This window comes from Balaenoptera musculus, chromosome 19 (assembly GCF_009873245.2).
Source record: "Balaenoptera musculus isolate JJ_BM4_2016_0621 chromosome 19, mBalMus1.pri.v3, whole genome shotgun sequence".
Classification (NCBI taxonomy): Eukaryota; Metazoa; Chordata; class Mammalia; order Artiodactyla; family Balaenopteridae; genus Balaenoptera; species Balaenoptera musculus.
The window spans coordinates 16,075,710-16,146,658 of NC_045803.1; the positions used below are offsets into that span (position 1 = coordinate 16,075,710).

General features: G+C 37.1%; 1 protein-coding gene across 2 annotated transcripts; it reads right to left on the bottom strand.

Annotated features, from left to right (window-relative positions):
- Positions 1–23,706: 23,706 nt before the first annotated feature.
- ZNF566 (zinc finger protein 566) lies at positions 23,707–60,494 on the bottom strand. Of its 2 annotated transcripts, none has more exons than XM_036832942.1 (5): positions 59,852–60,494; positions 50,614–50,686; positions 47,259–47,385; positions 46,860–46,958; positions 23,707–25,715 (listed from the first exon to the last, which is right to left on the bottom strand). In XM_036832942.1, the coding sequence occupies exons 2-5, from the start codon at positions 50,620–50,622 to the stop codon at positions 24,691–24,693; spliced, it is 1,260 nt and encodes a 419-aa protein (XP_036688837.1). In that variant the 5' UTR covers positions 50,623–50,686; positions 59,852–60,494; the 3' UTR covers positions 23,707–24,690. The 2 variants fall into 2 exon arrangements, with proteins under 2 accessions (XP_036688837.1, XP_036688839.1); XM_036832944.1 differs by having other exon boundaries at positions 23,862–25,715; positions 46,860–46,955.
- Between the last annotated feature and the right edge of the window lie 10,455 nt (positions 60,495–70,949).

Consider the following 70,949-nt stretch of genomic DNA (forward strand, 5'->3'; position numbering starts at 1 on the left):
ACTAAGAAGACAATAAAATTTTTTCTTCAATTGTGACAAAACACGTAACATAAAATTTACTATTTTAATTATTTTATTTTACTTTATTCCTTTTTTTCCTTTTTTTAAAATTTTTCAATTTTTTGGCTATGCTGGGTCTTCGTTGTTGCACATGGGCTTTCTCCAGTTGCGGCGAGCGGGGGCTACTCTTTGTTGTGGTGTGCGGGTTTCTCATTGAAGTGGCTTCTCTTGTTGTGGAGCACTGGCTCTAGACACTTGGGCTTCAGTAGTTGCAGCATGCAGGCTCAGTAGTTGCGGCACATGGGCTCAGTAGTTGTGGCTCATGGGCTTAGTTGCTCCACGGCATGTGGGATCTTCCCAGACCAGGGATCATACCCATGTCCCCTGCATTGGCAGGTGGATTCTTAACCACTGTGTCACCAGGGAAGTCCCTTTTTTATTTTTTATTTTATTATTATATTTTATTTTGGCTGCACTGCACGGCTTGTGGAATCTTAGCTCCCTGACCATGAACTGAACCCCGGCCCTCAACAGTGAAAGAGCCACATCCTAACCACTGGACCTCCAGGGAAGTCCCTATTTTAACTATTTTAAAGTTAAGTGGCCTTCACAATGTTGTGCTTCCATCACCAATATCTAGCTCCAGGACATTTCATCATCACCCCCACCCCACCCCCAAACAAAAAAATCCCATATACCCATTACATAGTCACTTCCCATTCGCTGGGAACCACTAACGTATATTCTGTGTCTATGGATTTCTTTTGATGGCGTTCCATTAAGTCCCAGACTGGATAATTTCAAACGAGGTGTCTTCTACAATAGTTCACTGATTCTTTCTTTTTATTGGTCGACTCTGCTATTGAAGCTCTCTATTAAATTCTTCAGTTCAGACATTGTATGCTTTAGCTCTAGGATTTTTTTTTTATGATTTCTGTTTCTTTGTTGAACTTCTCATTTTGTTCATACATTGTTTTCCTAATTTAGTTTAGTTGTCTGTCTGTGTGTTCTTGTAGTTTGCTGAACTTCTTTAAGAGGATTATTTTGAATTCATTGTCAGACAGTTCATAGAGCTCCATTTCTTTAGGGTCAGTTATTGGAGCTTTATTAGTTTCCTTTAGTGGTGTTATGTTTACCTGATTTTTTGTGATCCTTGTATCCTTGAGTTGGTAACTGCACATTTGATTAAATGGTCTTCTCTTCCAGACTTTACATCTTTGCTTCAGCAAGGAAAGAACTTCACTAGTTTACTCAGCTTGGGGTACTGGATTGGTGAGCTGGTAGCATCCATGAGCAGCTGGGGCTTGCAATCAGGGTCTCTAGATGGGTGAGGCCACTGCCCATGCTCTGAGGTCAGGGGTTGCCACTGCCTAGGCTCTGCTGTTGGGTGGAGTCACTTGCTGGGCTCTGCAATCACTTCTGGTCACATGGGGATATCAGGCTGTGTTCCCTGACAGGGCAGTGCCACTGGTTGGCTTCTGTGATTGGGCAGGGTGGCAGGCTGTGCTCTGAACTGATCTTGGTTGGCTGGGCCTCAGGCTGTGCTTCCTGACTAGATGCTGCCACTGGCTGGAGTCTAAGTTCAGGCAGGGCCATAGGCCAGGCTTCATGGCAGTTTGGGGCCTCAGGCTGTACTCTGCAATCAGCAGGGGCTGCAGGTTGTGCCCCAAAGTTGGGTGGGGCTGCAGGCTGGGCTTTGTGACTAGGTACACCATTGGTTCCACTATTGGGCATGGTCACTTGCCAGGCTCTCTGGTCAGGCAGGGACTCCTGCTGTACCCCACAGTTGGTTGGGTCTGGAAACTGTGCTCCATGGTTAGGCTGGGTCATTGTTCAGGCTCCATGACTAGGTGGGACCACAGTCTATGTTTTGCAACTGGGTGGTGTCACTGGCTGAGCTCCCTGCCTACGCAAGGACCCAGGCTGTTTTCAGTAATTGGGCAGGGTTGTGGTCCGGGATCTGCTACTGGGTGGAGTTGTAGGCTGGGCTCTGTGGTTGGGCCATAGGATGTGCTCTGCAGCTGCTGAGCATCTGTGGCTACACTCCCCAGAGGAATGGAACTAGATGCTATGCTCAGCTGTTTGGTGGTACTGTTAGTTTGCAACCCTGCCTGGGTAGGCCAAAGGATATGCTCTGTGGGTCCTAGGTATCTGTGGTCAGGCTTCCTGGTGGGGTGAGACTGGTAACTATGCTTAGCAGTTCCTCTCCTGCCTGAGTGGAGCCACAGAATGGGCTCCATGGCCAATACAGCTCATTGGCTGGGGATCCAAATCAGGTAGAACTGCTGACTGAGCTCCCTGGCCATGGGACCACTAGCTCAGTTTTACAGGTGGGCAAAGCTACTAGCAAGGATCTTTGCTCAGGCACTGCTGTAAGCAGGAATACAGTCTGTAAAGATCTAAATGCTGGTTGATTCTTTGTCCACCTCCCTTCTTCACCTCTATCTGATCACTTGTGGTAGAACTCTATAGGCTCCCCCAGTGAATCCCATGAGGTAACACCTGAGTGGGTTTCCTGGAAAGTGTCCCACAATGCTGGGGAAGCTACATGTCCACCTTGGGTCCTCTTTTTCCTACTGGAATAACTGTAGGCCTGGGGGGCCCTTCTTGGTACAGTGTTGTGCTGGACTGGGGGAGGGGCAATGTGGTCAAAAGGAAGCCACTCTTCTTACCCTTCTATTGTGGTTCTTCTCATTCTTTGTGATCAAGCAGGGGTGCTTCAGCTCAACCCTGGGTTCTGGGATTTTCACAATAGTGTCTTGTCTATGGATAGTTTCTGGTTGGTCTTCTTGTGAGGGGGATTGAAGTTGGGAATGATCGATGATGCCATCTTATGTGCCCAGTCTCTAAAATGTTCAGTTTCCAACAAAAAATTGTGACACATGCAGAGAAACCAGAAAGTGTGACCCATACACAGGAAAAGAGCAACAAACAGAAAATTTCACTAATAAGGTTCAGACAAAAACTTCAAAGTAGCCATTATAAATATCTCAAAAGAACTAAGTTAAACCATACTTAAAGAAGTAAAGGAAGTTATGATGAAAATGTCTTACAAAAATAGACAACCCTCAGAATGGGAGAAAATATTTGCAAATGAAGCAACTGACAAAGGATTAATCTCCAAAATTTACAAGCAGCTCATGCAGCTCAATATCAAAAAACAAATAACCCAATCCAAAACTGGGCAGAAGACCTAAATAGACATTTCTCCAAAGAAGATATACAGATTGGCAACAAACACATGAAAGAATGCTCAACATCACTAATCATTAGAGAAGTGCAAATCAAAACTACAATGAGGTATCACCTCACACCAGTCAGAATGGCCATCATCAAAAAATCTACAAACAATAAATGCTGGAGAGGTTGTGGAGAAAAGGGAACCCTCTTGCACTGTTGGTGGGAATGTAAATTGATACAGCCACTATGGAGAACAGTATGGAGGTTCCTTAAAAAACTAAAAATAGAACTACCATATGACCCAGCAATCCCACTACTGGGCACATACCCTGAGAAAACGATAATTCAAAAAGAGTCATGTACCAGAATGTTCACTGCAGCTCTATTTACAATAGCCAGGACATGGAAGCAACCTAAGTGTCCATCGACAGATGAATGGATAAAGAAGATGTAGCACATATATACAATGGAATATTATTCAGCCCTAAAAAGGAATGAAATTGAGTTATTTGTAGTGAGGTGGATGGACCTAGAGTCTGTCATACAGAGTGAAGTAAGTCAGAAAGAGAAAAACAAATACTGTATACTAACACATATATATGGAATCTAAAAAAAAAAAAAGTCCTGAAGAACATAGGGCCAGGCCAGAATTAAAGATGCAGACATAGAGAATGGACTTGAGGACACAGGGAGGGCAAAGGGTAAGCTGGGACGAAGTAAGAGAGTGGCATGAACTTATATATACTACCAAATGTAAAATAGATAGCTAGTGGGAAGCAGCCGCATAGCACAGGGAGATCAGCTTGGTGCTCTGTGACCACCTAGAGGGGTGGGATAGGGAGGGTGGGAGGGAGACGCAAGAGGGAGGAGATATGGGGATATATGTATATGTATAGCTGATTCACTTTGTTATAAAGCAGAAACTAACACACCATTGTAAAGCAATTATACTCCAATAAAGATGTTAAAAAAATAGGCAATATAAATAAAGAGAAAGAAATAAGAAAGCCAAATGGAAATTCTGGAGTTGAAAATAACAATAACCAAAATAAAAAATTTACTAGAGCGTCTCAGTAATAGATTTGAATTGGTGAAGAAGGAATTAGCAAACTTGTAGATTGATAGAGATCTAACAATCCAAAGAACAGAGAGAGAAATGAAGAAAAGTAGACAGCACCTCAGAGAAATATGGGACACCAATAAGAGCACCAAATTATGCATAATGTGAGTAACACAAGGAAAGGCGAGAAGGAAAAGAGCAGAAAAATATTCAAAGAAATCACAGCAGAAAAATTCCTAAATTTGATGAAAAACATGAATTTACACAGCCAAGAAACTTAATGAACTGCAAGATGGATAATCACACAGAGATCGACACATAGAAACATCATAATAAAAACACTGAAAGCTAAACACAAAGAAATCTATTGAAAGCAACAGAACAAACCAACTTGTAATGTATAAGAGAACACCAATAAGATGAATAGCTGACTTTTCAATAGAACAAATGGAGAACAGATAAAAACTGAGAGATTTATTTACTAGCAGATACACCTTATAAGAAATACTACAGGGGGACTTCCCTGGTGATCCAGTGGTTAAGACTCTGTGCTCCCAATGCAGGGGGCCCAGGGTTCGATCCCTTGTCAGGGAACTAGATCTCGCATGCCGCAACTAAGAGCCCACATGCCGCAACTAAAAGATCCTGCCTGCATGCCACAACTAAAAAGATCCCACATGCTGCAACGAATATCCCACATGCACCAACTAAGACTCGGCACAGCCAAATAAATAAATAAATATTTTTAAAAAGATAAGAAATACTACAGGAAGCTTTTCAGGTTAAAAGCAAGTGACCTCATACAGTAATTCAAATCCACATGAAAAAAACAAAGAGTACCAGTAAAGATAATTACTTAATTATAAAAGTATATAAATGCATATTTCTTTTCTATTCTTCTCTTTACTCATTTAAAAAAATAATTGAATAAAACAATATGTATATAATAGTATTTAGGACCTATAACATATAGAAATATATTTGCCAGTAACAGCACAAAGAAGGTGAATGGGAGCAAAGATGTACCAGGCTAAGGAAACAACACCCAGTAAAGGGTGGTAACTCGAATCCACAGGAACAAATGAGACCCATAAATGGTCAACAAGAAGATTAATATAGCAAACTCTATAAATATATACTTCTTCTCCTTTCTTATCTCAGCTTCTTTAATAACCATAAAATCATGTAAAGCAATAGTTAAAATAATGTATTGTTGGATATGTAGCATATGTAAGTATAATATGGATAACAATATAGCAAGAAAAGGGGGAGAGGGAGGGACTATGCTGGTGGCGCAGTGGTTAAGAATCCACCTGCCAGTGCAGGGGACACGGGTTCGATCCCTTGTCTGGGAAGATCCCACATGCTGTGGAGCAACTAAGCCTGTGTGCCACAACTGCTGAGCTTTCGCTCTAAAGCCCGTGAGCCACAACTACTGAAGCCCGTGCACCCTAGAGCCCATGTTCGGCAACAAGAGAAGCCACCACAATGAGAAGCCCATGCACTGAACGAAGAGAAGTCCCTGCTTGCTGCAACTAGAGAAAGCCCATTTGCAGCAACAAAGATCCAATGCAGCCAAAAATAAATAAATAAAATAAAATAAATAAATTTACAAAAAAAAGAGGGAGAGGGAATAGAGCTATATAGGAGTAACATAACCGTATCTCTAAATCTGAAATAGATTCTGATAATGTAAGATACGTATGGTAAGCCCTAGAGCAACCACCAAGAAAATAACTTTTAAAATATGGTAAAAAAATCATTAAAAGAATTTAAATGTTATGTTAGAAAATATTCACTTAATGCAAAATAAAGAAGTAAAGAATAATAGAGGAACAAAAAGGGCATAAGACATAGAAAACAAAAGTAACAAGGCAGCAATAAATGCAACAATATCAATAACATTAGATGTGAATGAATTAAACAATCCAATCAAAAAGCTGAGATTGTCAGACGGTATTTAGTTTTTAAAGATCCAACTATATTCTGTCTACGTGAGTTACACTTTTGATTTAAAGATACAAAAAAGTTAGTTATAAACCAACCATAACAAAGCTGGATTGGCTATACTAATACCAGCCAAAGACAGAGTAAAACATGGGAATTCCCTGTCAGTCCAGTGGTTAAGACTTGGCGCTTTCACTGCCATGGGCCCAGGGTTTGATCCCTGGTCAGGGAACTAAGATCCCACAAGCCCCATGGCATGGCAAAAAAAAAAAAAAAAAAAAAGTAAAACAAAAAAGTTACTAGAGATAAAGAGGGACCATTTATTATGATAAAAGGGGGCTTCCCTGTTGGCACAGTGGTTAAGAATCCGCCTGCCAATGCAGGGGACACAGGCTTGAGCCCTGGTCTGGGAAGGTCCCACATACCGCAGAGCAACTAAGCCCGTGCACCACAACTACTGAGCCCACAAGCCACAACTACTGAAGCCTGCACGCCTAGAGCCTGTGGTGCTCTGCAACAAGAGAAGCCACCGCAATGAGAAGCCCACGCACCGCAATGAAGAGTAGCCCCCACTCACCGCAACTAGAGAAAGCCCGCATGCAGCAACAAAGACCCAACGCAGCCAAAAATAAATAATAATAAATAAAATAAATATTTAAAAATCTTATCTATGATAAAAGGGTCAATCCATCAGGAAGATATAACAATTTGAAACACATAAGCACCTAATAATAGAGTCCCTAAATACATGACTTAAAAATTAGAAAAAATGAAGAGAGAAATACACAATTCAACAATAACAGTTGGAGAATGCAATACCCCATTTTCAATAATGGATAGAAAAACTAAGTAGAAGATCAGCAGGGAAATGGAGGACTTGCACAACACTGTACACTGACTAGACCTAACAGACATCTATAGAATACACCATCCAACAATTCTGGAATACATATTCTCCCCAAGTACACATGGAATTTTCTACAGGATGGACCACTTGCTGGGTTATAAAATAAGCCTCAATAAATTTAAAAGGATTGAAATCATGTGCATCATGTTCTCTGACTACAATGGAATGAAATTAAAAACGAATAACAGAAGAAAATTTGGGAAATTCACAAATATGTGGAAATTAAAGAACACACTCCTAAAGAATCAATGGACCAAAGAAAAAGAAATCACAAGGGAAATTAGCAAGTACTTTGAAATAAATGAAAATGAAGACACAGCCTACCAAACTTACAGGAAGCAGCTAAAGCTAATAGCATTAAAAAGCATATATTTTTAAAAAAAGATCTGAAATCAATAATCTAAAGTTCTGGACTTCCCTGGTGGTTAAGAATCCACCTGCCAATGCAGGGGACACGGGTTCAAGTCCTGGTCCATGAAGATCCCACATGCCGTGGAGCAACTAAGCCCATGCACCACAACTACTAGAGCCTGCTCTCTAGGGCCTGCGCGCCACAACTACTGAAGCCCACGTGCCTAGAGCCCCTGCTCCACAACAAGAGAAGCCATCGCAATGAGAAGCCCGCACACCACAACGAAGAGCAGCCCCCACTCGCCACAACTAGAGAAAGCCAGTGCACAGAAACGAAGACCCAACACAGTCAAAAATTTAAAAAAAAAGAAAAAATTATCTGAAGTTCTACCTTACGACACTGGAAAAAGAAGAGCAAATTAAGTGTACAAGAAACAAAAGAAAGGAAATAAAGATTAGAGTGGAAATTAATGAAATAGAGAATAGAAAAACAAAAGTGAAAATCAACAAAAATAAAATGTTGGCTCTTTGAAAAGATCAACCAAATTGACGAACTTTTACCTACATTGACTAAGAAAAAGGAAAGACTCAAATTACCAAAATCAGGAATGAAAAAGAGGACATCATTATTGACCATACAAAAATTTTTTAATATTATAAAGGAATACTATGAACAATTATATACCAATGTATTAAATAACTGAGGTGAAATGGGCACATACTTAGAAAGACATAAAGTACTGACTGAAGAAGAAACAGAAAGTCTGAATAGATTCATAAAAAATAAAGAGATTGAATTAGTAATTTAAACACTACCCAAAGAGAAAAGACTGGGCTGAGATGCCTTCACTGGTGAATTCTACCAAACTTGTAGAAAATTACAACCAATTCTTAACAAACTCTTCCAAAAAATAGAAGGGGCGGTTATACTTCCCAACTTTGCTTTAAGTCCAATATTAGCCTAATATCAAACCAGAAAAAGACATCACAAGGAACAAATTCTACAAATCAATATCTGTTATGAATATAGATGCAAAAATCCTCAACAAAGTATTACCAAACCGAATCCAGCTATACATATACACCATGACCAAGTGGGATTTATCCCGGGAATGCAAGATGGGTTTAACATTCAAAAATCCATTAATGTAGTACACCATATCAATGGAATAAAGGACAAAAAAGTCCCAATCATCTCAATAGATGCAAAAAAAGCATTTGACAAAATCCAGTTCCCCTTCATGACAAAAATACTAAACAAACCAGGAATAGAAGGGATTTTTTTTTTCAACCTGACAATGTTCTTCTACAAAAAATTCACAGATAACATCATATTTAACGCCAAAAGACTGGATGCTTTCCTCCTAAAATTAAGAACAAGATAAGGATGTCTATTCTCACCACTTCTGTTTGACATTGTACTGGAGGTTATAGGTACAGCAATTAGGCAAGAGAAAATGAAATAAAAAGCTTCAAGAATAAAAGGGAAGAAGTAAAACTATCTCTTTGAAGATGGCATGGTCTTGTGTATAGAAAATCCTAAGGAATCCACTAAAAAACTGTTAGAACTAATAAATGAGTTTAAAGAGGTTGCAGGGTACATGATCAATATACAAAGATTAATTGTATTTCCATAGACTGATACAATGAGTATCAGAATTGAAAATAAGAAAAAATTCCATTTGTAATAGCATCAAAAATTAAATATTTAGGAATAACTTCAACAAAATAAGTGTAAAACTTTTACTTTTTAAACTATAAAGCATTGATGAAAGAAATTAAAGAAAATCTAAATAAATGGAAAGGCATTTCATGTTCATGAGTCAGAACACTTAATATTGTTAAAGTGGCAATATTTCCTAAATTGATCTACAGGTTCAGTGCAATCTCTATAAAAATCCCACCTGGCTTCCTTGATAAGTTGACAAGCTGATCTGAACATTCATATTTGAATACAAGGGACCTAGAATAGTCAAAACAATCTTGAAAAAGAACAAACATGGAGGACTCACATTTCCTAAATACAAAACAGTACACTACAGTAGTCAAGACAGTATGATAGTGGTATGAGGATCAATGGAATAGAACTGAGAATTCAGAAATAAACCCTCAGATTACAATCAATTGATTTTTTAAAAATAAATTTATTTATTTTTGGCTGCGCTGGGTCTTTGTAGCTGCGCGTTCTTTCTCTAGCTACGGCAAGCGGGGGCTACTCTTCGTTGCAGTGTGCAGTCTTCTCATTGTGGTGGCTTCTCTTGTTGCAGAGCATGTGCTCTAGGCACGCGGGGTTCAGTAGTTGTGGCACGCAGGCTCAGTAGTTGTGGCTCACAGGCTCTAGAGCGCAGGCTCAGTTGTGGCGCATGGGCTTAGTTGTTCCATGGCATGTGGGATCTTCCCAGACCAGGGCTCGAACCCATGTCCCCTGCATTGGCAGGTGGATTCTTAACCACTGCTCCACCAGGGAAGCCCTACAATCAACTGATTTTTGAGAAGGGGCAATTCCATAGGGGCAGTAATAGTCTTTCAACAAATCATCTTGGGACCACATTTTCACAGGGAAACGATGAAGTTGGACCCCTACATCACACCATAAACATAAAGTAACTCAAAATTGATCAAATACTTAAATATAAGAGCTAAAAAGTATAAAACATCTAAAAGAAAACATGGCTGTAAATCTGTGAAACTTTGGATTAGGCAATGATTTAGATATGAAACTAAAAGCATAAGTAATAAAAGAAAAAATATATGAATTGTTCTTTATCAAATTTAAAAAACAATTTTGTGCTTCAAAAGACACTGGTGAAAGAAAGTGAAAAGAGGACTTCCCTGGTGGTGCAGTGGTTAAGAATCTGCCTGTCAATGCAGGGGACACGGGTGCAATCCCTGGTCTGGGAAGACCCCACATGCCACGGAGTAACTAAGCCCATGTGCCACAACTACTGAGCCTGTGCTCTAGAGCCCGCAAGCCATAACTACTGAGCCCATGTACCACAACTACTGAAGCCCACGTGCCACAACTACTGAGCCCTCATGCCTAGAGCCCATGCTCTGCAATGAGAGAAGCTACCACAACAAGAAGCCCATGCACCACAACGAAGAGTAGCCCCCGCTCACCACAACTAGAGAAAGCCCATGCACAGCAACAAAGACCCAATGCAGCCAAAAATTCTTTTAAATTTAAAAAATAAAAATAAATAAATTAATAAAAGGAAGTGAAAAGACATCTCACGGAATGGGAAAAAATTTTGCAAATCATATATCTGATAAGGAACTTTCATCTAGAATTATATAAAGAACTCTTACAACTTAATAGTAAAAAGACAACCCAACTTAAAAATGGACAAAATATCTGAATAGACATTTCTGCAAAGAAGATATATACAGGCCAATAAGCACATGAAAATATGCTCAACGTCACTAGTCACCAGGGAAATGCAAGTCAAAACTATGAGATACCACTTCATGTATTAGGATAGTTGTAATAAAAAAGACAGATAACAACAAGTATTGACAAGGCTGTGAGGAAATCAGTACACTCATACACTCCTGGTGGAAATATAAAATGGTGCAGCCTCTTTGGAAAACAGTCTGGAAGTTCCTCGAACTGTTAAAGCCATATAACCATACAACCCAGCAATTCCACTCTTAGATATATATACCCAAGAAAAATGAAACTATATGTCCACAGAAAAACTTCATGAATGTTCATAGCATTATTAATCATAACCAAAGAGTAAAAACAACCTAGATGTCCAGCAACTAATGAATGAAGGAATGAAATGTAGTATACATACAACAGGATACTATTCAGCCATAAAAAGAATGAAGTACTGACACAACTAGAACATGGATGAACCTTGAAAACATGCTCTGTGAAAGAATGCAGACACAAAAGACAGCATATTATATGATTGCATTTACATTAAACATATTGAATAGGCAAATCTATAAAGACAGAAAATAGATTAGTGGTTGCCTAGTGTTGGAAGGTATGGGGGAAGCAACCCCAAGTAATTAAAGAATTGTGTTTGAAGTCTCAAAAAAATGTGGGCAAATGAATTTTGATATGCTCATACCATAGACTATTACTATAGAGTAGTCTTCCCTGACTCCCATATTTTTATTATAATTGATATATTACTTAAACTTATGACTTGAGCTTCTTTTTTATTCACTGCCCAACCCTGAATTCTTTCAATCCATTTAAAAATAAAAGTGATAAATCTTAGTTACCCTGGTTTAGGAAATATTTCTTAGATAGGATGTAAAAAGCATGAACCATGAAAGAAATAAAAATGACAAATTGATTTCATCAAAACTAAAAACGTTTTCTCTTCAAAATCCACTGTTAAGTAAATGAAAAAGCAAGCTACAGATTGGCAGAAAATAGTTGCTGACCATATGTCTAATAAAGGACTTGTATCTTGAATATACAAATAATTCATATGACACAATAAGAAGGCAAATAACCCAATAAAGACTGGTAAAAGATTTAACAGATACTACACCAAAAATTATATGTGAATGGCATAACAAAACAAAATAGAACAAAAACCCACATGAAGAGATGCTCAACATCACTAGTAGATTAAAACAGTGAGATGTAAATTAAAATATAAATTAAATGTAAATTAAAACGAGATGATACTATACACTCATTAAAATGGTTAAAATTTTTAACTGAAAATATTAAGTGTTGGCAAGTTTATGGAACAACTGGAACTCGCAAACATTGATGGTACATATCAATGTTCTTATAAAGTTAAAGATATACTCAGCATATGACTTTATTTACCCGAGAGAAATGAATACCTGCTTATACAAAGATTTGCACTTGAATGTTCATAGTAGCTTTATTCACACTGCCAAAAAATGGAAACCACCCAATGTGCATCAATTGGTGAAGAGATAAACAAATCAGAGTATTTCTGTACAATGCTGTATTACTCAGAAAGAAAAAAAGAATTAGATAATCTACTGATACACAGAACAACATGAACGAATCTCTAAAGAATTATGTTAAATACAAGAAGTCTTACATAATACATTATGTACTGTAGATTCCATTTATATGAAATTCTGGAAAAGTTGAAATTTTTGTGGACAGAAAGTAGATTAGTGGCTACCAGAGGCCAGGGGCAGGGATTGGGGAAGGGGTTGATGACAAAAAGGCATGAAGGAACTTTTTTTTTTTTTGGCTGTGCCGCACGGCATGTGGGATCTTAGTTCCCCAACCAGGGATTGAACCTGCCCCCCTGCATTGGGAGCATGTAGTCTTAACAACTAGATCACCAGGGAAGTCCCTGAAGGAACTTTTTGAAGTGAAGAAACATTCTAAATCATGCTTGTGGTAGCAATTACATGATTGTATACATTTTTCAAAAGTCATCAAATTGTACACTTAAAATTGGTGAATTTTACTGCATGTAAATTGTACCTCAATAAAGCTGATTAAACAAAACCAATAAAAAGTAAAAAAGATTCTAGAAAAATAGGAGTTACATTAGCAAAGTTTTTAAATCGTCCCAAATCCCCACATAAATATAGAGCAAGCAGCCAGTAAAACCAAAAACCTATTGGCAACATTTAAATAAAACTGGATGAAACAATTTTATGGGCTCAATTGCACCTCCCCTCAAATTCATATGTTGAAACCCTAACCCCCAGTACCTCAGAATGTGACCATATTTGAAGACAGGGGCTTTAAAGAGATCATTAAATTAAGATGATTAGTGTGGGCCCTAATCCAGTCTCTTCTTATAAGAAGAGGAAATTTGGATACTCTGAGAAACACTAGGGAAGCGCTGGCCCAGTGGAAAGGCTATGTGAGGACACAGTGAGAAGGTGGCCATCTGCAAGCCAAGGAGAGAGGCAGGAAAAGACTTCCTGACATCTTGATCTTGGACTAATAGCAACCAGAACTGTGAGAAAATAAATTTCTGTTGCTTAAGCCACCCGGCCTGTGGTAATTTGTTATGACAGCCCCAGCAAACTAATACAGATAACATCCCCATGAATCCCCAAAAAAAAGCAGATAGGGAAAAATCATAATGCAATACCTGCATGGTGAATCTGTGCATCTGTGAAGAAGGAAGCCAAGCAAAGTAATTGGACATCTGAAGTAACCTGAAAACAAGAGAACACCAACACATATTCACTGGAAAGCACAGTGGGCTGAGTTGAGAACAACAGCTGAAACGGGATGCAGCTTTGCACACACCAATGGGAGAGGAGTGCAAGTTGTCCATGACGGAAGATCTGAAGGGGCTTGTGAAGCTTTGTCTGCGAGAACTCTCAAAGTAGACAGCCCAAATTTCTTTCCAGGAGAAAGTTCCTCCCTGAGGAGAAAATGCAAAGAATGGGGAATCATAATTGAGCCGGACAGGGAAAACAGACTCAAAGTCAAGGTCCAGATAAAAGTGGGAGGGAGGAAGAGAGCAATTAAGTGTCAGAAAGCCTATATATATATATATATATATATATATATATATATATATATATATGTGTGTGTGTGTGTGTGTGTGTGTGTGTGTATATATTTCTTTTTCAACACTGTGTGAAGCCTACAGAAGGAACTCTGTAGGTGTAAAAAATTACCCTGAATCAAGCCTCCTTCTAAAGTGGTTCAGGGAAACTACCATATAAAAATAAGTAACAGAAAGGTATCAGACCAACTCCATAAAAGTTACTATTTTAAAAGAGAGAGAGAGAGAGAGAATAAGGAATACAATAACATCCTTACAGACAATGAAAGCATATCAGAAAGATCAAAATTGGAACTTACTATTTCAAAATGAGCTAATATTGCATTTAGAAAATGATACAAAATATGAAAGAACAATATAAATTAGAACCAAAAAAAATTCAGAAATGGGGTGCTAACTCAGAAAAGAATAAGAAATAAAAGAGTCATTTCAGAAATAAAGACTCTCCTTAAAAAACTAAAAATAGAACTACCATATGACCCAGCAATCCCACTCCTAGGCATATACCCAGAGAAAACGTAATTTGAAAAGATACATGCAACCCAATGTTCATTGCAGCACTATTTACTATGTACAATAGCCAGGACATGGAAGCAAACTAAATGTCCATCAATGGAAGAATGGGTAAAGAAGATGTGGTACATATATACAGTAGAATATTACTCAGCCATAAAAAGAACAAAATAATGCCATTTGCAGCAACATGGATGGACCTAGAGATTGTCATACTGAGTGAAGTAAGTCAGACAGAGAAAGACAAATATCATATAATAACACTTATATGTAGAATCTTTAAAAAGGGTACAAATGAACTTATTTACAAAACAGAAAGAGTCACAGATGTGTAAAACAAACTTATGGTTACCAGGGGATGGGGCGGAGGGATAAACTGGGAGATTGGGATTGATATATCACACTACTATGTATAAAATAGATAACTAGTATGGACCTAGTGTATAGCACAGGGAACTCAATACTCTGTAATGGCCTATACGGAAAAAGAATCTAAAAAAAGAGTGGATTTATGTATATGTATAACTGATTCACTTTGCTCTACACCTGAAACTAACACAACATTGTAAATCAACTATACTCCAATAAAAATATTTTAAAAAACGGAAATAAAGACTCAACCAGAAGGAATACAACAATGACTAAACCAAGAAATGCCTAAGAGAAATAGAAGGTAAAAATGAGGAAAATTTCTAAAACTGGAAAGAAATGAAGAAAGAAATTTAAAAAGACTTGAGAGACAGAGAAAAATATTGGAGATAGGCAAAGAAGATCAAACATATTAACGGAAGTTCCTGAAGAAGAAAACAAAAGCAAAGGAACAGAATACTAAAAACTTATAATAATAATAATAATACTGATATAAAAAAGATTTGCAATTGCATATTGAAAAAGTAGATGGTGTACCTGAGAATATCAATTCAGAACAACAAACTCCAAGTCATATTAGTAAAATTACTTTAAAGAAAAGAAAAAAATTATTTGGGCACCTAGGGAGAAATAAATATAAGTAACTTTTTTTTTTTTTGGCCACACTGCTTGGCATGTGGAACTTCCCCAACCAGGGCTCAAACCCGTGCCCCCTGCATTGGAAGCATGTAGTCTTAACCACTGGACCATCAGGGAAGTCCATAAGTGACTTTTAAAAGGAAAAAAAAAGTCAGGTTATCACCAGACATTTTGACAGTAAATACAGTATATTTAGAAATATAAAATGGAATAGCATATTTTAAATACTCAATGAAAGAAAATATGAGCCAAATATTTTATACCCAGCAAAACTAAAAAACATTTATTAACATATGAGTATGGAGAAATATTGTAGGTTAAAAGAAACTTAAAAGACATGTCAAATTAAAAAAAGGGGTAAGGTAAAACATAGTGTTTAGAGATGTACAAATGGATAAATTATAAAGAAACACAAGGAAGAAATAACACAAGGAAGAAAAGTTAGGAGAGTGGTAGTGGTTACTTTTGGAGACAGGGCAAGGTAATGATTGGGACAGAACACATGGAGGAATTTCTGACTTATCTGGTAAATTTCTATTTTTTGACCTGAGTGATGGTTACAGGGGTATTTGTCTTATAACAATTCATTTGGGTGTATTTTTGTGGTTTTTCTGTGTGTGTTTTATTTTTGCAATAAAAAAAGATTAAAAAAAAAGATTAAAAAAAAACAACAACGACGAAAAACAGAGTCTCAGGAATTATAACTTTTCTCCTCCTTCACAGCATGTAAACATGGAGGGGAAAAGTCAGTGCTGTTGAAAGCCACTCAAGCCTGAAAACATTTGTATTTGCTGGAAAACTGTTCCAGTTACACAGAGAATGAACAAACACTGAAATTCTAAAAGGATAAGATATCATGCCTACTAGCCCTCAAGCATATTTAGAGCCTGAGTAGACAAAGCCTGTATGGGACAGGAATTCAAGCCCTGAACATGGTTTAAGGTAATCTACAACAGGTACCCTTATCTTCCTGGCAGAAGTAATATTAATTATTTCTTGATCTCAGGGAATCTTCACAAATAATTATTTTCAAGGTCAATGAGAAGCATGTGGTAAAAGAAACTAAGCCCTCAATGAAACAAGGTATTATGAAAGAGAACCAGCAGAAACACAAGATAGTGACAATAGGCCTTCATTTGAATCATAGATACAAGTTACCAAAGAACTTTGCTTATGTTTAAAGCTCGATTTTATTTCTTTAAAATATGTGTAGGGAACTATAAAAATTACGATTTGAAAAAGAACAAAGTAAAACTTTCATACATGAAAAGTACAATAACTGAAATTAGATACTTATTGTACAGGTTGGGCACAAAATTGGACAAAACAGAAAAGAGAATTACTTAACTGGAAGAAAGATAAAAATACACAGAATCTATCACAGAGAGATAAAATGAGGCTGTATATAAAAGAGAGTTTAAAGATATGCCAGATAGAGTTGGAGTTGCAGCTAAACTTCAATATTAGAAGAAACAATAAATGAACAATTTCCAAAGATGATGGCAGTCTCTAAACCATTGACTCAAATCCTTCAACCTAGACCCATTATGGAGAAACTGCATAAAATCAAACAATGAGAAAATCTTAAAACAGCAAACAAGAAAGGATAAATTACCTTCAAATTAGCCATTAGACTGACAGCTGACTTTTCACAGCAGCAATGAAAGTAAGGAGAGTGGAATGATAGCTGAAATAAAATACTATCCACTGAAATAAAATAATAATGAGACATAGGGAAAATGATCCCCAATGGAAGTGTTGAGAAACAAGAATGAATGAAAAGCAATATAGGAATTATAGGGGCAAATGTAAATGAACATTGACTATAAAAAATTATGTCTATGAGGTTAAAAAAAGATAATAAAAATGCAAGAAAACAATAATCTACATTGGGATATGGGTGGATAAATGTAGCTAAAGTACTCTAAGTACGTTCTATTGTCATGGGAGTGAATAAAGATATGAACTGTTTTAGACCATGATAGGTTTTAGTATTCATGATATTTTCTGAAGTAACCCTTAAAGCATAGAAATAGTATGTAGAATTTCCAATAATAGAGGTAAAAAACAAAATGACAATTTTTAAAATCATGAAGAAAACAAAGAGGAAAAAAAGAATATAGAATTGACAAGATAAACAGAAAAGATTAAAGATGGTAGATTTAAAGCTAAATATATCAGTAATTACATTGAATAAATTAGATCTAATACTCTATTTAAAAGACAAAGAATGTCATATTGAATTTAAAAATGCAACAATATTGTGTTTAGAAAACACATCTATAACTTAAGGATACAAAAAATTGAAATTAAAAAAATTGAAATTTAATTAATTGAAATTAAATTATGTCATACAAACAATAAACAATTCATGTAACTATACTACTAGCAGACAACCTAAACTTTAAGACACAATGCATTATTAGAGATACCTGTTTGAAGATCTTGTTTGATGTAGTTATCTTGCAATAGTGTTACTTTTCTCATGCTCCACTCCCCTTATATCCAGACCATAAATTATAATCAAATCTCAGCATATTCTGAAAGTCAAACCTAAATATCAAAAACATTGTCTAAGGATAATGTAGAGAATATATGAAGAAATACTTTCACCAGTGGACACAACAGTGATTCCAATACAATGTAAAGTGAGCCTATAACTTGGCTATTTAGAGCTCCTTGTGACCCTGGACAACAGACCAAAGGCTGGGGTGGAAGAAGAAGAAGGGTGTAGGTTGGTGTTTGCCAGGCTGATTGATCCTGGCTCTCAAGGGAAAGATAGGTTTGAAATGTCCAACTGGAACATGGATAGAACACAAAGATTCCCCTGGGTCAACTCCTACTTCTAAATCATTTCCAGTAGTAAAAGTTAATAGAAAACTATAATAACCAACAAGGATTCAGATCCTTTTATCATCAAGGTTTAGGTCACTTTACCTATAAAAACTCCCCAATCTACTAAATTAAAAGGGAGTGTGTCACAACTGTCATTTACAGAGAAGAAGACTGGAGCATCTACCTAATTTATATATACCTATATATTATGATTACATTTCTTTTTACTCTTTTTCTTATATGTAGGTTGTTACCACTTAAGACAAAATTTACAGAATGTCTACAAAGGATCCTGACAGATATAGAAGAGGTATAGACATTACCCAGCACATTTTCAGTTGAGTGGGGGAATGGCTATATTATTTTAAGTGAGGTTTTCATTTTCAGCTGTGGGAAGAATTATGTATGATTAATGGGATGCCATCTTATAAACACTGGCCATTCGTTTGGCTGCCCAGTTCATGTGTACCCTTGCTATGATGGGAAACATCCGTCTTTAAGAAGCAGAGGCTGGAGGCTTCCCTGGTGGTGCAGTGGTTAAGAATCCACCTACCAATGCAGGGGACATGGGTTCGAGCCCTGGTCCGGGAAGATCCCACATGCCACGGAGCAACTAAGCCCGTGCGCCACAACTGCTGAGCCTGCACTCTAGAGCCCACGAACCACAACTATTGGAGCCCACGTTCCACAACTACTGAAGCCCACACACCTAGAGTCCGTGCTCTGCCACAAGAGAAGCCACTGCAATGAGAAGCCCGCACACCGCAACAAAGAGTAGACCCCGCTTGCCGCAACTAGAGAAAGCCCGTGCACAGCAACAAAGACCCAACGCAGCCAAAAATAAATAAATAAATAAATAAATTTATATATATATATTTAAAAAAAGCAGCAGAGGCTGATCCTTACTAATCTGAAAATGTATCTGTCTCCACAGCAGCTAATGCACAGGGATGGAACCTAGGCTTCAGCACTCAAACACACTCCTCTCCAAACAGCAAGCTGATGGTACAAAGGAACAAGGACTGTGGAAATTCCATCTGGGTGATGGGTAACCCCAGGTACACAGGTGGCAGTAGCACGAACATCCAGAGCCCAGCACCCATGGTGTCAGTAGTGTAAGCTAGGGATTCTGTGTACAGCAGCAGCAGTGGTGATCTCACCACACAAGCTCTGTGTCATCATTTGGAGCATTGTTTCTGGTTCTGTATCTTTGTTCTTCAGCACATTAGGATTTTCCATGAGCAACTCAAAACCATTTGAATGAATTCTTTATCCACTCAAATTAATAAAATGTAGAACATATTGACTGTAACTGATGTATTTCCATTAAAATTAGAAATAAAACAAAACTGGCTATAGAAAAATTTTTTGTGGGTGATAATTAACTATAACTCTCTCATCCTGATTTCTGGACTGATTGAGAAATAGAACATTTTTTTGGTAATGCTTTATTGAAAGAGGCAGCTTGAACCTGGAGTTAAAATGCACAACCTAATACTTCATTCAAACTCTAGATATTGGGACATATACCAGCAGAGGAATGGGTCTGCAGAGTCAGCATAGATAATCATAGCCTGCCCCAGGAAACATGAGAAATTCAGGGTCAAATAAAGGGAGGTAATTTATGTGTTTTAATACATTTCACCAAGGTAATAAATCATTTCTCTTATGACACACAAACAAGAGTAGGGATGAAAACAGGAAGCAGAAATTATCCTCAAAATCCAACTCTTCAGTCTGTAAAAATGGGGAAAATCTGGTAAAAAAAGAAGAAGTCCTGCTCAAAATCCACTGTCATCAGGTCTACAACATGAAATAAGACAAGAAAATAAAATAGGTGTAATACTGTGAGATGGGTATATCTTTTATCTGCACATTATAAAAGATCAAAAGAATCTATCACTTTATAATCAATACCCTAATAAAATATGTTAAACTTTCAGCTATTACTAGCATACCTTAAGGACTATATATATTATGTTTTATGTACATTATAAAGATATTAGAGAGTAAGGAGGATGAAGAGTTCTCAAAGAAATTTCAAGACATACATATATATTAATGAATATCCAGTGTTAATCATGCATTCATTTGGGATACTCTGTATTTAAACTTAATAATTCAAAATATAATCCCAATGAGGATCTTTACTGGAACTGGATAAAAAAAATTTTTAATTCTTATGATGAAACATTTGTCTTTATTTTCAAATAAAAACTATGTAATTATAATATATGTATTTTTATTTACAAGTAATAAGTTACTGAAAAGTATAAATCAAAGATTGCTGGCAAATAGGTTTGAGGATATGAGCATTTAATATATGATAGATAGTATTTTAATTCAGTAGAAGATGAATAGTTTAATAGTTCGATAGTTTAATAATTGTTTCTGGCATAATTGGCTTTATTTCTGGATGAGAACAAGCCAACATACTATATTACACCATATGTAATAATCAGTCCAAATGGATTAAGTGTTAAATCTGTGTGTGTACATACCCACATAAACACATATACGAAAAACTGTACTTTTTTCCTTTATCCTCCTGTCCTCTGAAATTTTCTACAAGCAATACTTTTCTAAGAAACATGGAAAACATTGGAAATGTTTTGGGAAACCTATTTTATAGAAATAAAATAGACAAGAATATAATATATGAATGTTTATTGCAGCACTAATTTTAAATGGCAAAGAAGAGGAGATAATATGAAATATCACAACTGGGGAAATACTGTAGTTGAGTAGGTATTGGTACAAGCATACTGTGGAATATACTGTAACCGTTAAAACAACTAAGTTCAATCATCATTTACTGACTTGAAAGAAAATCCGAAATGTACTGTTGAATGTAAAAAAGCAAATTACAGAGAAATGTATAAAGTATCATCCATTTTGGGGGGTAAAAAATACTAAAATAATTTATTTGTGTTACTGTTTAAGCATGAAGAAATATATGGGGGAGATACACGAGGTTTAGACATTACTCAGAAGGAAATGGACAGAGGGGAAGGGAGTGAGGAATGGAGAGGAGCAGAGATACTGTTTTTTTCTTTTTACTGGCATTGTTTCATTGGTTCGAGTGCAAATGCATTACTTGTGTAATTTTAGATGAGGAACTCAATAAATGACTTTAAAATGACATAAGAATATAAAATTCCACTTAGTTCTCATTTTAGTGTAATGCAAAATAGTAGAACAAAACAGCCTCGTCTTTACTAATTCTTCCAGCTGCAGATATGTTGCTCACTCTACTTATCTCAAATTGATTATTAAATATTTTACTTCTTCATGCCTCGTAAAAAATAAAGTAGCTCAATGTTTTGTTTTGTTTTTTAAAGTCCTCTAATATGGGATCTAAGAAAAAAGAGAGTGGGGCATAGAAGGACAGATCTATAGTAACTTTGGATATATGGATTTTCCTTCCACAGAATGGTACCATTCAGTGTAGGAAGCTGCTTGCTGAGCATGAAAATTGAGGAACAGTAAAAGCCCATCTCAAACACTAACCTAAACCTAAACAAATCTAAGCTGTGGGACACATTTTTTTTTAAACTTCAGGATTTCTTAAGAAACTTTAGTAGGCTTCCACACTATAATGGCAGAGGTGAGTAGTTGCAACAGAAATAGTATGACATACAGAGGGTAAAATATTTATTTTCCGGCCCTTTACAGAAAGTTTGCTGACCCTTGGTCTGAAACAGAATGCATAATTCCAGTGACATATTTGCTGCTAGAGTGATGGTCTGACTATTTATTTTTCTCAATAGGTTAACTCTTTATTCTTATTTTCAGTTGTGTGTGTATAGTTATATAGCTCAAGAATGGGATTACAACATATAAAATATACCCTAGTTTTTAAATGACATGATGCTGAAAATAAAAAACTGCATGTAGAAAATATGGGACTGGATCAAGTCCTTAAAAAAAAACTATATTTGGAGCTTAGCTACTTTATCTCTGAAAATACTTTTCACATCTAATAAATTCCAGGTAAATTATCTTGTATTTCACTATTCCCCTGCCGCCCTTAAGTTTCCTTGGGGCTAAGGGATTTGCACTATTAAAAACTCCTCCTGTGAGCCTTTTGCACACTCACTGCTCTAGTGTCCAGAACAAAAGTAAGCTATGGGTCACTTGCTACTTGCAGCGTCAATATATCTTTGGTCCATACCATGTTTAAAAAAAAACCAAACAAAACCCTAGCTGCCATTTAAAAAATCAAGGGCTATCACACACTGAAAAAATGTAGATTTCTGGATTTTCCCCAAAAGTCAGAACAGCTGGCAAAACAAGGCCTGCATTTTCTCATAGCACTCATTAGCTGGAACTGGGCACTGGGGATCCTCTTCAGTTACTGTCCCAATGCAGGTTCATTTCTGTTCATTTAATAGATACCTACAGTTTGCTATTTTCTTTAGTATGCTTGTATATATCTTCATGGATGACCCTGAAAAATAGCTTCCTGTTTGTGTTCTCCTAATCCATATCTAACATCAGGATTATGTTAGAGTATGTTATGAGATGTCTACTTCTATATAACAAATAGTTCCTTGAATACTTGATAAAGTCTTGCCTGTTCTCATCACAAGAAAAAACATTCTGTAAGTATGCATGGTGGTGGATGTTAACTAGACTTATTATGCTGGTCATTTTCCAATGTATACAAACATCAGATTATTATGTTGTGCACCTGAAACTAATATAATGTTGGTGTCAATTATACCCCAATTTTTTTAAAAAAGAGTTCTGCCTGAAAAGAAATTGGGTTTGATGCTTCATTAGTAATAGCTACTATATCTCACGCTAAATTTCCCCTTTTACCTGTGTTTATGAGTCTCCCAAGAGTTCTAATTCTCTTTGAGTCAATACTGTAATTTTTATTTTCCTAAAAAATAATTTTGTTTAGGTTTTCAAATGTATTGGAAGTACTGTATTCAGTATAACATTTAAAATCAGTCACTATAAGGTTTCTCTTTATGTACATATGCATATTCATTTTCAAACATAATGCTGTTTGTCTTTTCATATTTTTTCATCAGTGTCACCAATGTTTTGTCTATATTATCATCTGTCTTTATATTAGGTATTATATGATGTAGTGAAAAGGATACCAGTCTGAATACAGCGTTTCCTACTCATTACACACATTACTTTCCCCACCAACACCCAGGATTACTTCATGTTCCATAGGAAGTAAGTGATAATGGAAAATTTCTTAATTCATTACCCTCAATGGGTCTTTCTTCAATTATCTATCCTGTCTGATGTTGAGTAAGGTCTGTAGAAACAGTTGCTTTTCAACAAATAATACTAATAATGACAACAGTGAATACAATTAACAATGACCAACATTCTGTGGGTATCTATTTATTATATGACAGGCACAATTCTAAGCACTTTGTGTCTCTTTATTTGATCTTCACACAAAATTATGAGGTAGGTATTATAATTATCCCCATTTTATAATTTCTACCAAAACATATATGTATAAAAACATAGGAAAATGCTCAGGAAGGATAAATACTAAACAGGGAGGGATATGGGTACAAGGATAGTGGTCAAAGGCCTTACTTGTAATGTTTAAACGTATTATAAGGAAAATATATGTTGAGGCATTATTTCTGCAATTAAAATAAAAGACCTGACACAAAGATATACCTAGGGAGAATGCCCGTCAGGGCACTGTGTATAATGGCAAAAATGCTGGAGGAAACTACAATGTCTATCAATAAGGATTTGATGAAATGATATTATAGCAACACAAGGAAAACACCATGAAGATAGTAAAGGATCTCTATTTACTGAGTGGTAAGTCATTACATGAACGTTTTTACAACAAGAAAGTCTAAATTTTGTAAAGAGCAAAAGGAATAAGCTATCTTCAAAAATAAAGAGGTGACTGCTCTTGGGTTTTAAAGGTATCTTAAAAATAAAGATATTTTACAAACCATGATATACACAGATGGACTTTACAGTTATATAAATTTAAATGGATTAAAAGATTAAGAATATTACAACTATAGACAAATTGGGGGGAAAATAAAATGAAAATCACAGGATTACATTTCAGCATATATTCTCTGATGTTTAAGATTAGAAAGGTGCCAGAAGTGCTGTTGTCATTCTGAGTATTTACTAGACTGAATTACCTGATGGCAAGGGAAATAGGGGCTTTTATTAAATGGCTTCCAAAACATATTCTACTCATAGGGTGTTTCTCCTACATGATTTTTCTTGGGCTGAACAAGCTGTAGTCAGCAAATAAGATGTTTCTACCTTCTTCTATTTAGAGGGATTAATATAGAGATAAATTCTCTTTTGTTAAATAGTTGATGTTAATAGTTTTTAGCTGTAAATAAAAGCATTTGCACACATTTCATATATTCTATGTTTTATCACCAGTACAAATTTTGATGTTGAATCAGCTGTGAGTCATAATTAAAGGTCTTCCCACATTCCCTATATTCATAGGGTTTCTCACTAGTATGAATTCTATGATGACTAATAAGTTGTGAACTCTGAGAATAGGCTTTCCCACATATCTTACATTCATAGGGCTTCTCACCAGTATGAATTCTCTGATGTCGAGTAAGGTCTGAACCAGAACGAAAAGCCTTTTCACATTCCTTACATTCATAGGGTTTCTCACCTGTGTGGATTCTCTGATGTTTAATAAGTTGTGAACTCTGACTAAAGGCATTGCCACATTCCTTACATTCATAGGGTTTCTCCCCTGTATGAATTCTCTGATGTTGAGTAAAGTTTGAGCCACTACTAAAGGCCTTCCCACATTCTTTACATTCATAGGGCTTTTCACCAGTGTGAATTCTCTGATGTCGAGTGAAGTTGGAGCCACTACTAAAGGCCTTTCCACATTCCTTACATTCATAGGGTTTCTCACCAGTGTGAATTCGGTGATGTCGAGTAAGGTCTGAGCCACAAATAAAGGTTTTTCCACATTCCTTACATTCAAAGGGTTTCTTGCCAGTATGAATTTTCTGATGATGACTGAGTCTTGAGGGATGTCTAAAGGCCTTTCCACATTCCTTACATTCATAGGGTTTCTCAACAGTATGAATTATCTGATGGGTGGTAAGCTGTGAGTCATGTCTAAAGGTTTTCCTATATTCCTTAGTTGCACAGTATTTCTCTTTATTACTAATGATTTGCTGTAATGTAAAGGATGGATGTTGACTAAAAGTGGGCATGCCTTCACGGGTGAATATCAGTTGACTGAAATGTCCCTCCTGAGAGCCATGTTGTTTCTCAAACTGGCCATTACATTCCCAATCATCTCTGAAACTAGAGCACTGAAGGTCATGTCTTGTAAGTCTTTCCATTATCTCCCACTGGGCTGACTCTATTTCATAAATTTCCTTCTTCAGAAATAATTTCTTGGTCTCACATCTTGACTCCAGGACTGAAAGAAAATATGAAAGCAATCACTCACATTTTTCTTGTTTGGGAGAAATAAAACTTCAATTAAAATGGGAGAATTAAACTGAAATTTTAAAAAATGGACAAGAAAAGAAGAGTGAAGAGAGATGACATAGTAAGGTGAGGACAGTAAGTAAGCCACTGGTTTCTAAACGTTGCTATAAATCAGAATTACTTACGGGAGCTTGCTAAATATACAGATGCCTTAGACTCCCTTGTTACGGGATGGCTCTAATCATACATACACACACACAAAATCTCACAGCATATGCAAACACACATATAAGAGCAGCACACAGCATGAACTGTAAAATGAGGGGAATGATCATACCACTTAATAGGGTGGTCGTCAGGATTAAATGAATATGTCTAAGGGAGAATGTCCAGGGGTTGGCAAACTAGGTACTGCAGCCCTGCAATAATTTTTATAAGTAAAGTTTTATTGGAACACAGCCACATTTATTCATTTATGTATTGTCTATGGCTGTTTTTGAGCTACAGTTGCAACAGAGACCACATTGACTGCAAGCCTAAAATATTTACTATCTGGCCTGTTGAAAAGTTTGCCAGGCCCTGGTTAGATCTGTGTTGTCCATTACAGTAGCTACTAGCATATATGTCTATTTGAATTTAACATAATTAAGATTAAATAAAAATTCAAATTCAGTTCCTCAATGGCAATATCCACATTTCTAGTGTTAGAAATAGCCAAATATAGCTAGTGTCTACCATACTGGAAATCACAAACATCAGACATTTCCACCATTGCTGAAAATTCTAGATTAAGTAACTAGACGCTTAGGTTCTCTTCAACCAATGACAGGGAAACAGAAGGTGGCAATCCAGATGGGAGAGTACCTTAAGAAAAGTCAGGTGCTGAATGAACCTAGCATGAGTGTTATATAGGGAGGATTTTCTGTGGCTCGATATGGTATATGCTTGGGGTTTGATGAAAATACTATGCCTTGGAATTCTGTGATTCTGAACTTAGGAAAAAAGAGGAGAGGACTTAACAAGTGCACAAGCACTGTAGTAGTGATGACCAACTGACAGGAAGGGCATTTGTAGGTTCAAAGAGAAGTGAAAAGAATATAATGGGAGGCAGTGTATTGCTATTGAAAGATCAGAGGTACAAGATTCAGTTGTATGAGTTTTGAACTCAAACTCAGTTAATTACAAGCTTTGTTTTCTTGGGCAAATTAGTTCATCTTTCTGAGCCCCCAACTGTCTGTCTATATGATAGGAATGATAACTAACTCTTATAATCATTGTGAGGACTGGGAATACTACATGAAAAAATACTTGGTATTAAATAATTATTTAGTATTTGGGAGATAATATTATGGAAGAATTTCCATATAAAAATAGGGATGTTAGGCAAGTGAAGTGTTTTGAAGACCACACTATGGACCCAGAGGAAAAACCTCAAGCCAAAAAAGTGAAGATCATTCTAGTACCATCTTATTCATCTTCCTCTCATATAATTATTTAGCAAATACTGTTTAATATTGCTCCTAAATATATCCTGACACTCTTCCCTTTATATTCAAGATAATATCTAATATGAAATATCTCTCCCTCGGAATACTGGAATAGCCTCCAACCTAGTTTCTCCACTTGAGGTTTGTAGTCTTGAATCCATGTCACTAGAATGGCATTAGCCTGCCAATGCTCCGCTTAAAATCCTTTGGTGGTTTCCTATACGATATTGCTCTTACAATAAAAGCCAAACTCCTGAATGTGGTCTACAAAACTCTGAATGATCTGGTTCCTGCCTACCTTTCAACCAAATCTCACACTATGCTCCATTTTGGTTTCTAAGCTCCATCCACATTGGTCCTATTTTATAGTTCTTCAAATGCTCCTAACTATTAGTCCCTGTTTAGACCTTTCTAGGTACTTTTCCTTATGTATAGAAGGTATTTTCTTTTACTCTTGGCCTTGGTAACTATTACTTATTTTCCAAATCTCTACATAAACGTCATACTTTTTGAGGTCTTCTCTGATCCTATGACCAAATTACACCCTCCTTGTAATTATATTTTTAGCACTCTGTTCTCTTCCTTAACAGGATTTTCATAATTTGTAATTACATACTTATTTAGGTTCATTTACTATCTTTTCCTTCGATAGGTCTTAAGTTCTGTGAAGGCAAGGAAAATGTCTATTGTCTTCATCAATGTGTATCCAACTCTGAGCATGGTACATGGTACATATTGGAAGATCAACAAATATTTACTTACTGACTCAATTAGAAAGTATTTAAATATATGAAAAATGTCTAAAAATTTCCTCTAGGGAAAAAGGACAGGGACTTCCCTGGTGGCGCAGTGGTTAAGAATCCACCTGCCAATGCAGGGGACACAGGTTCAATCCCTGGTCCGGGAAGATCCCACATGCCGCAGAGCAACTAAGCCCATGTGCCACAACTACTGAGCCTGCGCTCTAGAGCCCGTGAGCCACAGCTACTGAGCTCGCGTGCCACAACTACTGAAGCTCGTGCATCGAGAGCCTGTGCTCCGCAACAACAGAAGCCACTGCAATGAAAAGCCTGCACACCGCAATGAAGAGCAGTCCCTGCTCGCTGCAACTAGAGAAAGACTGCACACAGCAATGAAGACCCAACGCGGCCAAAAAAATTAATTAATTAAAAAAAAAAGGACACACTTTTTGCAAATATGGTACATTGGATATATGCATTTATTATTGCTCTTTCATGAAGTGCCACTAAAGACAGTAATGAGATTCAACAAAAGAAGAAACTCCATGAGGACAATGAGAGTGGGGGAAAAAAAGGGCATCAACAAAAATTTGGAAACTAGAGAATAGATGGAATAGTAATAAATGATGTATTAACCTTGAGCCTTGAAACCTAAGTCACAGATTAGTCTTATTGTAGAATACCAGATATTTTCAAGAATGCAATCACCAGATACCCTTGAAACTAGGGTGCATAAGGGTTGCAAAAAGGATAATTAACTGAAAATCTGTAAGAAACAGACAGACTGCAGATTCTCAGACCTACTCCATATAGCAGGCTGATTCCACAGTCCACTATACCCAAAAGCTCTCAAGAATCAGGCAGCCATGCTTATATTATTAATTCCAGAAAGAAAGTAGAGGAACCCATTCTGGAGAAAATCAGCCCAAGAGAAAAGACCCGATAGGTGGTGTCAGCCAATGAACTGTTCTAGGCAGATCACTCTACAGTGACTACCACCAATAAATCTACAAATCCTGTCACAAATAAGCTCAAATCAGCTTTTTAATGCCACAGTTTTATATGAGCAAATAGCTTTGAGTCACTAGCTATTTCAGGAAAACATTAAATATAAGAGCTTAAGGGACTTCTCTGGTGGCGCAGTGGTTAAGAATCTGCCTGCCAATGCAGGGGACACGTGTTCGAGCCCTGGTCCGGAAAGATCCCCCATGCCACGGAGCAACTAAGCCCATGCACCACAACTACTGAGCCTGCGCTCTAGAGCCCATGAGCCACACTACTGAGCCTGCGTGCCACAACTACTGAAGCCCACGTGCCTAGAGCCCATGCTCGGCAACAAGAGAAGCCACCACAATGAGAAGCCTGCGCACCACAACGAAGAGTAGCCCCCGCTCGCCACAACTAGAAAAAGTCAGCACGCAGCAATGAAGACCCAACACAGCCAAAAATAAATAAATTAATTAATTAAAAACAAAACCAAAAAAAAATAAGAGCTTAAAATACACAAAGAGAAACAGGAGAGACAATGGAGGAAAAAAACCCAAAATTCAAAAGAAGAATGCTTCTAAAAAAAAAAAAAAAAGAAAAGAATGCTTCTAAAAACAATATTATATAGCAATTCCATAAGAGAATGATGTCCGAAAAAGAAATACTGAAAAAAATTTTTTAAATAAAAATACAAAGATGAGAACTTAATAAAACATCACAGAAAGTACAACATAAAAAGAGAGATGGAAACTAGAAAAAAAAAAAAAAAGAGCAGATACAAACTACTATATATAAAATAGATAAACAACAAGGTCCTACTGTATAGCACAGAGAACTATATGAAAAAATAATATGTATATATACATGTATAACTGAATCACTTCACTGTACACCAGAAACTAACACAACATTGTAAATCAACTATACTTCAATTTAAAAAAGAGAAAAAGAAATTCTAGAGACAGCACAAAAAATTTAAGATCTGAATTACAAGTGTTCAATCATTCAAAAAATTTAATGAGCTCTTACTATGTGTCAGACATGGTGCCAAGCACTGGACATAAAAAATGATCAATCAACATTTGAAACATAGAGAACAGAGAAAAAGAGAAAACAATGCAGAACAAATGATCAACAAAATAACAGAAGAAAATTTCAGAGATTTTTAGTTTCTGGAATAAGTGAGTGCCCTGGTACAAGAAAGAATAAAATCAACATCATGATACCTCAACACGAAATATTAGAACATCATAAATAAATAACAAATGCTAAAAGCTTCCAAAGAGATTAAACAGGTCACTTAAAAGAATTAAGAACCTGAATGGGTTTTGGACTTCTCCACAACACTAGATAATAGAAGATTTTAGAAATCCTTGGAGCAATGCCTTTAAAAAGTTGAAGTCAGTTTTTCAACCTAAAATGACATCTCCAGTCAAATTATCAATCAAGTTATGAGAGTGAAATGAAAACATTTTTATTCATGAAAGGATTCACAAAATATACTTTCTATTTACTTCTTTTGCATCCTTCCCTTGGTTGCTTTTGAAAGATGTGCTTCAGAATAATAAGAAAACAAATCAAGAAAGAGGAAGGCAAGAGATCCAACAGTCTAGATATACAAAAGTATCCAAGGCATGCAAATACAGAAGAGAATCAAAACGAATTCAAAGGGGAGGAGTTAAGGGAATCAAAGGGATGATCCTAAGGGAATCCACTGGATGATAATAAAGGAAAATTCTAAAATAAAGCTATGTTACAATCACACCTGGGGAGGAAGAACAGAGGGTTAGAGGAGGGATATCTCAGTTAAAAAACAAACCACAGAACTGGAGAAAATATTTGCAAATGAAGCAACTGACAAGGGATTAATCTCCAAAATACACAAACAGCTCATACAGCTCAATATCAAAAAAACAAACAACCCAATCAAAAAAATGGGTGGAAGATCTAAATAGACATTTCTCCAAAGACGACATACAGATGGGCAAAAAACACATGAAAAGACGCTCAATATCACTAATTATTAGAGAAATGCAAATCAAAACTATAATGAGGTATCACCTCACACTGATCAGAATGGCCATCATCAAAAAATCTACAAAGAGTAAATGCTGGAGAGGGTGTGGAGAAAAAGGAACCCCCCTACACTGTTGGTGGGAATGTAAATTGGTACAGCCACTATGGAGAACAGTATGGAGGTCCCTTAAAAAACTAAAAATAGAGCTGCCATATGACCCAGCAATCCCACTCCTGGGCATATATCCGGAGAAAACCATAATTCAAAAGGATGCATGCACCCAATGTTCATTGCAGCACTATGTACAATAGCCAGGACATGGCAGCAACCTAAATATCCATCAACAGAGGAATGGATAAAGGAGATGTGGTACACATATACAATGGAATATTACTCCGCCATAAAAAGAAACGAAATAATGCCATTTGCAGTGACATGGATGGACCTAGAGATTGTCATATAGAGTAAAGTAAGTCAGAAAGAGAAAGACAAATATCGTATAATATCACTTATAGGTGGAATCTAGAAAAATGGTACAGATGAACTTATTTGCAAAGCACAGAGTCACAGACGTAAAAAACAAACTTATTGTTACCAAGGGGGGAAGGGGGGGTGGGATGAATTGGGAGATTGGGACTGACATATATTCACTACTACATATAAAACAGACAACTAGTGAGAACATACTGTATAGCACAGGGAACTCTACTCAGTGCTCTGTGGTGACCTAAATGGGAAGGAAATCTAAAAAAGAGTGGATAGGGGACTTCCCTGGCAGTCCAGTGGTTAAGACTCTGCCTTCCAATGGAGGGGATGCAGGTTCTATAGGGAAGCTAAGATCCCACATGCCTCAGGGCCAAAAAACCAAAACAAAACAGAAGCAACACTGTAACAAATTCAATAAAGGTGTTAAAAATGGTCCACGTGAAAAAAAAAATCTTTAAAAATAAAAAATAAAAAAATTTAAAAAATAAAAGAGTGGATATATGTATAACTGATTCACTTTCCTGTACAATAGAAATACAACATTGTAAAGCCGTTATACTCCAATAAAAATTAAAAACAAAAAAAATAAAGGACACACCAGGCTAGTATACAAAAACAAAAACAACAAAACAAAATACCCCACAGTTACCTGATGTGTCTGAAAAGAGATTAGTGACAGATAAACAGAAAACTAAGCAAACTCTCAATTAAGACAAGGTTTAACTCCATGGTAAAGAAAAGTTGTACAAGGAGTGAAATGTGACTACAGAGCTCAGCAACAAAAAACATTTACATAGTCAGTGAGTGAACTGAACAACAATTTAATTAAAATTGTGATATAGTATATATGGAGGATTATATATACTATATACAGTATATATGGAGGATGAGGAAAGAGGATATGAAGTAAGCTAAATCTTCAAATTCCACAGTGAAAAGTGAATCATCACTATAACTAGAATTAACTCTTGAAAAAAAATTCTCAGAAGAGAAAAGATAGAAATGGTGACCCCCCCCCCCCAAAATATGACAGGGTCATGGGGAAGGAAAATTATATAGGAAATAAAATAAATGTAAAATATGAGTTCCAGAGGGAGAATACGGTGATGATGCAAAACCAACAATAAGACAAATTCCCAGAGTCAAAGAAAACTCTTAGTAATCAGATGGTTCCTTTCTGTGCTGAGCAGAATTTATGAGGAAAGACTTTTTGTTTTTGTTCTTTTAAATTTATTTATTTATTTATTTGGATGTGTCGGGTCTTAGCTGCGGCAGGCAGACTCCTTAGTTGTGGCTCGTGGGCACCTTAGTTGCAGCTCACCAGCTTCTTAGTTGTGACACATGGGCTCCTTAGTTGCAGCTCATAGGCTCCTTAATTGTGGCTCGCCAGCTCCTCATTTGTAGCATGCGAACTCTTAGTTGCGGCATGCATATGGGATCTAGTTCCTGGACCAGCGATCGAACCCGGGCCCCCTGCATTGGGAGCGCAGAGTCTTAACCACTGTGCCACCAGGCAAGTCCCAAGGAAAGAGTTTTAACTAGATATACCTTGGTAGAATTTCTGAGGTTCAAAGAAAAAGATAACTCTATATAAGTAGAAACCCAATGAATCAAGTTGTATCCTATTCACATGTTTGTGTTTGGTGTTGCCCCAATAGTTCTCTAAAGTTTTGAATTAGTTACCAGTGTTGACATATCAGGAGATTTAATACAGAAATCTGGATTTCTGCCTTTCCTTGAAGGACCAGATTATGCGGCAGCACTAGGCCTGTATTCTCATGACAGCTGTCTCCTAGGCTTAACAAGTGCTTACTCCTTTGAGACAGGGTACAGACTCTCTCTCATTACCCACTGTCCCCACTATTTCCTAGCCCCACATGGATGCTCAGGCCAGAGTTTCAGTTGCCATGTACATTTGCAATATTGCCTTTTTAAATTTTACTTTCATTTCTGAAGAGTTTTTGCAGGCTATGGAATTCTGGGTTGACAGTCCTTTAGCAAATAAAATATTGTTCCACTTTTTGCTGACCTCCATGGTTTATGAAGATAAATCTAGTCATTCAAATCTTTGTTTCCCTACAAGTAACACATTATTTTTCTATGGTTCTTTCATTTACTATGGTCCTTTTGGGACTTCAGTGACATAAATATGAAACCTTTGTTGTTGTCCCACATGTCCCTGAGTCACTCTTTTTAAGTTTTCAATCTTTTTTCTGTTACTCATATTGGCTAATTTCTCTTGATCTACCTTCTAGTTCACTAATTTCCCTCTGTTCTCTCCATTCTCCTATTGAGCCTATCCAGTGAGTTTAAAAATTTTTGGCCATTGTATTTTTCAGTTCTAAAATTTCCATTTGTTTCTTTTTACATTTTCGTTAAATTATATATATATATTTTTTGCTATTGAGTTGTATGGGTTCTGTGTGTGTGTGTGTGTGTGTGTGTGTGTGTATAAAACGGATATTAACTCCTTATTAGATATATGATTTGCAAATATTTTCTCTCATTCAGTAGGCTGCCTTTTTCACTTATGGTTTCCTTTTCTGTGCAGATTTTTAGTTGGATGTCATCCCATTTGTTAATTTTTGCTTTTGTTGCCTTTGCTTTGGTGTCATATCCAAAAAAATACAAGACTAATGTCAAGGAGCTTACCCTCTGTGTTTTCTTCTAGGAGTTTTATGGTTTCAGGTCTTGTATTCAAGTCTTTAATCCATACTGAGTTGATTTTGTGTAAGGTCAGACAGTGGTCCAGTATTTCCAACACCACTTATTGAAGAGACTGTCCTTTTCCCATTGTATATTCTTGGCTTTTTCATTTTAACTGACCATATATATGTGGGTTTATTTCTTGGCTCTCTTTTCTTCCATTGATCTATGTGTTTGTTTTTATGCCAATACCATACTATTTTTACTACAGCTTTGTAATCTAGTTTGAAATCAAGAGGCATGATGCCTCCAGCTTTGTTCTTCTTTCTCAAGATTACTTTGACAATTTAGGGTCTTCTGTAGGTTTCATACAAATTTTAGAATTGTTTGTTCTATTTCTCTGAAAGATGCCTTGGAATTTTGATAGGGAGTGCACTGAATCTGTAGACTACTTTGGGTTGTATGAACATTTTAACAATATTAATTCTTCCAATCCATGAAAATGGAATAGCTTTCCATTTATTTGTGACTTCTTCAATTTCTTTTATCAGTGTCTTATAGTTTTCAATGTACAGGTCTTTTCACCTCCTTAGTTAAATTTATTTCTAGGTATTTTATTCTTTTTTTTTTTTTGATGCACTTGTAAATGAGATTTTTTTCTTAACTTCTCTTTCTGAGTGTTCATTACTAGTCTATAGACATGCAACTGATTTTTGTATGTGGATTTTGTATCCTGCAACTTTACTGAATTCATTTATTAATTCTAACAGTTTTTCTAAAAACAGAATTACCATATGATCCAGCAATCCCGCTCCTGAGCATTTGGATTAGACAAAACTCTAATCCAAAATGATACATGCACCTCTGTGTTCACAGCAGCACTATTCACAACAGCCAAGACATGGAAACAATCTAAATTTCCATCGACAGAGGAACAGATACAGAAGATGTGGTAAATATATACAATGGAATACTACTCAGCCATAAAAAAGAATGAAATAATGCCATTTGCAGCAACATAGGTGCCACTAGAGATTATCATACTAAGCGAAATCAGAAAAGGAAAGACAAATACCACATGATATCACTTATATGTGGAATCTAAAATATGACACAAATAAACCTATCTATGAAACAGAAACACACTCACGGACATAGAGAACAGACTTGTGGTTGCCAAGGGGGAGAGGATTTGGGAAGGGATGGAGTGGGAGGTTGGGGTTAGCAGATGTAACCTATTGTATATGGAATGGATAAACAACAAGGTCCTGCTGTATAGCACAGAGAACTATATTCAGTATCCTATGATAAACCATAATGGAAAAGAGTAGTAAAAAAATGTATATATAGGACTTCCCTGGTTGCACAGTGGTTAAGAATCTACCTGCCAATGCAGGGGACACGGGTTCGAGCCCTGGTCCGGGAAGATCCTACGTGCCGCGGAGCAACTAAGCCCGTGCGCCACAACTACTGAGCCTGCGCTCTAGAGCCCGCAAGCCACAACTGCTGAGCCCGCGTGCCACAACTACTGAAGCCCATGTGCCTAGAGCCTGTGCTCCACAACGAGAAGCCACTGCAATGAGAAGCCCACACACCGCAACGAAGAGTAACCCCCACTCGCCGCAATTAGAGAAAGCCCGCGCACAGCAATGAAGACCCAACGCAGCCAAACAAAATAAATAAAATATTAAAAAAAGAAAACATTAAGAATAGTGCTTTAAAAAAATGTATATATGTATAACTGAACCACTTTGCTGTACAGCAGAAATTAACACATTGTAAATCAACTATACTTCAATAAAAATAAATAAATAATTCTAATTTTTTTTTAGTGGAGTCTTTGGGATTTTCTATATATAATATCATGTTATCTGCAAATAGTGACAGTTTTACTTCTTCCTTTCTGATTTGGATGACTTATATTTCTTTTTCTTCCGTAGTTGCTCTGGCTTAGACTTCCGGTACTATGTTGAATAAAAGTGGTGAGAGTGGGGATCCGTGTCTCGTTCCTGATCTTAAAGGAAAAGCTTTCAATTTTTTACCACTGAGTATGATGTTAGCTGTGGGCTTGTCACAAATGGCCTTTAGTATGTTGAGATATGTTCCCCCTTTGTTCAGAGTTTTTATCATGAATGGATGTTGACAAAAAACAACATAAATGAAATTTTACTTAATGTAATTTTAAAATTTATATGAAAGACCAAAAAGACAAGTATAACCAAATACTTCTGAAGAAAAAGGTGGAGGGACCTGTCCCATCAGAGATCAGGACTTTTGATAAAAGCAAGAGTAATTAGGACAGGTATAGATAAAAAGGCCAATACAATAAGAGTGACCTATGTATACATGGAGTTTTAATATGTGACTGTGGATCAGTGGAAAACAAATGGACTCTTCATTCAGTGGGGCAAAAATAATTTGTTTTCTCTACGGGGAAAAAATTATAACTGATCTCATACCATTTGTGAAAATCAACTCCAGTTACATTAACAGGGCTTTAATAAGAAAGTAAAACCATAAACATTCTTGGAAGAAAAAACAGGAGAAAATGGGGCTAGGAAAAGGTTTCTTATGACCCCAAAGGTGTGAAGCCTATGAAGGAAAAAAGTAGAATTTTTTAATAAACTTATATAATTATAATTATGTATAATTATATAAAATTATATAATTATATATAATTTAACTATTAAATATATAATGTAACCATAATAACACAAAGAATTACTGTTCATCAAAAGATCATAAAGAAAATGAATAAATAAGCTACAACAGGAAAAGATGTCTATAAAACATGCTACTGACCAAAAATTAGTACCTAGAAAATATATAAGGAATTCCTATAAATTTTAGGAAAAAGACAAATAGTCTAATAAAAAAATGATCAAAATGGCATTATAGGGACTTCTGTGGTGGTCCAGTCGTAGAGAATCCATCTTACAGTGCAGGGGACGTGGGTTTGACCCCTGGTTGGGGAACTGGGACCCCACATGCCACGGGGCAGCTGGGCCCACACGCCACAACTGCTGAGCTCACGTGCCACAAATGCTGAGCTCGTGTGCCACAACTGCAGAGCCCATGCGCCCTGGAGCCTGCATGCTACAACTAGAGAGGAGAGGGCCTGCACACCACAACTGGAGAAAGGCATGCGTGCCACAGTGAGGAGCCTGTGCACCACAGTGGAGGATCCTGAATGCCTCAACGAGGATCTGGTGTGCCGCACCTAAGACCCGACACAGCCAAAAATAAATAATAAATAAATCTTAAAAAAAAAAGTGCAGATTATCAAATCAGATGAAGTGGAGCATAGCTGCACTGCAGCTACTGCAATTAAGAGAAGGGAGGGATAGCAGTTTAAAAAAAAAATGGCATTACACAGAAGAAACACTATTGGCCAAACATGTGGAAAGATAATCATCTTCAACAGTAACCAGGAAAACTCAATTTAAAACAATGAAATAAGACTTTTTTTCTGGCTGCATTGGGTCTTCATTGCTGTGTGGGGCAAGCGGGGACTACTCTTCATTGCGGTACATGGGCTTCTCATTGCGGTGGCTTTTCTTGTTGCGGAGCACGAGCTCTAGGTGCGTGGACCTTAGTAGTTATGGCATGTGGGCTCTAGAGCACAGGCTCAGTAGTTGTGGTGCATGGTCTTAGTTGCTCTGCGGCACGTGGGATGTTCCCGGACCAGGGCTCGAACCCGTGTCCCCTGCATTGGCAGGCAGATTCTATTCTATTCTATTCTATTCTATTCTATTCTATTCTATTCTATTTATTTATTTATGGCTACGTTGTGCCTTCATTGCTGTGCACGGGCTTCTCATTGTGGTGGCTTCTCTTGTTGCAGAGCATGGGCTCTAGGTGTGCGGGCTTCAGCAGTTGTGGCACACAGACTCAGTAGTTGTGGCACATGGGCTTAGTTGCTCCGCGGCATGTGGGATCTTCCCAGACCAGGGATCGAACCTGTGTCCCCTGCATTGGCAGGCGGATTCTTAACCACTGTGCTACCAGGGAAGTCCCAGCAGGCGGATGCTTTTTGTCTTACATCTTTATTGGAGTATAACTGCTTTACAATGGTGTGTTAGTTTCTGCTGTATAACAAAGTGAATCAGCTCTACATATACACATATCCCCATAGCCCCTCCCTCTTGCGTCTCCCTCCCACCCTCCCTATCCCACCCCTCTAGGTGGTCACAGAGCACCGAGCTGATCTCCCTGTGCTATGCGGCTGTGGCAGGCAGATTCTTAACCACTGTGCCACCAGGGAAGCCCCAAAATGAGATTTTATACTCACCAATCAGATTGTTAAAAAATGAAAAAAATCTTACAATATCAATTACAGGGAAAGATGGTGATACAGACACTTGGAAAACAGTTTGGTATTACCTGGTAAAGCTGAATAAGAAAGTATGCCTATTTAAAGTCAACTGGGCCACACAGCCTGTCTGGTGTGTTTTAATGTCCACTAAATTCTCAGACAAAGCCCCAGAAGCCTTTACCCTCTTTTGTGGCTATATGTCTATACAAGCTAAGTGGAATGGAGACTTGAAGTGACTATCTGGAGATATCAGGATCCAACAGGTTAACTGATTTTTTAAAGCAAATTTTTAAAAGTTTAATAAAAATCACTCTTTAAAGGTGGGGGGAAAAAAAATGTATGCCAAGACCCAGCAATTATATTCCTAGGTGTATTTCCTAGTAAATCTCTTGTATATGCAAATCTAGAGATTTATATGTTATTCTCTTATAATTTTATGTTAATTGTTACATATATCCTATTGTGCATGTACTATATTTTATAAATAACTATACTAATTAAAAAAAAAAAAAACTTAGTGGATAAGCTGAAGAGCCAAAAGGTCATACATAACTGAAGAATATATTAGTGAATCAATACAAATCGAGGCAAGGAATTCTATGTAAAGGCAGTATAAATGGAAAAAGAGATGAAGAGTTTAAGCCATTGGAGGTGATCCAGATGTTCTAATGTCTGTTTAATAGGAGCTTAAGAGAGAAAAGAGGAAATGGTAGCATGGTAATGTTTGAAGAGATGACTGGCAAGGATTTCCTATCACAAGAAAAAGATATAACTCCTCAGATTTAAAAATACAACCAGAAGCAAAATATGGCGGAATAAAGGTAACCACACCTGAATATTACAGTAAAAATTTAGCCCCTTAGAAGAAAAGTTTATAAAGGAACAACAATCATACGTTGAGAAGAAAACATTGGAGAATATCTTTATGGTCTTATGGTAAGCAAAGGTTTCTTAAACAGGACAAAAAGTACAGATGGCATGATCTGTTTATATAAGATTCAAAAATAGGCCAAGGAAGAATTTCTTACATAAGTCCTAATAAGTGTGAAGCACAAAAGGAAAGATTGATAAATTTGACCAAAATGAAGAACTTCTGTTCACAAAAAGAAACCATAAAGAGAGCTAAAGGACAATTCAGAGTGGAAGAAGATATCAGCAATTTTTAGAACATGGAATATACTCATAAGCAAAATATATAAAGAACTCTTACACATCATTAAGAAAAATACAGGCAATACAACAGAAAAACAGGTAAAAAAGACGAACAGGCAATTGACTAAAGAATTTCAAAAGACGATAATGATATGAAAATGTGTTCAAGCTCATCAGTAAAAAGGGAAATGCAAATTAAAACCACACTGAAGGGGCTTCCCTGGTGGTGCAGTGGTTGAGAGTCTGCCTGCCAGTGCAGGCGACACAGGTTCGAGCCCTGGTCTGGGAAGATCCCACATGCCGCGGAGCGGCTGGGCCCGTGGGCTACAATTACTGAGCCTGCACGTCTGGAGCCTGCGCTCCGCAACAAGAGGCCGTGATAGTGAGAGGCCCGCGCATCGCGATGAAGAGTGGCCCCCGCTTGCCGCAACTGGAGAAAGCCCTCGCACAGAAACGAAGACCCAACATAAATAAATAAATAAAAATAAAACCACACTGAAGTATCACTATATGCTCAGCAATTGGTAAAAATCTAAGTTTGACAATACCATACATTAGGAAGCATGTGCAACAATGGGAGCTCCTATATACTGCTGGTGGGATTGTAAACTAGTATACGCATTAAAGAAAAGTTGAAAAATGGACAGCTAAAGATATGATGTCTTATGATCCATTCATTTCTATCCTATTCAAATAACATAGAAAATGTTCATAGTAGTGATTTATAACTGTCAAAAACTGGAAACAACCTAACTGCCTATGAAAAGTAGAACTGAAAAATAAACTGTGGTATATTCATGTAATCGAATGAATCAACTCTGACTATAAAAAACTGGGTGGCTCTCTTAGGTGGTAAAAGTATAAAGGGACACAAAGATACTATGGACAAAGAGAGATCTGTCCTGATAGTGTTGTAGTTCTTGACCTGGGTGATGGTTCCATGAGAATTCATTCTATAACTGTTTGAATATCTACCTATAGTTTGTTACTTTTCTGTACTTGAGATAATTTCCAATAAAAAGAATTAAAATATATTAAACTGTCTCCTGGGCCTGTCTATCTCTGCAGGTACAAGTGGATAGATGGATAAAAGAAATAGAAAAAGAGGCCCTGAAATACGAACTGACATAAATCAGAACTTATAACTGAACAGGCAGATAAAACAATGATGATATAAGCAGCTGTTCAGTAAATGGTGCTAAAATAAGGTATGCGGGCATGGGAGGGGGGATTGATTTGGACTCTCAATTTACAGCTTATTGTAAAAGAACTTTAAAATGGATTTAAATGCTATTGAAAATAGTAGAAAAATGTTTTAAAAAGAACAAAATATCTATGAAGTTTGTAGAAGTCAGTTAATTTTCTAAAATTAGAAATTGTAATAACCACAAAAGAGCTGACTACAGACACATTAAAGCATACACTTAAAGATGCCAATCCAAATTAAAATTTAAAAAGTAAAAAGCACCCTGTGCAAATGGGTATATAATGTTTTTATTTCATAAAGTCCATAAAAATTGACTGAAAAAAATTAGGACAGTAATAGATAAAAAGTGTAAAATATAGTAGCAAACAAGTTAAAAACAGTAGCACCATTAAGGTGCAAATGTTCACTCTCACTAGTACTCAGTAGAATGACACTAAAACAATCCAGTGTACCAAGAAATCAGTGTAAAAGTTATTAGGGATGATAAAGCATTAAAGTTATATAAGGGAGAAAATTCCCATATTTTTTAGAATTACATATTGAGGTTATACAAGGGTGAAATGACATGAAGTCTTGGATTTGAAAATACTTTAATAATAACAACTGGGATAGATGAAGCACTGGCCTCCTGGTTGCTCCTCACACAGAGCCAATGCATACCTGCCTCGGGCCCTTGAATGTTTGGCTTCCTCTCTGGAATGTTCTTCTTCCCAGTAATCATATACAATGATTTACAGCTATACTTCTTCAGGTCTCTGTCCCAATGTCATCTTATTAGAAAAAGTTTCTTGTACCATATCACATAAAATAGCACCCCATTCCCTTTCTCCACTTTGTTTTTCTTTTCAGCACTTACCATTATATATTATATATTCATTTATTTGTGTATCTCTCCCTGCACCAGAGGGTAAACTCTGGAAATAGAGAGTCTGCACATTCTATTCACTGCTGTAACCTCAGTGTTGACTGTAGTGCTGGGCATGCAACAGGTATTCAATAAACATATACTGATCTATCGACAGATGAATGGACAAAGAAGATGTGGTTCTCAAGTGCTCATGGAACATTCTCCAGGATAGATCATATCTTGGGTCACAAATCAAGCCTTGGTAAATTTAAGAAAATTGAAATCGTATCAAGTATCTTTTCCAACCACAACGCTATGAGACTAGATATCAATTACAGGAAAAGATGTGTAAAAAATACAAACACATGGAGGCTACACAATACACTACTTAATAACGAAGTGATCACTGAAGAAATCAAAGGGGAAATCAAAAAATACCTAGAAACAAATGACAATGGAGATACGACGACCCAAAACCTATGGAACGCAGCAAAAGCAGTGCTAAGAGGGAAGTTTATAGCAATACAAGCCTACCTCAAGAAACAGGAAACATCTCGAATAAACAACCTAACCTTGCACCTAAAGCAATTAGAGAAAGAAGAACAAAAAAACCCCAAAGCTAGCAGAAGGAAAGAAATCATAAAGATCAGGTCAGAAATAAATGAAAAAGAAATGAAGGAAACAATAGCAAAAATCAATGAAACTAAAAGCTGGTTCTTTGAGAAGATAAACAAAATTGATAAACCATTAGCCAGACTCATCAAGAGAAAAAGGGAGAAGACTCAAATCAATAGAATTAGAAATGAAAAAGGAGAAGTAACCACTGACACTGCAGAAATACAAAAGATCATGAGAGATTACTACAAGCAACTCTATGCCAATAAATGGACAACCTGGAAGAAATGGACAGATTCTTAGAAATGCACAACCTGCCAAGACTGAACCAGGAAGAAATAGAAAATATGAACAGACCAATCACAAGCACTGAAATTGAAACTGTGATTAAAAATCTTCCAACAAACAAAAGCCCAGGACCAGATGGCTTCACAGGTGAATTCTATCAAACATTTAGCGAAGAGCTAACACCTATCCTTCTCAAACTCTTCCAAAATATTGCAGAGGGAGGAACACTCCCAAACTCATTCTACGAGGCCACCATCACCCTGATACCAAAACCAGACAAAGATGTCACAAAGAAAGAAAACTACAGGCTAATATCACTGATGAACATAGATGCAAAAATCCTCAACAAAATACTAGCAAACAGAATCCAACAGCACATTAAAAGGATCATACACCATGATCAAATGGGGTTTATCCCAGGAATGCAAGGATTCTTCAATATACGCAAATCAGTCAATGTGATACACCATATTAACAAATTGAAGGAGAAAAACCATATGATCATCTCAATAGATGCAGAGAAAGCTTTCGACAAAATTCAACACCCATTTATGATAAAAGCCCTGTAGAAAGTAGGCATAGAGGGAACTTTCCTCAACATAATAAAGGCCATATATGACAAACCCACAGCCAACATTGTCCTCAATGGTGAAAAACTGAAACCATTTCCACTAAGATCAGGAGCAAGACAAGGTTGCCCACTCTCACCACTATTAGTCAACATAGTTTTGGAAGTGTTAGCCACAGCAATCAGAGAAGAAAAAGAAATAAAAGGAATCCAAATCGGAAAAGAAGAAGTAAAGCTGTCACTGTTTGCAGATGACATGATACTATACATAGAGAATCCTAAAGATGCTACCAGAAAACTCCTAGAGCTAATCAATGAATTTGGTAAAGTAGCAGGATACAAAATTAATGCACAGAAATCTCTTGCATTTCTATACACTAATGACGAAAAATCTGAAAGTGAAATTAAGAAAACACTCCCGTTTACCATTGCAACAAAAAGAATAAAATATCTAGGAATAAACCTACCTAAGGAGACAAAAGACCTGTATGCAGAAAATTATAAGACACTGATGAAAGAAATTAAAGATGATACAAATAGATGGAGAGATATACCATGTTCTTGGATTGGAAGAATCAACATTGTGAAAATGACTCTACTACCCAAAGCAATCTACAGATTCAATGCAATCCCTATCAAACTACCACTGGCATTTTTCACAGAACTAGAACAAAAAATTTCACAATTTGTATGGAAACACAAAAGACCCCGAATAGCCAAAGCAATCTTGAGAACGAAAAATGGAGCTGGGGGAATCAGGCTCCCTGACTTCAGACTATACTACAAAGCTACAGTAATCAAGACAGTTTGGTACTGGCACAAAAACAGAAATATAGATCAATGGAACAGGATAGAAAGCCCAGAGATAAACCCACGCACATATGGTCACCTTATCTTTGATAAAGGAGGCAAGCATATACAGTGGAGAAAAGACAGCCTCTTCAATAAGTGGTGCTGGGAAAATTGGACAGATACATGTAAAAGTATGAAATTAGAACACTCCCTGACACCATGCACAAAAATAAACTCAAAATGGATTAAAGACCTAAGCGTAAGGCCAGACACTATCAAACTCTTAGAGGAAAACATAGGCAGAACACTCTATGACATACATCACAGCAAGATTCTTTTTGACCCAGCTCCTAGAGAAATGGAAATAAGAACACAAATAAACAAATGGGACCTAATGAAACTTAAAAGCTTTTGCACAGCAAAGGAAACCATAAACAAGACCAAAAGACAACCATCAGAATGGGAGAAAATATTTGCAAATGAAGCAACTGACAAAGGATTAATCTCCAAGATTTACAAGCAGCTCACGCAGCTCAATAACAAAAAAATGAACAACCCAATCCAAAAATGGGCGGAAGACCTAAATAGACATTTCTCCAAAGAAGATATACAGATTGCCAACAGACACATGAAAGAGTGCTCAACATCATTAATCATTAGAGAAATGCAAATCAAAACTACAATGAGATATCATCTCACACCGGTCAGAATGGCCATCATCAAAAAATCTAGAAACAATAAATGCTGGAGAGGGTGTGGAGGAAAGGGAACACTCTTGCACTGTTGGTGGGAATGTAAATTGATACAGCCACTATGGAGAACAGTATGGAGGTTCCTTTAAAAACTACAAATAGAACTACCATACGACCCAGCAATCCCAGTACTGGGCATATACCCTGAGAAAACCATAGTTCAAAAAGAGTCATGTACCAAAATGTTCATCGCAGCTCTATTTACAATAGCCAGGACATAGAAGCAACCTAAATGTCCATCGACAGATGAATGGATAAAGAAGATGTGGCACATATATACAATGGAATATTACTCAGCCATAAAAAGAAATGAAATGGAGGTATTTGTAATGAGGTGGATGGAGTTAGAGTCTGTCATACAGAGTGAAGTAAGTCAGAAAGAGAAAAACAAATACAGTATGCTAACACATATATATGGAATCTAAGGGGAAAAAAAAAAAAGCCATGAAGAACCTAGTGGCAAGACGGGAATAAAGACACAGACCTACTAGAGAATGGACTTGAGGATATGGGGAGGGGGAGGGGTGAGATGTGACAAGGTGAGAGAGTGTCATGGACATATATACACTACCAAATGTGAAATAGATAGCTAGTGGGAAGCAGCCGCATAGCACAGGGAGATCAGCTCGGTGCTTTGTGACCACCTAGAGGGGTGGGATGGGGAGGGTGGGAGGGAGGGAGATGGAAGAGATATGGGAACATATGTATATGTATAACTGATTCACTTTGTTATAAAGCAGAAACTAACACACCATTGTAAAGCAATTATACTTCAATAAAGATGTTTAAAAAAAAAAAAGAAGAAGATGTGGTACATATATACAATGGAATATTACTCAGCCATTAAAAAGAATGAAATAATGCCATTTGCAGCAATATGGATGGACCTGAAGATTATCATACTAAGCGAAGTCAGACAGAGAAAGACAAATATCATACGCTATCACTTATACGTGGAATTAAAAAAAATAATAATACAAATGAACTTATTTACAAAACAGAAACAGACTCACAGACTTAGAGAATGAACTTATGGTTACCAGGGGGAAGGGTGGGGGGGAGGGATAAACTGGGAGTTTGGGAATGACATGTACACACTGCTATATTTAAAACAGGTAACCAACAAGGACCTACTGTATAGCACAGGGAACTCTGCTCAATATTCTGTAATAACCTGAATGGGAAAAGAATTTGAAAAAGAATAGATACATGTATATGTATAAATGAATCACTTTGTTGTACACCTGAAACTAACACAACATTGTTAATCAACTGTTCTTCAATATAAAATAAAAATTTTTTAAAAAAACATATACTGAATTAAGGAATGTGCTGTCCTGGTTTTTCCTTTTTTTTAAAAATTTATCTTTGCTAGCACTAAGCTCTCAATGGAGGCACAGAGCCTTTTTGCCTTTTTTCCATTAAAGTCAATGACATGCATGCTCAAATTTCCCTCTATGACATCTATGTGGATCAACTCCTCTTCTACCTCTTTAGCCCTCACTTTCTGCTGGGCTCCCTATTTTAACCTCACTTATGGTGCTTCTACATTTTAGGAGTTATACATAGTATCCCTATTAAGCTATAAACTCTGAAATTGCTTATTCATTTTTTGTTGTTTTTTTTTTTTTCATTTTTGGCTGTACCATGCGGCTTAAGGGATCTTAGTTCCCCGACCAGGGATCGAACCCGTGCCCCCTTCAGTGGAAGCGTGGAGTCCTAACCACTGGACCACCAGGGAATTCCTGCTTGTTTGTTTTTTAATCTCTTCAGTACCTAGCAGACAGAGTACTTCACACACATTAGAAAATCAGTAAATGAATGAATCAATGAGTGTATGAGCTACTGTATCATAAAAACCCTAAAGGAAATAAGTCTTTGGTAATGTAGAAAAAAAAAATATTTCAGGAGACAGTGATGCTTTTTAAAGACTAAATACAAAAGAGGATAAGCTGATAAGGAAGTAGATACAAATTTGGAAAGAAAGGAATATTATTAGAGAAGGTGGAGGAGGGCACCAGCTGTTTAGAATTGGGACAGAAGTACACGAGGAGAAGAGCAGGTGGAATGTGTTAAGTAAGGGGAAAAGGTAAGATCATTTGAAATGTCATGCTGAAAAGGCTTACTTTTGCGCAACAGGCCTAAAGTTTTTAAGGAGAGTTTCCCAGATTTCATCTCAAAGGTGCAGTCTCTCCACTGACCAATTGGGTCATTACCTGACATGCCTCACTTACCTGGCCACTGGTCTCTTGTTAGCTCTCTGTCAACCAACCAGGGTTCCTTCCCTTGCTCCAAGAAGGAGATCACATCTGGTTTAGAAATAGAATGTCCTGCTTACAAAAGAAGTAATGAGATAAGTTTATGATGAGAATGTCCCAGAATTCAAATCCAGTCCCTCCATTATTAAGAAAGAGTCAAAGAAAGATACATCAGATTTATGAAACATAACAGAGGACTTGAAACTTCCCTCATAACTCAATGCAGCTTCCTCTTTCTAACTCTACAGTATTAAAATTATTCCTCCGGAAATAAGCTGTAGAAATCCAAATGGTTACTTGAAAGGTAGGTGAGTATAACACCAGAATAAGTAGACCTTCTCAAGGCAGAATCTGAATTATTATGGACGTCCTTACCCATTGAAACCAGGTTGCTGTAATTCTCCAACATCACCTCTCTGTATAAATCTCTCTGAGCATCATTCAGGTACTCCCACTCCTCCTGAGAGAAGTCTATGGACACATCACTGAACATCACTGACTCCTGGAACAACAACCATGTTAAATTGTTAAAAATTAGATTGGATTAATAAACATAAGTGTTTTTGTGACGGAAAGAGAGAAGAAAAAAATAAAGCTAGAAGAGGGACTTCCCTGGTGGCGCAGTGGTTAAGAATCTGCCTGCCAATGCAGGGGACACAGGTTCGAGCCCTGGTCCGGGAAGATCCCACATGCTGCGGAGCAACAAAGCCAGTGCGCCACAACTACTGAGCCTGCGCCCTAGAGCCTGCGAGCCACAATTACTGAGCCCACGTGCCACAACTACTGAAGCCCACATGCCTAGAGCCTGTGCTCTGCAACAAGAGAAACCACTGCAGTGAGAAGCCCACGCACCACAAGGAAGAGTAGCCCCCACTCACCACAACTAGAGAAAGCCCGTGCACAGCAACAAAGACCCAACACAGCCCAAAATAAATAAATAAATAAATTTATTAAAATAAAGCTAGAAGAAGTGAAAACCAGCAAGCATACAGAGTGGGGCTGAATGTCTGGGATGCATCTGGAGGACTGTAAACAAATAAGCAGGACTGAATCACTGAGCTTCCAAGTCATCTGTTTCCTCCAAGGAAAATGCCTGTGTATAGTGGGACACTTCCATTATCCAAGTAAGTCTGGGAAGGTACAAAATCCAGCCAAGACGAGTTTCCTCATTAAATGAAACAGTATACACAAACAACTAGCAAATGCTTGTCATATAATATGTTATGAATACATGTGACTATCTTTTCCAAAATAGCTATAAGTAAAATTTCAGAATAAGGGATAAAAAGAAGACATTAAAAGTAGGTTGGACAAAAGCCATCAAGAATCAGAGAGGCGGGGCTTCCCTGGTGGCGCAGTGTAAGAATCCTCCTGCCAAGGCAGGGGACACGGGTTCGAGCCCTGGGCCGGGAAGATCCCACATGCTGCAGAGCAACTAAGCTCGTGAGCCACAACTACTGAGCCCATGTGCCACAACTACTGATGCCTGCACGCCTAGATCCCGTGCTCCGCAACAAGAGAAGCCACTGCAATGAGAAGCCCCTGCACCGCAATGAAGAGCAGCCCCTGCTCGCCGCAACTAGAGAAAGCCTGCGTGCAGCAACAAAGACCCAACACAGCCAAATAAATAAATAAATAAAAAATAAATTAAAAAAAAAAAAAAAACGGACCAGAGAGGCAATGGGGTTCCTAAGAAAACCACTAAAAACAAGAAATGGTAAGAACAATTCTTCAATATGCTGATGAAGAAAAGAAATTCTGATCTAGAAATCTATAACCAAATTTTCATTCTGTTGTGACAATTGAAAAAAGAAATTCCTAGACATGGAACGACTCAGCACAATTTCTTAGGAAACTACCAGAGGCTGTGCTCCACCAAAATCAGAGAGTAAACTAGAAAAGAGGAAGACATGGGATTCAAGAAATAAGTGAATTAACACGGGAGAACAGTGAAGGAAAATCCCAGGGGGGGGAAAAAAAAAGGGAAGTCTTTGGGAAACAGACCTAGAGAGCAACTAGATGGGAGCAGGGTGAAAAAGGGAATAGGGACAGATGTCTCCATGTTCAAAAGGAATTGATGTGTTTGACCAGATGGAAAACGTATTGATTGGCATGTGGCAGTGATTCTGGAGATTTTGGATATAAATACATGGAAAACTAAGCAAATGGGGGAAAGAAAGCAATTAACCCCAGGAAAAATGAAAGCTTGTAACAGAAAAAAGCCATGAGCTGGCTCAGCAGTGAGTGATATTTGCAGTCCTAAGAATGTGTACACTATTGATTTAACCAAAAATTGTGATATAATAACAGAATCAGAGGAAATGAAGGGTGCAATATGTAAGTATAATGTCCTTTCCACTCTGCAGTAAGTCAAGAGATAATGAGTAAAACTGATTATCAATATTCAAGAGTTGAGGGCAGCTACCTTTTGGGAGTGGAACTGGTAGTGGAGCCAGATTGAAACAGCACTACTTTACTTCTGAACATGTATAATATTACTTTAAAAAATATTTTAAATTTGCATATAATTCAAGACTGATCCATTCTAATGTCACACTACTGTATAATAAGTTATTCCTTGTTAAATTCTTTCCATAAGCATATTTTTTTCACTGAATAATATTCTATAATATGGACATAAATGACAACTTCTCCTTTGCTTTCAGACGTTGAGGCTGAAGGTGATCTTTAAAGACCTTCCCAACATTGGCCCAATCTCACCTAAAACCGCCCATTGCTCAACTGTAAATTTCCTTTGTTCCTGAACTACAGGAAATTGGCAGAACGTGATCCAGTTTCACACAATGGCATTACTGATGTCTATTTATCATGGATGATCTCGTGGGGTGTCAGAGCTTTGTACCAACCACCAGTCATACCTCCAAACCTGAAAGTCTCATACATAGGAGATCTTTCCGTGTGTTAAGAATGAAATCAAACAAAACCATTCCACATACTTTCTTACTAGAAAACCTAGGTCTGTGGAGATGATCAGGGCTTTTCCCTATGAGGTGCCCCTAATTACCCATCTCCATCCTATCAAATCACTGTCCAAAGCAAATTAGATTAACAAATGGAAAACACATTTCTGTTCTACCAAGATTTCTGACACAACTCTGAGAGAAGATGCTGAAGGACTTACTAAATGGATTTGTAAACACTGTTTAAAAGAAGAAGGGGGGACTGTGGAGGGCACTGGGTAGTTTAGGAGGAAACAGGGGTCAGGTTCCTGAAGGGGAACCATGTTAACCAGTGGAAAAAACTTTCTTCCAAACCTGGTCTCAGTCAGACTGTTTTTACATTATGTAATTAACAATTTGTGGGAACAAATAAAGATACTTGATGAACTCCATAAGCAATTTTCTAATGGATTTCAATCTGATTAAGACCCCTTCAGAGAAACTTGTTATCTAACCCCTCAGCCCTCTAACAGTTATCTGTAATTTAAGAGTATAAAGATCTTTAACCGGACATTCCTTTCTTTTTTCCAACAATGATTATCTAACCACTTATTTTTTCTATAAATATTTCCACCACGAGAAATTTTTGAATTGACTTATTAGAGACCTTTTCTTTAGAGCAAGAGTAAGAGAATTTTGGCATTGCATATAACTAAACTGTCTGAAAGTTGTTTTTTTAAAACACCTAAAAGCTCATGATGAGGAAAGCAAATATTTACATGTATTGGGTAAAAATGACTCTATTTGAGCAAAAAGAAACAGCATCTCACCTGAGCCATGGCTTTGATATTTGCAGAAAAGGACCAGTCTTCCTCTGGGCTCCTCTTCTGGAAAAAGGCAGAGCTGGAGGAGACGAAAAGAAGCTATATAAGATCCCACTTGCCTCATAGCTCCCAGAATGATCATATTTCCCCTCTGTTCACTCCACACAAACAGTTGAGGGGTATCAGTGAGAAGAATGGGCAAATCTCTCATTATCCCCTACTCCAGAAACCTCAAGCTTTGACTAGAGCCAGATAGATCTGGACAACTTGACATGGGTTAGAGAACATAGCTTGTATATATACACATATACACACAAAGATGTACTTTTGAAAAGTACAAATTTTAGCATATTATACACACTGTTACTATTTTTACTTAATATATCTTGGACCAGATCCCAACTAGTACATTCAGAGCTACATAATTCTCTTAGCTACATTGGATTCTACTAAATGGATACACTTTAATTTATTCAACCAATTTGCTGCCAATGATCATTTGGGTTGTTTCCAGTCTTTCACTATAACAAACAATGCTGTGATATATATTCTTGTACATAAATCATTTTACCTGTATATAAATTCTGAATGATTAATTCCTAAAAGTTGATCATACGCATTTTAATTTGGATATACATTGGTCAAACCAATTTTCAATGATCTTGGATTGTACAATCAGGTCCCAAGTCCTGACCAAGAAACATCTGGTTGATAAACCAGATCCTCTAATCTTGCCTAGTTGAGAAGACTTTTGGGGTTAATGAGCCTTGACTTAAGAAAACTGAAATCCAGAAAAGCAAACAAAGTAATTTTACAGAATTTACAGTAATTTGGGGAAGATATTAAAATTAGCATAACAATATAAAGGAATTAAAAACTACAGAAATAACATAGAAATGGACTAAACCCACATCACTGATGCTTTAGAACAGCTTTTGACTATAAGTACAGTAATAAAATTCATAATAATTGTGTATATTCTGTGTGCTTCTATACTAATAGAAGTCTAAAACTGTTTAAGGGGAGTAACTGAATTTGTCATCGATGTTTAAATGTTTAAGAAAATTTGTGTTTTTTTGTTTATTGGATATAGGAATGTAATAAACTGAGCATTATAAAAGTATAATGGGCAGTGAGCATCCTCTATATATACCAAGCTCCTTGATCATCAAACAGTTTATCAATAATTTCATGTAAAACTGACCACTCAGGAAGTAACACCATGGTATCATGTTATAAATTATTTAATGGCACTTCTACCCCTAGTTACTCACTGCATTCCCCCACAGGTAAACACATTCCAGGAAATGAAAACCAAAGTAATCCACAAATGCCTCTTCCTTAAAACCTGAAAGCATTCCTTTAAATAACTATTATTACTACTTACTAAGTTCTTAGTATTTTTATCAACCACATAGCCTCTTACATGCCAGGTATTGTGCTAAAAGAAGGGGGGACTGTGGAGGTCACTGTTGATACTAAAGAATCAACAGTAATCCAGAAAGAAAGAGTTCCTTCTCCTATACTCCTCACTTTTAAGTCCCCCTTTCTGGTCTCTCTTCCTGGCCTTTCCCTGACTTTAAAGGGACTTCCTCAAGTGCTATACCTTCCAAGCAGAATGGGCAGGAAACATCTCACTTCAATAGCTCCATACTATGTTTGTCACATTCCCAGCCCTCTTCATCTTTGCCCCAGATGGTATCCTCCCAGGCTGAATTCTTGCATCTGGAGGATCTGCTCCTCCCTTTTAAAGCCAACAATCTCTGTGGCCAAGACCATCGTATATTTGCAACATGACCACACCTGGGGCATGGAGCACTGCCAGAAGATACCACTACGGAGAAGAGAGTCTTACAATCTAATAGGTGATTTAAAATTTTTGAGAATTTTGCACTCTTCTAAATAACACACCTCTTTTAATTAAAAAAAAAATGTAATGTATTAAATATTTCCAGCATTACCCTGAAAATTTCCTGTATGCTAGGAACTGTAGTTGTCTGCTAGTAACAGAGACCTGAAAAGCAGTTTAATTTTTCTTATACAATGAGAAGGCTAGAAGTAGGTAGTGGCTGGCTTGGGTTCCCATGGTTGTTTTAGACACAATATCTATTATACAATTAAAGATTACTAGACATGCAAAGAGATAAAAACAGAAAACAGCAGCAGAACCAAAGACAATTTAGATACTGGAGTTGGCAAACAAATAATTTTAAATGGCTATAATTAAAATGTTAAAGGCAACCAAGGAAAAGATAGGCAAATGGATGATAAAACGAAGAAACTAAACAGAATTGAAATCCATAAAATTTTGGCAAATTAAGAAACAAAGAAGTCATTGCATGGTTTTGAGGTCAGACAAGCAGAAGACAGGATCACTGAACTCAAAGACAAGCCAACAAAAAATAGCCACATGAAGTGTGGGAGAAAAAAAATAACAGGAGTATAAAAGACACACGAGACACTGTTAAAAGATCTACGACAAACATAAGTGGAGTCTCAGAAGGAGAAGAGATTGGAGAGGAATTAATATTTGAATAGATGTATACACTGATGTGTATAAAATTGATGACTAATAAGAACCTGCTGTATAAAAAAATAAATAAAATTAAATTAAAAAATTAAACAACAACAACAACAAAAGAGCCTATGGGGGAGACCGATCTGAAAAAAAATTTTTTAATTAAAAAAAAAATTTTTTTTTAATTTGAATAGATTAATTGATTAAAAGTCTCAACAAGAGTTTCAACCCCCTTCTTCAGGTTTCTTCAGCAAACCTGAAGAATAATATATAAGAAGGTAAACAAAACACACAAAACAAAAGCAAAACCACAACCAAGCATATCAGAGTCAAACCGCTAAAAACCAAAGAGAAAGGAAAAAATTATTGATGTACCCAGAAGAATGAAAGATCTATTACCAACAGCACTGATAAAAAAGAAAGGGATAACATGAACAAAATCAGGAATGAAAAAGGGAACATTATTAAAGATAGCATTGACGTTAAAAAGATAATAAGAGAATACTAATAACTTTATGTTCTTAAGTTTGAAAGCTTAGAGGAAATGGACAAATTCCCTGGAAAAAAATGCCAAAACTGACAAAACAAACAGAAACAACAGAATAGCTGAAAAGTTAAATTGATTCCATAATTTAAAATTTACCTATCAAGAAAATTTCAGGCCCAGATAGCTTCACCAGTGAATTCTTCCAAAGTTAAGGATTAACTGTAGCCTTACAATGTAGTGAAAAGAGAACACAAGGAATTCTTCCCAACTCATATGAGGCTAATGTAAGCCTGACACCAAAACTTAATGAAGACATTAGAAGAAAAGAAAATTATAGGCCAATATTTCTCATGAACACACATGCAGAAATTCTACAAAAAGTATTAGCAAATCTAACCCACTGGGGGAAAAATGTAATACATTATGGCTAAGTAGGGTTTATTTCAGGAATAAAAGGTTGGTTCAACTTTTGAAAATCAACATAATTTACCAGATTAATAATAAACAATACCACATTTGATCCTTTCATAGACACAGAAAACGCATTTAACTAAATTCAGCCCTCATTAATGTAAAAAAGTCTTAGCAAATGAGAAAGCGAACTCCCTCAACCTGATAAATAGCATCTACAATAGGTGTTTTTGTAGATGCTAATACAAGGACAAATACAAAAATCAATTGTACTTTTAGCAGCAATTGGAAATTTTTCAAAATTTAAATGCTGTTAAAATTTCAACAGTAAATGTCAAATACCCAGGTATAAATCTACAAAAGATGTGAACTGAAAACCATAGCTAACTGATGAGAGAAATTAAAGACCTTAACAAATGTAGATATAAGCCATATTTAATAGTTGGAAGATGCAAAACTGATGTCAATTCTCCCCATATTAACAAATAAATACACAAACAAAATCCCACCAATGATTTTCCTTTTTTGGTGAGAATTAACAAACTGATTCTAACATCTACAGGAAATTGATTTCTTGAAAAAGAAAAAAAGTCAGAGGATTAATACTACAGATTTCAAGACAGTGGTACTGACAAAAGACAAAAAATAAAAAAGAATACAGTTCAGAAAGAGAGCCACATATATACTACCACCTGATTTATGATAAAAGCTCCTTGCAATTCAGATGGGCAAGGATGGTATGTTCAATAAAATAGTGGTGGAACAACTGGGTACTTGAATGGAAAAAAAATTAACCTTTATCCTTACCTCTCACCGTACACAAAAATTAATTCAATATGGATCATAGTCTTAAATGTGAATGATAAATTTATAAAGCTTCTAAAAGAAAACATAGGAGTGTATCTTCAAGACCTTGGGAATAATCAAAGATTTCTTTTCAAGATATAAAAAAACCACTAATCCTAAAAGACAAAGGGCTAAAAAACTGCTAGAAAAATGGGGAAAGATATAAATAGGCAATCACAAAAAAAGATTTTAAAATGTTCAAGCACATTCATAATTAAAGAAATTAGAAAACAACACCGAGATACTATGTTTCATGTATTAGATTGGTAAAAACAAAAGACATGCATGAGGACACATTCTGCTCCTAGGCTGTGGGGAGAAAGAGGCACTCTTACACACTGCAAGTGGGAATGAAAACTGGTACAACAGCTCTAAAGGAGAATTTAGCAACACCTAACAAAACTGCATACACACCTACCTTTTGACCCAGCAATCCCACTTCTAGGAATCTACTCTGAAGATATACCTCCAGCAATACAAAAATACATATATACAAAGTATTCATTGCAGCACTATTTCTAGTAGTAAAATATTGACCTAAATGCCCATAATAGGAGAGTGGTTGAATAAACTATGATTAAATCCATATACTGGAATATTATGTAGCTGTAAAAAAGAATTATTAGTATCTCTTTGAATTGCAGTAGAATAATGTCCAGGATATGTCATTAAGTGAAAGAAGCAATGTTCAAAAGAGTACCTAGAATATGTTATCTTTAATGCAAAAAAAAAGAGGTCATTCAAAAGAGTACCTGTATCTGCTCATTTGTGCAAAGGAAATACCAGAAGGATAAAACAGAAACTAACGAGACTGATTATGTACAAGAAGTGAGCAGGAACCATGTTAATGTTTTCATACTCAAAATATTATGACATGTTACAATCAACCAGGATGTGAAGGAACCCAAAGTGTAACACACAAAGCTAAATGTAGGAAAAATGAGTAACAAAACTATACTGAAGAGGGTAGTGAAGAAAACTAAATTGAGTAACTTTGGAAACAGTTTTGACTATATAAGGTTAAGTTAAAGAACAAAAAAGTTGCACACAAATACTTTACTGTACTTAGTACATTTATTTTTTACACGACTATGGGGTTAGCAATTCTGCAACTACTTTATATACATTCTAGGATATGTGTAAAAAAATTATTGATACTAAGAAGCAGGTTTCTCACTGTTGGAGAAAAGAGTTACAAATAAGGAAATGGCCAAACCTGAAGGGAGACAATTCTCCATGAGTCTTGCATGTTTCTGCACATGTTGCCAGATCAGAGACTAAGTGCTTTTATTCTGGATAATTTCTGCAAGATGTTTATATAATGAACAGCCTTGGAGGACAGAGATAGTCTCTCTCTAGAGCAAAAGCCAGGCATGCTTATTACCCATTATAAAAGGTTCAGGTTCCCTAAATTCAAGGGAGCACATAAATACCTGTGTATTTTGCATCACCCTATGGGTGCAAGTGAACCAGTGCAAGGAAAATATTGATACTTTGGCTACTGCTACCACAATGAGCAACAAACTTTCATCTCTGACTCCGAAATCTCATGTCTTCTACCAGCATCTGTGAAGCTGCCCAAGCTAACTTTTAACTTATAAGTAGGGTAAAATCTCAGACACTTCACAGTTCTTGACAGAATCCCATGGTATTGAACTGGGATTGAAAGTATGAGTATGAACTGGTGGTTTTTAAATATATACAAATAAAGATAGATAGATAGATAGGTAGATAGATATGTGTGTATATACATTTGCTTATTTTCTAGCTCTGTCCGTTGCCAGGAACTAGAGGAATTACACCCAGATAGAAATGAGCACACCAAGTGCCCAGAGCTTGGTTTATAAATCCACTCTCCAATAAAAGAAACCAGGGATCCTTGGAGAAATTGCTGCTTCCAGGGCTAGAGGAGGGAAAAATACAAGCCTGGAACATATTGGCGCCAGAAAGTAAGACAGTGCTCAAAAAAATAATGGCATGTTGAAAGGACACAGAAGTCAAACTGAAGGAGTTCCTAGTGGCCAAATCTGGGACAATTTGGGCAACAAAATATGTAACAATAATAGATTATGAACTCATAGAATAATATATATATATATCTATGAGTTCATAAATAAATAATTGAACACATATGAGGAATAAGGGACAACTCTTCTTAACACTAGAATTTAAATTAATAAATGTAGAAGGAATGATGGAAAGGGAAAATCACCACTAGGCAAACATCACAGTAATAATTGTTACAGATAAGAATTATCAATGGATATTAAAATTAATGAGTGAAAGTATAATGAGAAACAGTATTTTTGCATAGTCCCAAAGCACCTCCCCACAAGATACTTATTAATTAAAAAGAGGAATACAGTAATTTTTCAAAGGAGAAACCAGGCAGACACCACCTTTAACCAAGTGATCAAAGTTAACATTACCAATAATGAGATATACTGATATAACTCCTGATATGACACATTGAGAAGAACACAACATCATTTCTGTGATCTTTTTGCCAAAAATGCATAGTCTAAATTTAGTCACGAGGAAACAGCAGACAAATCCAAATGAAAGACATTCTACAAAATAACTGGCCAGTGCTCCTCAAAAGTGTCAAGGTCATAAAAGACAAAAAGGACCAAAGAACTATGTCAGATGGGAATAGACTAACAAAACAGGACAACTAAATCAATCTGGGAACTTAGATTGGATTCTGGAACAGAACAGGGCACTGATAAGACAATTAGCAAAATTTAAATAAGGTTTGTAAATTAGCAAACGTCTTGTATCAGGGTAAATTTCCTGGCTTTCATAATTGTACTGTGGACACCTGAGTGAAGAGTATATTGGAATTCTTTGCACTATGTTTACAATATGAAAATAAAAAGTTTTTTTTAATGAAAAAAGTTAAAAGGACAACAGAACACTTTTAAAAATTGGATATTCAAATGGCCAATAAAGATATGAAAAGGTGCTGAACATCATTACACACCAGGGAAATGCAAATTAAAACTGTGATGAAATTCCACTACACATCCACCAGAATAGTTAAAAGACTGATAATTTCAAATAATGGAGACGATGTGGAACACCTGAAACTCTCATACAGTACTGGATGGAATGTAAATTGGTACAACATGAGATATTGGTAGTATCCATTAAACATGCCTGCCCAATGATCTAGCAATTCCTAAATATTTACTCAAGAGAAGAGCATTTACGTGTTCACCAAAACCACAGTAGAATGTTCATAGCAGCAACACAATTCGTAATAGCCCCAAATCAGAAAATATCAAATGTCCCTGAACAGTGTAATCAATTAATAAATTGCAATATACCCCGAAATGTAATGAGAACTAAGTACAATTACACTCAAAAACATAGATGAATCTCATAGACATAACGTGGAACAAAAGAAGCCAGGCATAAAAGAACACATGCCATATAATTCCATTTATATATGAAATTCAAGAATGGGTAAAATTAATTAATGGTTATAGAATTCTGAATATTGATTCTGGGAGAGGAATAACTGGGAAGGGGCATGAGGGAAACTTCTGGGGTGCTGGCAAAGTTCTTTATGTTGATCCAGGAAACTGTTTTATCGCTGTATACTGAAGATTTGTGCACTTTACTGTATATATGCTATATGTCATAAAAATGTTTTAAAAAATCTATCAGAACCATGTTTTGGTAGGGACATGGAGCAATGAGATGTTTCAAACACTGCTGTGCAAATATAAATCTGGCACCCTCTTTTGTAAATATTTTGGCACTATTTGGTAAAGTGGAAGATATATGACCTAGCAACTCCATTGGTAGGTAAACTCATGCATGTGTACCCTATGTAAAAGAATGCTCCTGGCAGCATAGTCTATAAAGTCAAAAACTAGAAATAACTCAAATGTCCATCATTACTAGAAGGGATGAATAATAGTAGTATACTTTAAAGGGATGGAATACAATATAGCAAGGAAAACAAATGAACCACTATTATATCTAATATGCATAATTCTCAAAAACATAGTTGTACAAATAAGCAAAGTAAGAGATAAAAGACGTTATGGCAGGGGCTTCCCTAGTGGCACAGTGGTTGAGAATCTGCCTGCCAATGCAGGGGACACGGGTTCGAGCCCTGGTCTGGGAAGATCCCACATGCCGCGGGGCAACTGGGCCCAAGAGCCACAATTACTGAGCCTACGCGTCTGGAGCCTGTGCTCCGCAACAAGAGAGGCCGCGGTGGTGAGAGGCCCGCGCACCGCGATGAGGAGTGGCCCCCGCTTGCCACAACTAGAGAAAGCCTTCGCACAGAAATGAAGACCCAACACAGCCATAAATAAATTAATTAATTAATAAAAAAAAAAGTATGGCAGCATTCATATAAAGTTTAAAAACGGGGGGAAACTACAGTATAATGCTTAAAGAGGTAAACACAAGCGAAAAAACTTCAAACATTTAGCCAGTCACACACAAACTTAAATCACCATGGTGACATACAGCTAGAGATAACCCACAACCCAACAACAGGACAGCATACCCAGAGCCTCAAATGGTCACATAAGCACAATCACACATTTACCAAGAGGACAGTCAGTCACAACCGGCACTGTCACAGGCACTGCACACCTGCAAAAGGTTGCACAGTCACAATCACACTAACCACAGATTAAAACCACACAGTATCCACAGGTACCCCCACGTGCACTCTGCAGCCCACAGTCGCACAGTCACACCCCTCTACGGGGACAAACGCTATCACATCCACCGAGTCACAAGCTCCTCACACCCCTACATACAATGCCGCACGTGATTACACGCACATCACTGGGTCGCATCCCATCACACCAGCACAGTCACAGGCTCTCAGATTGTGCTGCACACGATTATCACTGGAACCACACACACGCTCACTACAGGAACAGCCAGACACAATCACGCGTTCATTCATCACATACCACTACACAGACACAATCACACAATTTCAAACTCACCCCCTCAGCGGTACAAAGCCGAGGCTCCGGTCCCGCCCTCTCCTCTGGTTCCCCACTTCAGGTCTTCCAAGCTTCCAAAGCAGCAGAACCTTCCAAAGGACTGTAACAGTCGTCTGTGCAGACCTGAGGGTCCCGCCAGCGCGTGACTTTGAGGCTGAATTCGCGCGAGAATAACGTTCTTGCCGAGAAGTCCTCTGGGAAGTGTAGTCAGAGACGTCCCTGCGGTGAGCAAGATGGCCGCCGGCCGCCCTGATTCCTCTCAGAGCTCAGCTGCGACCCAGCCGAAAGGATCGCATTCCGTCATCAAACCGCGCATCGGAGGCCTCATGGAGCGTGGCTCAGCCTTGGGCCGTGACTCCCAAAGAAGCTCACTCTGAAGCGTTTGAAAATGGACCTTCCGGGCCCGCCCTACTATCCCCTGGAGTTGAACAGGCTCTGGAAGAAAAGAACTAGTCCGCAAAGGGAGATAATTTGCACCGCCGAGCCTTCTGGGAAATGTAGTTAGGGAGCAGGAAAAGCGGTGGATGGGTCATTTGAAATTCGTCTTGATTTTTCACAGCCTGCGCTTGGTCACACCCCGGAGATTTCTGGGAGTGTCCCTGCGCCCAAGGAGTGCGCAGGCATCCTGGGTCGCCGTTTTGGCTTTTCGGGCGTGAGTTTGGTTTGGGGGTTCCTCAGTGCAGAGGGCTTGTGGGACCTGAGCTTCTGAGACCCAAATCTAGTCAGGGAGGACGAAGGGGAGGAAACCAGGAACCTGCAAAGTTATTGGGGAGGTTGAAGGGGGAGGAATCGTTAAACGTGAAACAGGGAGGGGTAAACCGAACGGGATGTGTTTCCGATGCTGCGAAGGGGGTTGATGCTATTCTGTGCTACTTACTGATTTCTCTGTGGTAGTCGGGGAGTGAGGAGAATGAGGGGGCGGTGAGGCAGGTTGTGCAGCAGGCAAGTAACGAAAACCCGGATGTGTGTGACTTAGGGTGTCAGGGGTAGTAGAGAGGGGCAGGAACAGAATTGTGTGTGTGTCTGTGTGTCTGTGTAATTGATAATTTAAATGAGTATCACCGTATGTATGACTGGGATTGTATACTGGAAAATAATCTCTGAGCCTCATTGTAAAACAATAACAAGAAGGATAGATCTGGAAGCATTTTCTTTCTTTCTTTTTTTTTTTTTTAGATTTGATGGGAGAAAGGTTACGTAATTGAGCTAATAAATTATTGAAAGCTTGACTTTTATGTTCAACCAGAAGCGTCAATTTTGGAATAGAAATAAAAACAGCGCTTTCTTTAAAAAGAAAGTCGGTTTGAAAGGAACTTTTTTTCTATTTTCTTTTTTTTTAGTGGGGTGCTTGCTCTTGCTTAGAGCCCAGACCCTGGAGTCATAGCCATTCAATCTTACGTGTTCTTTTAATGTCCTGGGGGAGGGGTTTAGGTCTAAGGGAGCTGATTTGTGAAGTCTTGGACTAAGAAATGACTTTAAAGTTTGATGGGCAGTATCGGCCATTAGAAACAAGCAGAGAAGTGAATTAGGGAGTGTTATTCCCATTTTCTGATGAAAACACCATGGTCTAGAGAGATCAAGGAATTTAAGTTTAAAGTTCTTCAAGGAGCCTAGTCAGATCAACGGATTTACTAATTTTTTCTGGTTACCCCCCCGCCAGGCCAGGTGGATTTTGTTAGGTGTAGAAATAAATTGCTTCTAATTGCAAAGATACTTTCTCCAATAATTTTACTACAGTTACTTTTAATGTAGTTTTAAATAAAAGGAGAAAATAAGGTTGTTGGGTATAAAATTCGTGTAAATAAACTTCATATGTACAAACAAAACCTTGGAATAGGATAAAATGCTTAAGAATTATCTTAGCAAGAAATAAATAAAACCTACATAAAAAACTTAAACACTATGAAGGACACACAAAGAATTAACAAATGAAAAGTTATACCATATTCTTGAATAGAAATCTTTAACATCATAAACATGTCATTTAAAATTAATTTATGAATTTAATATGATCCCATTGAAAAGAATATATTTTTCTAAATAGGGGTTATTCTAAAGTTCAAGTGGAATGACAAAGGTAGGAATAGACAGTATATCTGGGGGGAAAAAAAGCAGTGGGAGGCAGCTGGGGCTAGTCTTACCCGATCACAAAACATACCCTAAAACTTCAAGAAGTGAAATAATGCGGGCTTGTTATCTGACTGGACAGACCAGTGGAACAGAACAGAGAATCCAAAAATGGAACCAAATAAAGAATTTTAGTGTCTGGTGAATGGAGCATCTCAAATCAGTTGGAAAAAATGGACTTTTCAATAATGGTAATAGGAACAATTTGGTAGCCTTTCTGGAAAAAAAAATAGATTATGCCATGTACTGAATCCAGAATTAACTCCAAATGGGTCAAAACTTAAAACTTAAACAAAAAAATAAATAAATTACAAAGACTGAAAGCTTGAATTAATTTATAACCATGGAATGAGGAAGGCCTTCCTAACTTCAAAATCCCAAAACCAAGACGTAAAAGATTGATCATTGCTACTACATGAAAAAAAAAAAAAAGTTAAAGTGACAAGCTGGAAAAAATTTGCATTTTTTGTTACAAACAAATAGCTAATCTCCCTAGTATATAAGGAGCACTCAAAAAGTTGATTAAACAAAAAAGACTAACAACCCAGTAAAAACTGAGAACGAGATTAACAAAAAATACTCAGAACAGAGTCTACATATTGTTCTCAAGTATATGAAAATACACTCCACCTCATTCATAGGAAGATAAATGCCATTAAAACTATGTAGAGATACCGTTTCTTATAGACTTGAATGGCAAATATTCCCAAAATTTGAAAACTTACCTTGTTAAGAGGGACTGCGATTGGTACAAACTATTTGGAAGGCAATTTGGCAGCATCTTTCAAAATTCCAATTGCATTTATCCTTTGACTGAGCAATCCCACCTCCGGGATTTTATCCCACAGATCTAGTTATGATGATGCATATCCAAGATCTTTGTGTTCATTACATTTCTTTTCAGAAAGGTATCACAACCCCATTCTTGACAATTTCCTTGACTTCCTTCAAACCTCTTTTTCATTTTTCTACTTCTAATCCTCTGATCACTAAAACAAATAATAACAGCAACAAAAACATTAGTGAATTGTTTTTCCACTTGCCTTCTTAAAGTTAGGATTCTGTTATTGACCATCTTCTCTTAATGTGTAATTTTTTTCTTTTTGAGCAACTATATCCCACTACGATGGCTTCAGCAACATTTACTGACTCATGACCAACAGATTTGTTTCCATGCTAGGCCTATCTTTTTTGTGTATGTGATAAATTATGCATAACATAAAATTTACCATTTTAATCATTTTAAAATGTATAGTTTAGTGGCATTAGTACATTCACATTGTTGTCCAACCACCACCACTATCCATCTCCAGAACTTTTTCATCATCCTAACCTGAAACTCTGTACACACTAAACAATAATTAGTGATCCCCTCTCCCTTCTGGTAACCACTATACTACTTTCTGTCTCTATGAATCTGACTATTCTAGGTACCTCATGTAAGCAGAACCATACAATATTTGTTCTTTTCTGCCTGGCTTATTTAACTTAGTATATAATGCTTTCATGGTTCATCCATGTTGTAGCCTGTATCAGAATTTCATTCCTTTTGAAGCCTGAATAATATTTCATTGTATGTTTATACCATATTTTGTTTATCCGTTTATCTCTTGAAGGACATGTGGGTTGTTTCCATCTTCTGGTTGTTGTGAGTAATGCTGCTGTGAACATGGTATACAAACATATCTTTGAAACCCTGCTTTCAATTGATTTGTGGGTATACCTAGAAGTGGAATTACTGGATCATATGGTAATTAAATGTTTAATTTTTTTGACGAACCACCATACTGTGTTCCACAGTATGCTGCTTCTGTTTCTGCTGCTGCTTCTTCTTCTTCTTCTTCATATTGTTATCATTGTTGTTATTATTATCATTATTATTATTATTGGAGTATAATTGCTTGACAATGTTGTGTTAGTTTCTGTTGTACAATGAAGTGAATCAGCTATAGGTATGCATATATCCCCTCCCTCTTGGACCTCTCTCCCACCCCCCCATCCCACCCATCTAGGTCATCACAGAACACCGAATTGAGCTTCCTGTGCTTTATAGCAGGTTCCCACTAGCTATCTGTTTTACACATGGTATTGTATATATGTCAATCCTAATCTCCCAATTTGTCCCACCCTCGCCTTCCCCCCCTGTGTCCACATGTCCATTCTCTACGTCTGTGTCTCTATTCCTGCCCTGGAAGTAGGTTCATCTGTACCATGTTTCTAGATTCCACATATATGTGTTAATATACAATATTTGTTTTTCTCTTTCTGACTTACTTCACTCTGTATGACAGACTCTCAGTCCACCCACATCTCTACAAATGACCCAATTTCCTTCCTTTTTATGGCTGAGTAATATTCCATTGTATATATGTATCACATCTTCTTTATCCATTCCTCTGTTGATGGACATCTAAGTTGTTTCCATGTCCTGGCTATTGTAAATAGTGCTGCAATGAACATTGGGGTATTATTATTATTATTATTATTTCACTGGCTAGGACATCCAGTATGATGTTGAATAGGAACAATGAGAGTGGACATCATTGTCCTATCCCTGATCTGGGAGAGAAGGCATTCAATATTTAACCACTAGTGTTATGTCCTCTATTAGGCTAAGAAAAGTCATTTCTACTCCTAGGTTGCTGAGAGTTTCTAATATGAATAGACCTTAAATTTTGTCAAATGCTTTTTCTGCATAAGTTGATATGATCATATGGTTTTTCTTTTTTTTAGTTTAATATGGTGGATTACATTAATTGATTTCTGAATATTAAACCAGCTTTGCATTCCTGGGATAAACCCAACTTGCTTGTGATACATACTGTATTGCTGGTTTTGATTTGCTAACTTTTTGTTGAGCAGATTTGTGTCTATGTTAACAAGGGTATTGGTCTGTTCTTTTACTTTGTTTTTTCTTGTTTTTTTTTTGGTACTGTCTTTGTCTGGTTTTGGTATCAGAGTAATGCTAGCCTCATAAAATGAGTTAGGACATTTTCCCTTCTGTTTTTTTGGAAGAGATTATGCAGAATTCCCATCATGTATTCTTTAAATATTTGGTGGACTTCAATAGCAAAACCATCTGGGTTGGAATTTTCTCTTTTTGGAATTTTTAAACTATGAATTTAATTTCTTTTTTACATTGAATTATATTTGATATATAACATTGTGTACGTTTAAGGTATACAACATGATGATTTGATACATTCATATATTGCAATATGATTGCCATTGTAGCATTAGCTAACACCTCTATCATGTCACATAATTATCATTTCTTTTTTGTGGTGGGAGTTATTAAGAGCTAGTCTGTTAGCCGGTGTGATGTTTATAATACAAATTTGTTGCATATAATCACTGTACTGTGCTAATGTACTGTGCTAATGGTGATCCAGTGATCACCAGGACTTATTTATCTACTAGTTGCAAGTTTGTATCCTTAATCTCTCTCCTATGCCCCCAGCCCCCTGGTAACCACCATTTTACTCTTTGTTCTTATGAATTTGGCTTTTTTTAGATTCCATATATAAGTGATAACATACAGTATTTGTCTTTTTCTCTCTGATTTTTCTCGCTTAGCGTAAAGTCCTCAAGGTCCATCCATGTTGTGAAAATGGTAGGATTTCCTTCTTTCTCATGGCTGAATAATATTCCACTGTGTGTGTGTGTGTGTGTGTGTGTGTGTGTGTGTGTGTGTGTATGTAGATATATATATATATCTCACTTCTTTTTTATCCATTCACTGTTGAAGAGAAATTAGGTTGTTTCCATACCTTGGCTATTGAGAATAATGATGCAATAAACATGGGAGTGCATATATCTCTTCAGTATCCTGTTTTCATTATCTTTGGGTATATACCCAGAAGTGGGATTGTTGGATCATATAGTAGTTCTATTTTTAACTTTTTGAGGAACTTCCATATTGTTTTCCTTAGTGGCTGAACAAATTTACATTCCCACCAACAGTGTATAAGAGGTTCCTTTCTCCACATCCTTGTCAACACTTGTTATCTCTTGTCTTCTTTATGATAGCCATTGTAACAAGTGTGAGGTGATATGTCAATGTGGTTTTCATTTGCATTTTCATGATGATTAGTGGTGTTGAGCATCTTTTCAGGTGCCTGTTAGCCATTTGGATTCCTTCTTTAGAAAAATGTCTATGTAGTTCCTCTCCCCATTTCTTTAATCAGATGGTTTATTTTATTTGCTATTGAGTAGTATGAATTCCTTATATATTTTGGATATTAACCCCTTATCAGATATATGATTTGCAGATATTTTCTCCCATTCTTTAGGTTGCTGTTCATTTTGTTTGTTTCTTTTGCTATGCAGAAGCTTTTAAATTTGATGTGGTCCCACTTGTTGATTTTTGCTTGTTGCCTTTGCTTTTGGTGTCATATCCAAAAAACTGATTACCAAGACCAGTGTTGAGGAGCTTCTTCTATATGTTTTCTTCTAGGCATTTTACTGTATCAAGTCTTACGTTTAAGTCTTCCATTCATTTCTAGTTAATTTTTGTTAGTCATGTATGACAGAGATCCAATTTCATTTTTCCGCATGTGGTTATCTAGTTTTCCCGATACCATCTGTTGAAGAGACTATCCTTTTCCCCATTCCAAACCAAGGGTGCTTGGCTCCCTTGTTGAATATTAGTTGACCATGTATGTTGGGGTTTAATTCTGTGCTCTCTATTCTGTTCCATTGGGCTATGTATCTCTCTTTATGCCACTAGCATACTGTTTCATATTATAGCTTTGTAGTATAGTTTGAAATCAGGGGGTATGATGCCTCTGGCTTTGTTCTTCTTTCTTGTATTGTGTTGACAATTTGGGGTCTTTTGTGATTCCCTACAAACTTTAGGATTGTTTTTTCTATTTCTGTGAAAGATGCCACTGGAATTTTGATATGGATTGCATTGAATCTATATATGGCTTTGGGTAGTATGGACATTTTAACAATATTAATTTTTCCAATCTATGAACACAAGATGTCTTTCCATTTGTTTGCGTCTTCTTCAATTTCTTTCAACAAAGTCTTATAGTTTTTATTGTAGAGATATTTCACTTCCTTGGTTAAATTTACTTCTAGGTATTTTATTGGTTTTGATACTATTGTGAATGGGCTATTTCTTTTTCAGATGTTTCATTGATATTATATAGAAATGCAACTGATTTCTGTTTGTTGATTTTATACCCTGCAACTTTAGTGAATTTGTTGATTAGTACCAACAGTTTTTTTGATTGAGTCTGAGATTTTCTATATATAGAAATCATATAATCTACAAATAAACCCTTTTACTACTTTTTTTCTGACTTGGATGCCTTTTATTTCTTTGTCTTACCTAATTGCTCTAGCTAGGACTTCCAGTACTATATTGAATAGAAGTGGTGAGAGTGGGCATCCTTGTCTTGTTCCTGATCATAGGGGAAAACTTTGAATTTTTCACTGTGGAGTATGATGTTAGCTGTGGTTTTGTCATATATGGCCTTTGTTATGTTGAGGTATAGTCCCTCTATACCCAGTCTCTTGAGGGTTTTAACATATTTTTAAAATTTTATTTATTTATTTATTTATTTATTTTTGGCTGCTTTGGGTCTTCATTGCTGCCTGTGGGCTTTCTCTAGTTGTGGCGAGCGGGGGCTACTCTTCATTGCAGTGTGCGAGCTTCTCATTGTGGTGGCTTCTCTTGTTGCAGAGCATGGGCTTCAGGAGCACAGGCTTCAGTAGTTGTGGCATGTGGGCTCAGTAGTTGTGGCTCATGGGTGGTAGAACACAGGCTCAGTAGTTGTGGCGCATGGGCTTAGTTGCTCCGCGGCATGTGGGATCTTCCTGGACCAAGGCTCGAACCCATGTCTCCTGCATTGGCAGGCAGATTCTTAACCACTGCACCACCAGGGAAGCCCCCTCTTGAGGGTTTTTATCATGAAAGGACATTGTATTTTGTCAAATGATTTTTCTACATCTATTGAGATGATCATGTGATTTTAACCTTTTATTCTATTATTGTGGAGTATCATTTATTGACTAGTGAATGTTGAATCATCCTTCCATTCCAGGGATAAATTCCACTTGGTCATGATGTTTAATCCTTTAATGTGTTCTTGAATTCAGTTTACTAATATTTTGTTGAGAAGTTTTGCATTTACATTCATCAGGGATATTGATCTATCATTTTCTTTTCTTGTCCTTTTCTGGCTTTGGTATCGGGTTAACGCTGATGTGGTAAAATGAGTTTGGAAATATTCCTCCTCTTCAGTTTTTGGAAAGAGTTTGAGAACAATTGACATTAATTCTTTAAATATTTGGTAGAATTTGCCAGTGAAACCATCTGGTCCTGGGGTTCTCTGTGTTGGGAGGTTTTTAATAACTGATTCACTTTTTTTTACTCATTATTGGTCTGTTCAGATTTTCTATTGCATCCTAATATAGTCTTTTTATAGATTTTATTTATTTATTTATCTATTTATTTATTTATTTATTGGCTGCATTCGGTCTTCATGCCTGTGCACAGGCTTTCTCTAGTTGCGGCGAGTGGGGGCTACTCTTTGTTGCTGTGCGAGGGCTTCTCATTGTGGTGGCTTCTCTTGTTGCAGAGTACAGGGTCTAGGCGCACAGGCTTCAGTAGTTGTGGCACGCGGGCTTCAGTAGTTGTGGCTCACAGACTCTAGAGCCCAGGCTCAGTAGTTGTGGCGCATGGGCTTAGTTGCTCTGCGGCATGTGGGATCTTCCTGGACCAGAACCTGTGCCCCCTGCATTGGCAGGCAGATTCTTAACCACTGCACCAGCAGGGGGCCCCCAGTACAGTCTGGGTAGGTTGTGTGTTTCTAGGAATTTGTTCACTGCTTCTAGATTATCTAACTTGTTGGCATATTCATAGCAGTCTCTTATGATCCTGTGTATTTCTGTAGTATCAGTTGTAACATCTCTATTATTATTTTATTTATTTGAACCGTCTCTCTTTTTTTCTTTGTCTAGCTAAAGGTTTGTCAATTTTGGTTATGTTTTTGAAAAATCAGCTATTGGTTTTGTTGATATTTCCTATTGTTCTTCTGGTCTTTATTTATTTACTCTGATCTTTATTATTTCTTTCTTTCTGTTAACTTTGGGCTTAATTTGGTCTTCTTCTTCTGGTTTCTTGAGGTGTGAAGTTAGGTTGTTTATTTGAATCTCCAGTCTTTTAGTGAAAGAGGCCTATTTGCTCATCTTACAAGCTGCAGCCTGAGGGGTATGCTTCTAATTTAACACATATATAGGGGCTAACTGCAATTCTCCCCAGAGACCAGGACACCAGTTGGCCCCATCTTTATGCTCTCCCTCTGCCCCTGCATGCTGGAGTCTTCATGAAAGGAGCTTGTGCACAAGTCTGGCACCCCGGTTATGGTGGCTGCTGTCCAGAGGACACATTCCTTATAGCCAGACTCTGGTGGCCAGTGGTGCTTGTGTTCATGGGTTCAACGGGATGGTAGCAAAAAACCAAAACAAAACTAAGCAGTTCTTAAGTGGCTATTCCTCCAGGGGTTAGTACAGAGGGAGCAGACAGAAACACCCATCTCCTAGTCTTCCCCAGAAAAGGTATATCTGCACACTTTTTTTTTTAATTTTTAATTTTTGGCCATACCACGGGGCATGTGGGGTCTTTTCGATCCCTGACCAGGGATCGAACCTGTTCCCCGTGAAATGGAAGCACAGAGTCGTAACCAGTGGACCGCCAGGGAAGTTTATATTTGCATACTTTAAAAGCTGCTGTCTGACCAACTTCTTTAAGATGAAAGAAAGAGTGCTAATTAGTAACAGGAAAACATACGAAAGTATAAATCTCCCTGGTAAATGTAACTATTTAGTTAAGTTCAGAATAATCTAATGTTGTAATCGTGGTGGGTTAATCACTTATAAATCTAGTATGAAGGTTAAAAGACAAAATTAGTCTGCTGCTTCTGCACCAAGCCCTGGGAGAATAGCCACAGTGATTCTTCACAGGACTGTTAAGAACTGTTTCTTAGTTCACTATAGCCTTGTGAGTCTTGTGGACACACCTCATTGGCTTACAGAGCTAGATATTTTGGGGGTCTGTCTCTCAGGTGGAATTCTTAAAAGTTAGGGTGCCAGATACGTGGTCCAAACCTTTTACCCCTCAGGGAGAAGCTGGGAGTTGGGTTCTCTCTTGACTGTGTGTCACTGTGCCAGCAGTGGGGTTTATGGCGAGTTTGTGTCTCAGACTTTCCTACCTGTTTCACTGTGGATTTTTTCTCATTTTCCTGATATGTAGGAGTCACTCAGCTAGTTTCTGGGTTTCTTTCAGAGGGAATTATTCCATAGGTGGCTGTAGATTTGGTGTGTCTGTGGGAGGTGGTATATTAAGGAGCCTCTTATGTCAACATCTTGAACCCAAACCTCCACTGGCTTCTTAATCTGAGTCTACATTTTGAGGGGGCTGAGTGAGTGAGCAAAATGTGGGTGTGACAACCGGACTGGAGGCTTGAGTATAGTAGGAAATGCTCACTAATCATTTTCAGTCCTCTCTCTTAACACTTCCAATTCTGTCCATCCCACTGCTGCCTAATAGAAACTTTTCTTCCATGGTTTCAACTGTCTTGGGTCCAAGTATTAAGTCCCCTTGGTCTGGAAAGTGAGCATGGGGTTTTCTCATTCATTCTTATAGATCATGTTGTGGCAAGTCTGGATTTTTCTCCTCCCAAAAGCTATTTATGGAAATTACTATAAGCAAGATCATAAAAGCATAGGATAGTCTGTAAAATTTTTATATCAGTGTGCCATGTGACATTGTGTGCTGGGGCTTCTGAAGAGGCCAAGTATATATCACCCCATTTCCTCCCATGAATTGTTATTCAACTGAGATTTGGGACAAAGTGTTAAGACATATGGAAGCTAAATATTGCCTTTATTATAGATAAAGGCAAATTGGAGGATGGTTTGTGTGGGAGTCCAATGAGATTCCTGACTGGACTCCAGAAAC

Bases quoted from the DNA above. Each gene is read 5' to 3' on its own strand.
- ZNF566 (XM_036832942.1), bottom strand. The intron at 46,959-47,258 runs GTAAGGACGTCC...TTCTTTTGTAAG, and splicing joins CAGCAACCTGGTTTCAATGG to CAGGACATTCTATTTCTAAA. The intron at 25,716-46,859 runs GTAAGTGAGGCA...ATTTTCTTTCAG, and splicing joins AACAAGAGACCAGTGGCCAG to TCCTGGAGTCAAGATGTGAG.